Source organism: Nyctereutes procyonoides, unplaced genomic scaffold (genome assembly GCF_905146905.1).
Source record: "Nyctereutes procyonoides isolate TBG_1078 unplaced genomic scaffold, NYPRO_anot_genome, whole genome shotgun sequence".
Taxonomy (NCBI): Eukaryota; Metazoa; Chordata; class Mammalia; order Carnivora; family Canidae; genus Nyctereutes; species Nyctereutes procyonoides.
Window position 1 is genome coordinate 9,744,235 of NW_026575041.1, and position 72,089 is coordinate 9,816,323.

The 72,089-nt window shown below is 35.1% G+C and overlaps 1 protein-coding gene and 1 pseudogene across 1 annotated transcript; both read left to right on the top strand.

Annotated features, from left to right (window-relative positions):
- The first annotated feature begins 9,803 nt into the window (after window positions 1-9,803).
- Window positions 9,804-17,247, top strand: LOC129506593 (ubiquitin-conjugating enzyme E2 C-like; annotated as a pseudogene).
- Window positions 17,248-35,901: 18,654 nt separating this feature from the next.
- Window positions 35,902-36,759, top strand: LOC129506723 (40S ribosomal protein S3a). Its single transcript, XM_055320673.1, has one exon. It carries the CDS (start codon window positions 35,923-35,925, stop codon window positions 36,715-36,717), a length of 795 nt encoding a protein of 264 aa, XP_055176648.1. The 5' UTR covers window positions 35,902-35,922; the 3' UTR covers window positions 36,718-36,759.
- The last annotated feature ends 35,330 nt before the right edge of the window (window positions 36,760-72,089 follow it).

Here is a 72,089-nt window from a genome sequence, read left to right on the forward strand (position 1 = left end):
GGCCATGCTAACACCTTGATTTCAAGCATCTTGCCCGAATACTGTGAGAAAATGAATTTCTGTGAAGACATCCAGTCTGTCATAATTGGTTTCATCAGCCCTAGGAAACTCGCACATTATAACATATGTGTATATCTATGATAGACTACACCATTTTTGCGTGTTTTTTATTACATTCAAGTATCAAAGTAATCTATTTTATGTGTATTTAATCTATTTTAAAAACACTGCCCTTCCCTTAACCTGGCTTATTCCCCAATACCAGTTCTTTACTTACTTTATTCTAGTCTCCGTTGGAATATCTACTCCCAAAAGAAACCTTCCCTCGCTATCCTATTTAAAATAGTACCTCACATGATTCCTTATCTTTTCACTCTGCTTTATTATTTTCATGTCACATAAAAATTTTTGACATTATACTGTATGTTTATTTTTGCACATATTTTCTATTTGCCCAGATCCGAGTGCAGGCTCCACAGAGAAGGGAATTTTGTCTCTTGCCCTCCTCAGAGATTAACACTATAGGCAACAAAACAAGCTTTGAGGGTGAACAAAACCATTATCATTTTACATATGAGGAACTTGTTCTTTGTACTGATTTGAAATTAGAAAGAACCAATAAAATTCACCCAATAATGACAACTGTATTCTGAAGAAAAAGCAGCTGAGTCTAGCTGATCTGAATGCTATGTGTTATTGTTGTTTCTACACTGCTTTCTGAAAAGATTACAGCTTCTAAGGGACTAGTTCTTCGGATTGTTTTATACATACCAGAAATGTATATTCTATTATCTAGTTCTGAAGCTCTTCTCTTTCCAAGTTGAAAATAGGAACACTGCTTGATTTCCATAAAACAAATTTTTCTCTGTAGAAGAATGTCAACAGAGATTACTACAGAGCTCTTCTTATAATAGAAGTTTTTAAATTGAATCATAAAAATTCATTCATTCATGGATTCATTCATTCATTCCATATGGTATCCTTGCTATGGGGTGAAACTCAGGCTAGCTCTATGAGGGACTTATAAGTAGCAAATGATCTCCATGTTATAATCCCATAGAAGAGATAAAAGAGATATAAATCATAAATCATGATATTTTAGTTAAGAAATGATAAATCCATAAGATACACATCATACTAGATAGGTTAAAAAAAAAAAAAAAAGACATGGAGCCAGAGCTGTGTGGCCTCAACTCTGAATTTGACACTCTGTTTATTCTCCTTCCTCTCGGTCCTAAGGGTGGTAAGGCCCTCCTTCCCATTATTTCTAGGCTCTGGGTGCCTTATTTCACTTCTTCATTTCCTTAATTTTGGCAACACCTCTGCAAATTCATTAAGATTTATTTATGAAAGCTGCTTCATTTGAAACTTTTGGGAAGAATTCTATGTACTATGACATAATTGCTCTACTTAGCATTTTCCTGATCTACAGCAGGCACTCAATAAATGACAGTTACTATTATTCTAGACTAGACCATTTCTTTACATAAATACACACACACACACATATAAAGTAAATATATATGTAAATATATATATAAATATATATAGAGAGAGTTGCATACTCTCCCAAATGAGTCATCCAGGTGCAACAGACTAGACCATTTCTAATAATCATGTAGCCATGCATAGGCAGATATGAATTACTACTGCAGATACACATTCAACAATAATAGTCTTAACCTACACCCTTCTCACCTTCTTGCTAACCCACACTACAGATGATATCAATAAGTAAATGTAACAAATATTTACTATGCATATATGTGAAAATATCATACTATTTTAAGGAAATTATCCTGAGTTGTTCATTTTAATCTTTCCCATGGGCATAGCATTTTATTTTCATCATTTAATATTAATGTTGATGCTATTTTTTCAACTTGTGCTATCTAAAATAATGCAGAAATTCTGCTTTATATTATATTTTCAATTGTGAAGAGTAAAATTATCAAAACGAATTGTAAAAGAAAAAAAAAACAAATCTACACTAAAACCATAATCAAGAAGAAGAACTTGGACATAGCCTTAACCAACATTAAGTTAATAAGAGGGCTTTGTTATTGTTGTTCTTTGTTTCCATGTTGCTTACTTCCTGGAGGAAGATAGGCACGTTTTTTGCCTCCAAATTATGTTGATACTGGGGGGAAGGGGAGTGTCCTCTCTATTAAACAGGATAGACTACTGGCACAAGATAAAACTCCATACCACTCAAATGTAGAGCATATACTATTTTTCTAGTTCTTTGTAGATGATCAAAGAAATTTAGAAAGAAGAAAATAAAAATAAAAGCAAAAGTATCTTCTCTACATCCATCTCCTCTGCCCTCAGAACTAGAAGCTGTCACTCATGCTTGAGCCTCAAGGCCTGAAAGTATCTGTGATCAAACAGGTTAGGAAAAGACTGTTGTCCAGAAGAGGAGGTGGATAAAGGAAGGATAGGAGAGTTAGATTAAAGGACTCAGGCTCTAGGAAGAAAAAGAAAATTAATGTTTGATTAGAAAATAGAGCTGTAGGAGGTGGCCTCAGATAGTCCAAGGGACAAAAAGTGGTATCTCCTAGTGGAAGGTCACTTAAGCCTTATCCTAGGGTTCAGGGCAATGAAAATAAGGAATTAGCAAAGGAGGCTGGCTAGACTAATCATGCCAATAGTCTCCAATTGTCCAAGTTTCTAAGATTTAGATAATAACATTGTTAAATAATAAGACTGAGAGCTTAAATTTGCTTGTTGAATAAAACCATGTTCTAGGTTCCCTATATCTGTGCTCACTTGGTAAGGGGGAAGACTAACCACGCAACCTCCTATTCATCATCCAAAACAACACTGTTATGGATAGCAATACAGACACCATTGTGAGATTAAAGAAACAGGAGATGAGGAACTTTGTATCTGGGTTTCATAGATAAAACCCAGGGCTCAGAGAGATTGAGTAAATTGCTCAGGATCACTCACCCTGGAAGGAAGTGGTGCTCTCTCATTCCACCTGGGACTATCCACACTGCCTCTCCATTTGTAGACAAGAGACAATAAAAATCTTAGTGCTTTGTAATTATTACTTTTCCCTATATTAGCATTTCATGAATTTATTCATTTAGTGTTGGATACTGATAAAATTAACATGGTTTATTATTGTGTAAGTCTAATCTTTTATAGCATTTCACTTTTACTTACCAAATATATCTTATTTTAAGTTGACATTGGGGAAAAAAAGAGGATTCTACTGGCATAAAAAGCAAGTTTCCATTATTTCATTGGTTGAAACTTATCATAAGCAAGCAAACATTAAAATCAGAAGTACATTTAAAGGAATCCATTTTAAGAATTTTTAGCCTTCAGAATTAATTTTAATGATAATTACATTTTTATTATAGATAATAAAATGATTAACATTTTAAAAGTCCTCATAAAAAAATGTAGGGCAATGTACTTTAAAATGCTTATTGGAAATGATTGGCCTTTGGCATTTTCCACTAATTTTCTGTCTTTTAAAGAATTGGAGAAGATAAGTGTTTTGTCTGAATCAAACATCTCTTGTATCAGACTATGCACTTAAAAAGGGCAAAACTGTTATATAAATGATTTCACACTCCCCAGTTTTGTTCTCAGAAACCCTTTTCAGGAACTCCTGAGAAAAACAGACAAATAAATAAAGAAGGGTGATATTATGGGCTGAATTGTGTGTTCCACTCTTCAAATTGTTATGTTGAAGTCCTAGTACCTCAGAATGTGACTGCATTTTGATATGGGGCCTTTAAAGAGGTAATTAACTTAAAATGAGGCCATTAGGGTGGGCACAATCCAGTCTGACTGTGGCTATTATAAGAAAATGAGATTAAAGCAGAGTGACACTAGAGGTGCCTGTACACAAAGGAATAGGAAGCTAAAGAGAAAGGCCTCAGAGAATACCAACTCTGACAACACCTGACCTCCCAAACTCCAGAATTTTGAGAAAACACCTGTTGTTTATCCAATACCATACCACCCACTATGCAGTATGTTGTAAACTGATACACTCAGTATGTATTTATTTGATTACTTTCCATAGACTGCATGGAGAATGTGATACTCTTGATAACTTAAGGAAAAACATATTACCATGTTTTTCATATAAAGATTATTAATTTTTAAAAATTTATAGGTAATATAATAAAAACAACTTTAAACATTAAATTGCTATTACAACAATACTTTAAAAATCTTAAAGAATATATGTTTTCATTAGGAACAATATTATAGAACATATTTTTTGGTAAAATGTAGTAGGAAAAAATTATATTGGTTTAATTCAGGTCTATGAAGAAAAAAAATCTCAAAATTATAACTAAAAAAATATCACCTGTGAATAGCATAATGATGGAATCAATTACAAATCTCTCTTGCTTATTTGGCATCTATTTATTGAGCAACAGTGATGACAATATACAGCTGTCCAATATGGTAGCCCCTAGTTACATGTGGCTACTTAAATTGATTCAAATAAAATAAAATGTAAAATTCCATTCCTCAGTTGCCCTAGCCACTTTTCAAGTGATTAACAGCCACATGTGGCTAGTGGATAAATTATTGAATAGGGCAGATACAGAACATTTCTATCACTGCCAACCATTCTGTTAGACATTAGTCCTGTGTCCATGTCCTGGATTTTTCATATACTAGTGATTTAATCTTTCTGTAACTCAATTGCTTTATTTGCAGATAGGGAGCAATGAGTAAGCCAACTCTCAAAAGGTTATTATGATGATTTAATGAGGTAACACCTGTGAAGGTCAATTGTAAATTGAGAAATGTAATAAGTGTTGTGCTATGTAGAATGAATGTACCATTGAATCAGATATAGATCCTACTTTGAAGGAGAGTATATGGTCTAGAAATGTTAGGGCTTGTCAACATATAACTATCATACAAAATAGAATGTGAGAAATATGTAACTGATGGGGGAACTACAGAAATGTTGAAAGATTCTGCCCATTGCTTGGGTATAAAGTCCTAACAATCTAGTTGTTTGATGTCCAGGTCATTTATTTGTTTGTCTTGTGTCTTGCTAGATACCACCTTTCTTGAATCTACATTCTAACCAGATTTATAGTTTGCTCTTTTTTAACTCAACTTTTCTAGGCAAAACCTCACTTTCAGACTTTCCTCACTCTTTCCTGAATTTGTAACATGGGCCTGGGATGCTTTAGTTTGACCCCCACTAACTTCCATCCCTTTCTCTGGCTGACTCATCTCAGATACCACTGTTTCCCAAAACCCTCCTCTGACTATCCTAGTTCTCTAGGATAGAGATCATGATCATGATCCTGATCATCATGTTTTGTTGAAATATCCTGTAAACTGAAATCTCCTATCTCTTTACTAACTGCAAACTCTGGGTGATCAGGAATTATTATTCTCTTGATTACTATTAAATCTCCAACACATAGCACTGTTGCTTGCTCATAGTAAGTGTCCAATATGTTGCCTGAACAAATAGCTGATGAAATTGTGTATGTGGGAAAGTCACCAAGAAGATGGTATTTGAATGACTTTCTTCAAAATGTGATTTTTTTTCCTTCTTTACCCAACCATCTTGTATGCACCATAAGCATAGCTGTTAGGTCTTTCCTTCATGTCTAATGTAGAACCTAAGCCTACATTTTAATTCTCAAAACTTAATGTTTGGCATAATTTATCTATACTTTGTCATTTAATTCATTGCAGGATACTCATATTAAGTGGGGTATAAAATAAAATAAGTATTTCTTAGTCATTTTCTTTGTGCCTGGGAATATCCCCACCCCTTTATATGATTAGCCCATGTAACCCTTACAACACTGAAAGTATTACATTCATTTGATAGATAGGTAAGTAGAAGCTAAAAGAGGATAACTGACTTGTCAAATGTAGAGCTAGTAATTGGCAAAATTGGAGATTGAACCAGATCCATCTCATTTTAGAGACAACTAGTTTCTGCTGGAACATTAAGGTGACTATGGGATGATATTCCTACCTTTCACCTATAGGTAACATTTATGTAGAACTGTGAGGTTCTTTCTCCCTTACAACTGGGGCAAAGTATATCTGATTGTTTTAGATAATAATTTTACTCATCTATTATTTCTGTTGTCACACTCCAATGCTTTAAAGATATTCTGTATTTAAGCTCATTTCTTTTTTAAAATATTTTAAAATTTTATTTAAATTCAATTTGCCAACATATAATACACAGTGCTCATCTCATTGGGGTTAATTTTATTTTTAGTCTCCTTACACACAAATATCTTTTAATCCATTCAGTTTGTTTTAGCTTCTCAGATTCCATCTACCTGAAAATCTTTCTGTTGACAACTCACTGTATAGAACAAAAACATTATTTTCTAAATAAAATTAAATAATATGTTATACCAATGAAGAGCATTTACTGTTCTTTTTTCATTTATGTATGTGTATGTATAGGTATATGTAAAAAAATCTGAGATAAACACATTTGATACAAATCTCTTGGAAAATGATAGAAATGATTCTTTTTTAATATTTTACATTTTTTTCACTTGTAAATGTTTGAGTTGATTTATTGAGCTTAAGCTAAACTGATACATTATTCATGTTAGTGAAGCACATAAATAATGTGGATTTTTTTTATCTCCAAAAGATCTTTTTACGAATTTGCTAGGATGAAGGCTATAACTCATTCCCAATGCATTATCAACTCATTAGAACATGAAATTTATAAGAATCTTTGTTTAGCTCAAGGGAGAAAGTGTGTAACATTTTCTCATAGGTAAAGTGAATGCTAAATATACCCAGACACATTAGAACAGGGACAAATTATTTTGTACTCAACATTTTAAAAGATAACTCTTTAAATCTCTTCTAAGTGGTTGTTCCATTGCATATTAACTCTCTACAAACTTGGCCCCCCAGCATGAGAACATTTAATTTATTTTGCTAAATAAACATGTCAACATGCTAACTGGAAAAAGTAAGCATATTCCTGACATTCTCAGTTGTTATCTGTCCTGTCAAAGCCTATCATTTTTCTCATGTAGTCCAAATTCCACGCCCTTTCACACTCTCTTTACAATGGTTCACAAGTTAGAAACATCTGTAGTCATTCAGAGTGCGGTTCACCGTGTCATTAAAGAATCTGCTGTGCCCAGTTTGGCAGAACAAATTGGTCACATCCAGAGTGAGGAAAAGCAATAAGGAAGATGAAGACTGATAGCATCAAATATAAAGCTCCAAGCAACCATACATTCATTTTGCAAACATTTATCTAAAATTTATTCTGTGCTACACACTCCCTAGCTACTAGATACAGAAAGGAATGGAATGCAGTCCCTAAACTCAAAACACATAGGTAACTAAGAAATGCAATAATATGATTCTAACTGTAAATTAGATAATATGTATAGCTTGGATAGAGTATATGACAGATAAAAACCCTCAGTAAATATTAGGGTAGTATTATATATAATACTATATGCATAGTTATATTAGGTATTTATATATAATCATATATATTATATGCCATATATATGCTATTTTTGTGCTATTATTAATAAAAGCAGAGGGATTTTTTTGAAGTTCTGAAAGGCAAGAAATGTGTTATAATTAGGATGAGGAAAGAAAGTCACCAAAGCCCTCATAAAATGGCTAAGAAATTAGACAGATCTTAAGAAATGAATCAGATAATATGAAAATGAGGACTATAATTTTGAACTAGATAAATAAGCAGTATTTCATCTGCATGTGGGAAAGAGGTGCTTGTGTCCTAAATCCTAAACTTTAGAGGGCCTACCTCATCCTTCCTCAGGTCACACTACTCCCAGTCCAAAGCTCACACCTCACATTCTGGCCCATCCTCTGGATACACAGGTTACTGGCATTCCCAAGTACAGTCCTTTATTCCACATTCATTCTCCTGAGTGTAGACTGCACCACATTATTATAAACATATGACTGAATGGTAGCTAAACATTTTTTTGTGAGGTGTTTGGTTAGAGATCGATATAGTGACTTGGGTTGTTCAGATATGTAGGATTCAGAACATGGACCAAGAATGAGGGTTTAGGGTATTTTTTCTTTGTGCTGCACATTCTGGGGTAGAATTCTGAGGCCAGAAGAGAATTCTAAATTTGAACTGAGACTTCAAAAATTATTATTATCAAATGATTTTTGTCAAAGAAAGAAGGTCAAACTTTTTGAAAATCAATTTGCAGTTTTTAACTATTTAGATACATGTAGTTTTTAAATATTGAGCTACATGCCCTTTTTACCTATTTTTAACTATTCAGGTAGGTGGACCTCCATTTGAATGCTTGCCCCAGGACCTGAAAAAGGGATTGGTTTATGACCTAATCAGAAAAATAAAGTTGTCTACGTTATGGTGTACTGATCTATATAACAGAAAAATAGAAAAGAGAAATGTATAGTGGGGAGAAAATGGTGACCAGGACAATGACATTAAACTCAGAACACAAAAGACTGGAATTAAGGAGTATGAGCTTTATCCTCTAGAGTGGGGCTTCCCAGGATATCTATGTCCAAACCCTTAGAAACTAGGAACGCTACCTTACATGGCAAAAGGGATTTTGAAAATATGATAAATTTATAGATTTTGAGATGAAATTACCATGTAATACCCTGAGTATCCTAATCCAATTACATATATTCTTACAAGCTGAAAACCTTCTCCAGATATGTTCAGAGAGATGGAGATATATAGGAATAAAAGAATGAAAGGGACTCAGCATTGCTGTCTTTGAAGTGGGAGGAAGGGACAACGAGTCAAGAAGGCAAGTGGTTTTTTAAGAGCTAGAAAGGGTGAAAAAAAATAATAAATTCTCTCCTGAAGCCTACAGAATGCAATGCAGCCCTGCTTATGCCTTGATTTTAGCCCCTAAGGGCCATGACAGATTTCTTTCCTCCTGATAATAAATGAGTGTTATTTTAAGCCTCTAAATTTTTGTTAATTTGTTACACAGTGATAGAAGAGGCAGCATAATATAGGCAGCATCACTGAAAGTGTTTCCAGGAAATCTTATTAGGAGTTTAAAAGTAATAAATTCCTGTTGTAACCTTTAGGAATTATTTTGTCACAAATAATAAGACTGCCTGACAAATAGTGGCTTATATAAGACGTATATTTTTCTGATCTAATAAGAGGTTCAGAGGTAGAACTCTGGGCTAGAGGGGCTGTGCAAGGACGCAGGACCCTTCTATCTTTCTGTTCTACCATCCCAACAATTCTATTGCATGCTCATTGTCACAAGATGGCTATTTATGTGTCACGTCTATGTCCAAGACAGAAAAAAGAAAGAAAATAGAGGGAGCATGCCAACAAAGGAGGTCCTTCTTTCAAGAATATTCTGTCCAGAAGCTCTACCCATAAATTATGCTTAGGTTTCATTGGCCAGGACTGGCATATTTAGCCAACTCCTAGGTTAAAGGAAGTAGCAAAAGATAAGTATTTATCCATTTTATGCATAAATATGGAAGATATTTATTTTATGGAACCAGAGTTCTGATGGTAAGGAAGAAGTAGGAAACAAAAACTATTGGGAAACAATGCAGGTTTCTGAACTTCAGGACTTCTCAAAGCCTCTCATAAGTTAGTGTACATTGAGAGTCTCCAAGAAAGATATAGAGAACTTCCCGAACTTATCTGAATAAGGACAAATCAGTTTATTCATTTTCACATGGAGGAAGACCTCACCAGGACAGTATACAGCATTGCTTGCAAAGTAACCATTATAAGGAAAGAGTCATCAAAGGATTCTAAACAGGGAAAGAACTTGGTCCCATATGACTCTCATAGAAGGATGGCCATGGGCAATAGGAAGATATCTCCTTGTATATTCTACGCTTATGCCATATTCAAGGTGCAAGCTCAGCCCCAGGTACAAGAGGGGGACCAAATATTCACTAGTATTAGGTTAGGGCAGTAAATGCTTTAAAGTTATCAGAATCTTTTGTCTTAAAATGTATATAACAGTTCAACATTACAAGGAATTAACTGAATAATTAATTCAATCTCCAAAAAGCTAAAGAAATTAATTTTCTTTGTCTTATTTAGGTACATTGGAAAGCTTTTAGGAAGACAATAATCATGATTTTTTCCTGTAGAGTAGAAAATAACCATAGAGAACACTGAATGAATCTTAGTAGTACTGAGGAGAAAATTCACATCCAGAGGTTAGGCAACCCATCTATGACTCCACAGCTATCTAATGGTGACCTGAGGGCTAGAGTCCAGTTCTCTCATTACCCTGAACAGTGGTTTTCCTATTATTCAGTAGAATCACTGGACATTAAGCTTTTACCTGATGTAGGCATTATGTTTCAGGGAATGTATCAGAATGCAGTGTAGGTGTACATACAGACTCTCTTCCCTTCTATAAAGTTAAACTATCATCTTCCACTGCTTCAAAAAAGCTTAAATGAATGAGTTTTACAGATGTTTTTATGACTATGATAGGGTGCCACTTTATTCCAAAGATTTTCCTGCTTGGAGTTAAATAGAATCACTTAATTCAGTTAACTTGTGTGGACATAGTTATAAATTCAGTAACATATTTTAACATACCATGCTATGTTTATCCGCTATATATTTATTGAACACTAGTTAAGGGCAGAGCCCTTTGCAGAGCACTGAAGATACAATGTGTGGGATACATGGTTGTCCTCCAAAGAGATTTTACTTTGGGTAGAGACACAAAAATGATTTAGAAACCTGCAAGGCAAATAGGGATCAGAAAAAGGAATGGGATTTAGGCAGAGAATTAATCATAAAAACAATTGTGTTTACTACAGACTTGGTAGGAATCAAAGGCCCTCCAGACCTCAAAATTACATCACTGGAACTCAAGAAGTCCCAAGGGAGCAGGGGAAGAAGAAAGAAGAGGAGGAAAAGAAAGGGGAGAGGAGGGGGATGAAGAAGAAGAGGACGAAAAAAATGATTCCTCCTCTCCCCCAGCTGCCCTACTTTTGTGTGCTCCTAGTATCCTAGGCACAGCCTGACCTTGCCATTGTTTTAATACTTTGTAATACTCTGTTTGTCAGTGTGTTCTACCAAAAAGTTTTTTGATCCCTTGTAGGTAATTAACCAACGGCTCTTCAGTCCTTATCTTTTCTATTCCAAGCAGGGTGCCAGGCATAAAGTAAGTACTGTGTCACTATTAATTAAATGAATTATTAAAGCATGAAAATATTTCAGTAGAGGAAATTATTCCTTCTCATTACTTGTATTCCTACGAATGTAATACTTACTCATTAGCTGTCTCTGAGTTTGAGTTTGCATTATATCCCTTGGCACCATCTGATTCAGCAGCAGGGTAAGTCAGAGAATTACATGCAAACTCAGGTTCATCCTGACTTTCAGTGACCCACAACAGCCAGAGTCTTTCTTTCCAAAGAACCTCTAGTAGAACTATTGATTTTAGTTAATAACAATGTATCAGCATTGGTTCCTCAGTCTTAACAAATGCACTACTCCATGTGAAATTTTAATAATAGAGAAAATTGTGGGGAGCTGCTCAATTTACTATAAACCTAGAACTGCTCTAAAAATAAAAGTCTATTAATTTAAAAAATATCTAGTGTACATATGCTTGATTCTGATCTAAAAACTTCAGTATGTTGAATTTTGTGAATGTGGTATATTTAAACTACAAGTTTCTAAACCAGTGAATTAGGTATCTTAAATTTGACTATATAAAATGTTGTACTTTGTGACAATAGCATATTTTTGTTGTTACTAGAGTAGTTGAAAAACAAGTACAACTGGTAATAAGTTTAAAATGATATATATGCCCATATAATCTTTATAGCTTAAAGTAGGCACTGGTGCTTCCCTTTTACAGTTGAGAAAACAGGCTCAGAGATCTGAGGCCAAACATTACACAACCAGCAAGCAGCAAGTCAAAATTCAAACCTAGGCATTTTTCTTAACATCCATGTTGTTTTTAACAATATAAAGCATATATAAATAAATAAATACAGGAAATTGGGGCCTAACTCTTCAGTTACTTGATAGCCAGGCTTGCATCTACCCTGTACCAGTGAACCATCTATGTCCTCAAAACTGACTTATTTATTAAACAATATTCTGACAAAAGGTCACCATTTAAATAAGGAAAGCAATAAAGCAATGGACATATTTCAGGATGAAATACTATTTGTTCATTCCCTTTGATTTATTCATAGTAATTTCTAACTAATGTTTATACTAGAGAGAATTCCCAAGCAAGCAGCTATGATTCTAGGAGTGCTTAGCCAGCTCATCACCCTCAGCTCAGCACAGAGCTCTAAATGTTACAGGGGTGATGACACACAGATGGATTATCCAGGTGAGATTGCAACAGAGTGTCTTATAGAAAGTATAAGACTTTCTTCCTCCTAACTTCAGATATGACATTTTGGGCATATCAAAACTTTCCGTACTTAGTGCAATACATGTGTATGGTAGCCCATGTATCCCCCAGGTTCATTTGTACTGGTTTTTGCCTGTGTGCTCTTTAAGGCCTGGGAATGTCTTCACTAGTATGTAAGTACTAGTGCCTCAAGTATTGCTGAAAGAATTTCACCATGACTGAGAAAATGGGAAAATCAAAGCAAAACAAGACAACACAGTAATGACAATGCAGAGATAGTCCCAGGAGAAACAACATTTTACATTTTTAGGTTAAAAAATGTTGCAATTCCAACTTTATGAAAATTGAAGCTTTCTTTTTTTTAAAAGATTTTATTTATTTATTCATGAGAGACACAGAGAGAGAGAGACAGAGAGAGAGAGAGGCGCAGAGACATAGGCAGAGGGAGAAGCAGGCTCCATGGAGGGAGCCCAATGTGGGACTCGAACCTGGGACTCTGGGATCATGCCCTGGGCCAAAAGCAGGTGCTAAACTGCTGAGCTACCCAGGGATCCCAAAATTGAAGCTTTCTTTGTAGTCTATTTTATGTTATTTTATTTTATTAATTTCTTCCCTATTCATGGCATTGCAAAGCAATTATGGAAATGACATATATAATTTATAGTCAACAGATCCTAATAAATACTTGGAATTTTTGTGGTTAACACTAAGATAAAATATAAATTTCCTTTTTGTATTGAAGTAAGAATCTAAAAAAAAAAAGAGTCTGTTAGTATTATTGCTAAATACATTCTACAGTAGAATTTGAGATCTAGATTCAGAGCTCTGTACCTTCTCCCATATATTTTTATTTTATTTTTTATTTAAATTCAATTTAGTTAAAATACAGCGTATTATTAGTTTCAGGGGTAGAATTTAGTGATTCATCCATTGCATATAATTCTTATATACCCAGTGCTCATTACATCAAGTGCCCTCCTTAATTAAGCCCATCACCCACTAACACCATCCCCTGCTACCCTCCAGCAATTCTTTCCTATAGTTAAGAGTCTCTTATGATTTGCCTCCCTCTCTGCTTTTATCTTATTTTCTTTTCCTATACTTCTGAATAAGAATTCCTCAGGTAAATCATTTAAACTCTGGCAGTTGGAACTTCGTTTTCTCACTTTAAAATTCATATAATATTGTAACTTACTGGGATCCCTGGGTGGCGCAGCAGTTTGGCGCCTGCCTTTGGCCCAGGGCGCGATCCTGGAGACCCGGGATCGAATCCCATGTCAGGCTCCCGGTGCATGGAGCCTGCTTCTCCCTCTGCCTGTGTCTCTGCCTCTCTCTCTCTCTCTCTCTCTGTGACTATCATAAATAAATAAAAAAAAAAATTAAAAAAAAAATATTGTAACTTACTGTTTTGAGAAAATATCCAAACCCAGTATCCTAACATTCAAAATCAATTTGTATCCACCTGCTTTCTCCATACTGACCACATTTCTCTATGTGTTACCTCACTCTCAGACCCCAACAAGCCAAGAACAGCCGGTTGTACATGCTCTTGCACATCCATTGCCCTATAGCTCAGCTTCCATGAAGACTGTCTCACTCCCTGCCTTCTTGCCCTAAATGTTCTATCTGCTAGCCATTCTTTTTTATTGGCCAAATGACTTCATTTCCTTTGTCTTTCAAAACATGCCTCTCAGAAATACCTCCTCTGTAAACTCTTTCTCCTTTGATATTTATGTTTAAGTAGACATACTTAGCTGCCTACTTTGCACTCATTCTCTGCTTTTGCCTTCCTAACAACACTCATTTTGTCCTCTTAAATTTCTGGTTTTTCCAATTGCCATTCCTTGTTATTTCAAATGAGGCTGTTTGAGTCAGAGGTAGGAGGAAGAGATCTCAGCTGAGAACATGATATTCTACATCTGCTTTAGAAGGTCATGAGGGGCACTGGTCTGGATTACTGGAGTCACAGAGACCTAGGTTCAAATCTCAACTCTACTATTTATTGGCTGTGAAGTCTCTAACAAGTTTACTTTCCTGAGTTCTAGTTGTCTACCATTACAATGAAGATTGTATTGTCACTTTTATAAGATTATTATAAGAAATAATTTTACTAAAGGCCTAGAATTGTTCTAGGCTCATAAAAAGAGAGATCTTATACATGGAGGTATGGATAAACACTCTTCTGTGTAGACTACTGGAAGTATTTTCAATAAAATCCCTGAATCTTAGATCTTTTAGCTTTTGCCTATCAATTTTTACATTGCTGCTTAGTCATTTATGTATCTGACATATAGACAGATATAAAAGTATACCATATATGTATATATTATATATAAAGTGATATATATAGATATCCATATATATGGATATATATGGTCATCTCTTTCTTCCTCCTTCTCTCTCTATAAATATACACATATATTTATACATATTTATATATTTATATTTATATAACCATAAAATGGAGAGGGTACAGAGAAGTGTACTGTAGTATATGAAGCTCCAGCTCTGGATGGATGGGGTTTAAATTACAATTATCTATGGCATCTGTTAGCAGGATGGCCTCAAGCAAGAAACCTAAGACTTCTGAACCTTTTTTCTTTCAAAAGGTTAAGAAAATAGAATGTACCAGTCTGAGTTATTTCTAGGATTTAAGGTTAAAATCTATGTGCCATGTACCTGTGGGTATGTATAGGTGTGTGGTGTATTTCTCCTAGGAAAAACAGTTCAGTATTCACTACTTCAGCATTTGTGATGACCTCCTGTAACTACCACAAACAACCAGAATATATATACACATACATTAATTGCTCTGAGGACATTATTCACCTTTATCTATGCCACTGTATTCAGACAATGTCTATTGTGCAGTAAGGATGCAATTCATTTTTGTGGAAAAAAGCAAAAGAAAATTAGAGGAATGGAGAGAAGTTAGAACGGACAGCAGGGACTGAATGGAAGATGACTGCATGAAAGATGGCTCTGAAACTCATCACAGGTTGACATGTGGCTAATGACTCTTTTCCCGTCAAATTTGACTGCCAGGTTTTCATGGAAATGTTCCTTTTTAATACCTTTCATGCTTGGTATCCTGACTCACTGTCACTTTTCCTGAATGCCAAACATACCTCCACGTACTTTCATTTTTCTTCTTAAAATATTTGCACCATTTATAGCATCACCTTTTTGGTCTCAGTCATCTGTTTTTCTAGTTATGACAAGCTCTTGCTAAATCTGTAAATGAGCTCAGAAGATTCCTTCCTTCAGGATAATTCTTCATCTTTCTCCCCCTGCCTTGCACTTCATGCTAGAATTGCTTGTGCTCTGTCTACACATTATTTTTCTTTTCAAGCAAGCAGAGCAAGAGACCAAAGGAGCAATTTAACAGGAAGAAGTAAAGCCATTTTGTGATCTATTGGAAATCTTTGACTAAAACTGATAGTAATAATAATTCCATGAGTAAAATGACAGAGACATGCTGGGTATCATACTGGACCTTTTATATACTGTTACGGGCTGAATTGTATCCTCACAAAATTCATATGTTGAAGCCCTAACCTCTAGTACTTCAAAATGTGACAGTATTTGGAGATAGAGTCTTTAAAAAGGTAATTAAGATAAAATGAGGTTCTAAGGGTAGGGTCTAACGTAATATCCTGGGATATTACGTCCTTAGGAAGAGGAGACAAGGCCACGGTCATGCACAGAGAAAAGATCATGGGAAAAAAGATGGAGATGATGGTCATTTAAAAGCCAAGGAAAGATATTTTAGAAGAAATCAACTCTGTTGACACCTTGATCTTAGAATTCTAGTCTCCAGAACTATGAGGAAATAAATTTTTGTTGTTTAAGCTGGCAGGTTGTGGTACTTTGTTATAGCGGCCCTGGAAAACTAATACCTACACTTCATTCTATTTGTTTCCCACAGCATCCTATAAAGAACAAATAAATATCATTCTCCTCTTTTTATAGAAGGTGAAAGTAAGGTTCAAAAATAACATTTGAAGGATGCCATTTGAAGTGGAAAATCAACCAACTGATGAATGTGATTAAATAGAAACTAGAGGCAACAAGAATCTGAAACAAGAGGTTTACAGTCTGATACTCACATTTTAAATATGCATTCTAGTTCTCTGTGTTATTTACTAAACTGATTTTAATTGCCTATTTTGTGCCAGGCTTTGTCATCTGCGATGAGGATTCAGAGAGAAACATAACACAGTTCTTGCCCTACATAAACTCTTGGCCTTTTAGAGATCATGTGTACAAAATACATTCATTCATTCAAATATTGTCTAGAATATATTCCCTACATCTAATTGTCACAAGTCTAGACACAGGCATGAGTCATTGCTGAGAAGGCAAAGCCTTACAAGTGGACAGGCGGGCCCACAGCCCAATACTTGCAGTCATGCTTCCTATGTTCCCATGTCCCTGCCATCACCTCCCAGTTGGCTTCTCAGAATCGTGACCCAGCCTCTACCAGCATTGCCACCACCCACAAAGGAGCCAAGCCCAGCCAGAGCACTGCCCACTCGATGGGCAGGAGGCTACAGTAGGAGCTGATAATCATCATGATGTCTGGCAACAAAGGAATTTACAAATTCCCTGAATCAGACAACATTTTCAAATGGATAGGGATCATCCATGGAGCAGCTGGCACAGTATATGAAGATCTGAGGTATAATCTCTCCCTGGAGTTCCCTGGTGGCTACCCTTAAAACCCATCCATGGTATAGTTCCTCGCATCCTGCTACCATTCCAACATGCACACCCAGGGTGACATCTACCTAGACATCTTGGAGGACAAGTGGTCTACCCTACATAACTATCAGGACCATCCTGCTATCCATCTGGAGCCTGCTAGGAGAGCCCAACACTGATAACCCTTTGAACACACAAGGTGCTGAATTCTGGGGGAAAAAAGCCCCACAACCTTTAAAAAGTATCTGTAAGAAACCTACTCAAAGCAGGTCTCCAGCCAAGAATCCTAACTTGTCCAGCTTCTCTCCTTGTGTTGTCTCTTGAACTCTTCCTTAGATGGTCTGTCCTTTCCTTTATGTCTGTATAGAACTGTATCTTAAGCTGTGGTGTCATTTTTGTTTTTTGTTTTTTTAAATCAAGGTTTCAGTTGAACCCTTGTGATAAATATATTAAATAGATACATTCTGGAATTTTATTTACCCCAAACTAATCAAATAAAAGGCTTTACAGATAAAATGACTCATCTGAGCCTTGAAGCATGAGGTGGTCTGACAGAGAACAATGGCCAATAGGAGTCAAGGACCTAAGTTATTGTTTAGTCACTACCTGGGCAAATAAGCAGTTAACCAGAGAAGTGTGAACTGAGGCACCCCTGAGCCCTTTCAGTTTTCCATCCAGACTAGCCTTGTTATGACATGTTGCTCCCCTGAACACAGCATGGCTACTGCTTCCAGCAGAGTTACCTGCAAATAGTGAAAACTCTGTCAATCCTGATGATAGACTGACTAACTGAACAACTGGCTTATACTTGCCCATTTATTTTTAATCTGAGCTGATAATACTACCAAGCTCTTCCCTTGGGAATGTATATGAAGATAAATGAGGTAATTTATGCCATAGGGTTCTGAACTCCTTAGAAGAAAAATGTTACAATAAATTTACAGTTATATTATATATTCTTTAATAAATATTTGATTGGATATGCATAGAATATCTATGATCCCTTAAGAGATTTAGAGGAAGATAGCCAAGAAAAGACCTATAAGCCTTAAACTGCCAAAACCCCAGAAGATGATTTAAGCAATGCAATAAGTAAGTAGGTTGACCTATTTCTCATTTTAAGGGCAGAAATAAAATTACCATTCCTATGCAGAAAAAGGCTTCCTTCCATGGTATGTATGAGCAATATTAGGACCAAGCTTTCTCTTTCTTTAGAAACATTTCTGAGTTTAGTATGAAAGAAGCTCAGACAAATACAAAAATAAAACCATGGAAAGTAATTATAGTAGCAGATCCTTGACTAACAAATCAAGTCCCTTTTATGTTGTCCCTCAATCAGGGTACATTGTGAAAAAGGCAAGGGCCTTGAAGTCATAATGACTGGTGTTCCATTCCTTTCTCTTCCAATTATAGGCCTTCTGACCTTGACAAGAGAGTTACACTCTCTGTGCTTTGGTTTGCTCATCCATAAAATAAAGACATTAATAGGCAAAGTACAGATTTATTGTGAGCACCCAATAAAATAATTTTTCAAACACCTAGAGCTCCAGCCAAGGTATAGCAGATAGTTGCCAAATGTTATACATTGTGCTTTCCACCAAATGCACAGTTTCTAACAGCCATGGCATTAAACTAAACCTAAGGACTTTAATGACAATATAGTAATGATGTTAATATCTTATTTAATTCTCAGTAACCTCCTATAGCAGATATTCTAGTACTATTACTATTTTACAGATGAGAAACTGGGCTTTAGAGAGGTTAAGGGACTCACCAGATTCAGAATGTTTATAAATGGCAGGTGTGGGACTTCACACCAAAATTAGTATAGAAGACTATGCTTTAAAGTAAATCTACCACCCCAAATAAAATATGTCACCACCAGGAGCAACTGTGTGCATGTGTGTGTAACTCAACTCAAGCAACCATTTAGTCTAGTTCCTGTTGAATGATAATGATATTGATTGTATCTCACAGTTCTTTAACATATATAAGTTGTTTTGCTTTTTGGTTGGTTGGTTGGTTGGTTGGTTTTGCTTTTTGATTGGTTGGTTGGTTTCAGGGGTTTTCTTTTGTTCAAGGCAAGCTTAAGAAAAAGAAGTGAAGAAATCACTTTCCCCATCTTGTAATGGATAAAAGTGATTCTCAGAGAATAAGTAACTCTACCTTTATTTTTATATATATACCTATACTAAAACAATGTTGTTTTGGTTTTGATTAACATCTTTCAACTTTTTAACATCTCTTAACTACCCAATCTCTGTGATGAATTAGCAATTGTGAAAGTATTCCATAATCTCACTCACGAGCGAGATAACTAGTGTTTTACATATATATATAACTAGTGTTTTACATATATATATATATGTATATGTATATAGAATATAAGAGACAAACAAATTAAATATAGAAAAAGAGCAAAGCTCAGGAGTTAATAAGAGAAAACTATGAGGAAAAGATGTGTATAGGATGCAGGCCTTTAGTCCAGTATAGACAGCTTTCTAGACACAGCTCTACCACCATCTCCTGTTTCCACTTTTTTTTTTCTTGAATATACCAAAAGAGACATATTCTCCCATAGGGAGAGAGTAAGAGCAAAATTTTCAGGAGACAGATGTGCTTGCAAAATTTTATGTGACCTGAACATTTCCAAATACCTCAAAGATCACTGACAGACTTTGTGGGAGCGCCGGAAATATAGGTGTATCATGTTTTCTTCTCAATTGTGTCTCTAGTAACTGGAGAGATACACTGATGGTGGGGTATGGAAGATATCTATGGAAAAGGAAACTTGCCTTTTCTCCCCCAAAATGTTTCTCAGTTCTAAAAAATGTAACTAGTTATTACCAATAACTAAATATTAATACCCTAAACATCTCTATCCTTTTTACTTGTGTGGGAAAAATAGAAGCAGATTCCAACAATTTAGATTCAGATAACCTATTAATGAAAAGAAATATGAAGTCGAGTTTAAAACATAATTAAAGAAAATTATATTTTATATAATATATATTATATAATATATAATATTTTACAGAATATAAAAAATAATATATGTAGTTATGGTTCAAAGTTTGATTAGAATAGGCATAGGAACAGGTTGATGTATCTGTGAAAATCACCTTTTTTATTCAGTATGATTTTCTGGCAGTGAACACATGTTTTATAAATTCTAAGATGTATATTTTTATTTTTTAACACTTCCGAATACTTGGGATATATCTTAAAATTGATGGCATGAATTGGCTTAATTGGCAACATTTTTAATGATACATCAAATAGCAGTGAATCTTAAAACCTGTAGTATCTTAGAGTCAATGACTCATTTTAATAAACATATAGTGGATGAGCATTTGAATGACACAGAAAGAGAAACTCTTACAATTCATTGCAAAATTTCAGCCAATAATTCTCAAACTTACAAATATGTAAGAATCATCTGGGGGGCTTAATATGATACAAACTGCTACCTCCCCTCCCCCTGACAGAGTTTCAGTTTCTGTACTTCTTTATTTGATGCCACTGGTCTGAGAACCACTGCTCTGGGTCATTTAAGAAAAAAAAGTTTATTTTATTTTTTCATCTCAGTTTTTTACTGCTACTAATTTAAAATTTTCAGTTTGACTTTTATGGTATCACACCTAAAAAATTATGATTGCCTTCTATGTTCTCTGTGTACTGCCATGATTTCCTCATTCAGAACCATCTTGTTTAGAAATAACAGAGTTATCATTTGTTAGTATCTCCCTCTTCAAAACACACACACACACATGCTTAGTTTATAAATGAAGCCTATTCACAGGTCTTAATCTTCCAGATCTAATCTAATTCCCTAAATGCTCTGTCCATGTATTCAGCCCAAGAAACTTTTATCAACTGGTTTCCCAATATGCCAACTTCTTTTACAACCAGATGCCTTTGCCATTACTTGTTGCTCACCTAAAAGGTGAAGGCCTTAGTCCAGTATAGACAGCTTTCTAGACACAGCTCTACCACCATCTCCTGTTTCCACTTTTTTTTTTCTTGAATATATCAAAAGAGACATTACTTCACTGGCATTATCATATATTGCATATTACATAATCATTACGTGAGTGGGCTTAGTTCTTAGCTCATCTAGTATGATCATCTTACACTGAAATAATATCTCATTTTATATTATTTTTCCTTGAATGATTAACATAATTCCTGTCACATAGTTAGGACTCAAAGAATGATGTTAAATGGAAGTATATGTGAAATTAAGCTACATTTCCAGTTAAACTGGTGTTTTCAGACTAATATATAAATGGTCAATATATATGTTTGGTTCTATTGGACTCAACAAAAGGTTACTAAACATTATATGGAATTTATTATCTAAGGCATCAAAAAGAATAGAGATGGAAAATATACAGGATCAATTTGGCAGTACATATATTCATTGAACACCTATAACTTGTTACATACATCTAAAAAACTCTCAGAGTAAAAGGCTAACAATACTCTACACCAAGGGGCAATGTTTTGCAGAAGCCTGTGAAAATATTCTATTGAGTTAGAGCCTCAATATTGCTCCTTATAGTATTCCGCTGAGGTTTAAACAAAGAGCTATCCAAAAAGAATTAAATCACACTCACTGGGGCCAGAGGAAAGATGGTCCCCTCCAGACATGAAAGGAGGCAAGTGCATTCAGAAATAAATGACTTTACATAGACGCACAGGCCTCTTGAGGATGGAGTAGGCACTTCTGCTGGAAAGCTCTCAGACTAAATCAGACAGCAAAAGGTCATGACTGACAAAAAGGGAATCTCTTCTAACTTCATTTTTTTTTTACATTTGTCAACCTTAATAAGAAACTACTTCAAGCCTCTTAGTGACTCAGTTTCAAATGTAAATTGAAGACAAATAGGCCAAGACAGTGTTATGGTTCAGAAATTTTGGTAAACACATATTTAGCTTTCATATCAGCACTCTTAATTAAGTAATTTTAAAGTATTTTATTTGAAAACTCAAAGAGGAAAAAAGGAAACATCCTAAGGCACATTATCTGCTTGTTCTAGTATCTATTGAGATTCCAATATGAACTTTATATGGCAGAAGTTATCAAGTAGCAAGAAGAAAGGGGAAATTTCATGGATATGGAAAATTCTAGACATACAGTTTTCTAATTTATATTGACCTAATTAACCTTTTAGAAATCATTACTTGTTTAATCCATATCAGACAAAATCTTATTTACTGATACAAAACTGAGATTCAGAAAAGTCACACAGCCAACGCAAAGTCTAAGCGTACATACTCAAACTCATGTCTTCCAGCTGTGCATTCTGTTTATATGTCTGTCACTCACCCTTCTAAGTGCTAAGCATCACTTTTCTGGATGTCTTGCATTACTTATTTTTAAATCTCTGTTTCTTTGATTAGGCACACTAAATATTTCATTTGAAGAAATGCATTCTTACCAGGTTTCCAAAAGACATTCTTCTGCGAATGTTCTATGTTACATTTGGAGGTGATTTTAGTCCTCCTGCATTCAATTATTTAAATTATTGTTGCAAAACCTACTCTACCCTTGGTAAATAAATCTCTGCTAAAAATAATTTTAAAGTCAGAGAAATCTGAATGTGAAATGGTATTGCTAAATACTCCCAATAGGAAACATCGAAGTCAGAAAAATTAAATTTTTATCTATCCCTTCATCTTAGCTCTCCATTCAAAATTAAATGCAACTATAAATTGTTCCAGGTAAAGTGAATGTTTTACTCTTACTTTTTTTCTAAAGGACAAAATTAAAAGTATGAAATAAAAATTAATTCAGCTGAAAAGTCATCACTTCTATTTGGCTTTCTCACTTAGAAAAGATAGATTTTTAGTGGTAAAGTGAACTGCTCTACAATCTTTTGATGAAAAGCAATATCATCTCAGTTTTAGGCATGGTTTCTGGAATTATTTAATTTCCATGAAATTAATTTTGTTCCTCATGTTAGAACTTATAAGAGGTTGACCTTAAAACCCCTCAATTTTCTATTTATGTCAAGAATAAAACATAATTCGATGGGTGCTCTAATCTTCCACAGTAGGAGACCTTTTATTGCACAGCTCTGAACATATTTGGGGTGCAATATTGACTTTGAATAGAAGTTCTAGTCTTTGATTACTGGGATTCGAATTCAATTCTATCACTTCCTTTGTGTGACCTTTGCAGGAAGGGACTGAATCTCTCTGTGCCTCACTTTCTCAACCTGTAAAATGGAGAGAGTTATAATAGTACCTATCAACATAGAACTAAAAAAGATAATCATTTTAAGCATAATTTTCAAAATAATATATGTAATGTAAATAGAATCTGCCTATCATCCAATCACTCAGAGAAGTCCTTAATAAATGGTTCCTAGTATTGGTGGATAGCATTTATCTGCATATCTAAGATTCTAGTATTATCCAGATCTTGATTTCTTCATTCATCCAGCAAATGTGAATAAGTTTTGGACTAAGTGGTGAAAATGTCCAACAAAATGCAGTTCCTGACCTCAGGGAGTTTATAAATCTTAATGAATGACAAACTAGAGGCAATAATTCCGTTTGTGAACTTTTATTTTTCCATTTATAAAATAAATGATTTATCTATATTATCTTACTCTCTTTATCTTCTAAAGGGCTAAATTTTATGAATTAAGTTGATTTGTAAGGAACTTGTTGTAACATTGTCTATCATTAATCTAACCTCTGAGAATAAATGCAAACATGAGTGTGAAAATGGTTTCAAAGATATTCCTTCCTATAAGTAGTAGCAGACTTATCATGACTAAAAAATTTTATTTCTTTAATGATTTTTGTTTTATTTTTCAACTTAAATATTAAATATTTAATATGTAAATATTAAACAACACACTACTGCACAAGCAATGGGCCAAGTAAGAAATCAAATGGCTAATCAAAATACATCTCAAAGAAAAGAAAATGCAGTATTCCAAATCCTATGGGATGCAGCAAAAGCAAATATTAGAGTGAAATTTATGCTATAAATGCTTTTATTAAGAAAAAAAAGTTCAAATTAATAACATTATACCACAAGGAACTAGAAAAAAAGAATAAAGTTAGCTGAAATTTAGTAGAGGAAGGATATAACAAAGAAAAATCAGAAATAAATAAGACAGCAGAATAAATAACACAACACTGAAAGTAATCACAAGGTTTCCCAAAAAAAATAGTTAAAGCATTTCCAATTTTGTCTGTTAACAAAGAAAAAAAACAAAGACTCAAAAACCAATTTAAGAAATGAAAGAAGAAACCAAAGAGAAAACAATACAACAGATAACCATAGAAATAGTGTGATAATAGATTGCTATATACAATTATATAGCAACAAATGTTTTTTGTTTAAATCCACAATTGAAATTTAATTACACCTACTATGAAAATAAAGTTTTTTAAAAACTATGCACTTACACAAAAGAATAAATTCCACATCACTGAAACAAAGATACAATATAATATAAAATTATTATGTTGGTGTCAATATTGAATATGCATCGAAGTTGGAAATACTGGAGATACTGGAGTAAACAAGACTAGTTATAAGACCATTGCAAAAATAAAAATGAAAATAACCCCAAAATCAATCACCATCATGGAATTAAGGCTAGAATAAGGTGGATGCACTTGAAATATATTAGACAATTTTGGCCAGATTCAGCAGTTGACTGAATGAGAAAGGTTAAGAGAAGCAGGCCTTGTAGAATTAATTTTCAGTATTTTAGCTTAAGGAACTATATATAACTATGTAATTCATGGATTATACAATTTTTCAGGAATGGAAATTACTTATTTCAAATATGACATAAAAGTTTTGCATAGAGTGATCTGTACACATTTAGGATCCATAGCATCAATAAAGGACTATCTTTCAGTCAAGGGAATTTGAGGACTTGAGGATATAGACTGTTCTTATCCAAACAGGCAAACTTAGCTGTAGGTCATGCTAACAGGGCCAAAATAACAAAAAGCAAATAAACTTTTTGTCCTTATATAGAGAGAGGCCTCAAGGAAACTAAGCAATCACTGGATGGGTGTTTGAGCTCTACCTTTCAGGGATTCATTCTCAAAGTGGTGAGCAAAGGATTTTAGAGCCCTTCCAAGCACAAAAACACAACTCAGTAGGTTCTACTAGCTGAAAGGACAAATACTCTGATAGGGGTTTGAGTTAGACTAGAGAAATTGAGCTTAGTTGTAACCAACAAAAGAGCTAATAGAAATTTTACAGGGAAGAGAAAATAGGAAAATAAAAGAAAACAACAACAAACTCTACTTGAAGGGTCAGAGATCTTTACCAGGGAGGTTGGGCTTCAAGGCTAGAACCCAAGCGAGCAAGATATTGGACTGAGACAAAGGGACTGGACCCAGGAAAACTTCTTAGCACCCTGTTCATCCTTAACATAAAGATCATCCTGAAGGAAAATAGAACTTCTCATCCTCATCTCAAACTCAAGGAGAAAGAAATGTCTTCACTATGTCCATGCTTGGATTTTACCAAATCATCACCTAGAATGCAAGGAGAATCTAATAGCAGGTAAATTCTGCCATAAATGATCAGGGGCTGCAGCAGATAGATGCTGCCATACTTCGGGTCCTGTGACTTCACTCTTCTGTCAAGGGCACTTTGCAGGGGGGAAAAATGCAATTTTCTCAACGCTCCAGAGAAAGAGTATCTGAAGGGAGGGGAAAATTTAAAAAAGGAAGAGGTAAGAAAAAGAAAACAAAGGACATTTCTTGAAAAACTTTACTAAAAAGTCAGGTTCTCAAGGAATTGTGCCTTTCAACACTTATGGATGTTCTGCAGCCTGTAAGTGACTGTATCAGACACTGAGGATCTGTGAGGGGTAAAGCAAACAGCCAGCAGCAGCTATCAATTTGGTGTTGGAGGAAAAAGTCTTCACAGCAATGCCCAAAATAAAAGCAGAGGGACAAATAACTTCGAAAATAGAATTTTTATTAAGATGATAATTTGTACAGGCATATGATTTGAATAAATCCTTATATTGTATAATTCTCATTGTCTTTTTCTATGTAAAAAATAATATTCGTTTCAACAATCTGAGCTTTAAAAATACAGATACAAAAGATAACCATAAAAATTAAATATGACCTAGAAATTCTTACTATATACCAATAACAGCTGTTAAGTTATTGGGTTTGATTCTTTTAGAAACAAATTATAAGTAAATCATATGGTATATATAATTTTGTGTTTTATCAAATTAAATATGTTACAAATCTATTCACATATTACATATATATTTCTATTGCATTATTTTTAATACATAATTTTATTCTATGAGCATGTAATTTATTTAACTAGTCCTTTGTTTTAGACATTTAAGTCAGCTCCCATTTCTCCAAAGGGAACTGAAATTAACATTTTTATTTCTAAATCTTTGTTTATATCTATGATTATTTCCTAAAAATAAATTGGTATAATTTAGGCTTTTTGTCTCACCACCAATTGTTGCATAAGCTATCATTTTCTCAGAGATTTAAAAATCTATCTTTATCATATACTAAATTAGAACCTATATATCTGTATTTTTCTGCAGGAGGGTGTCATGTTTTAGATTTCATATATCTTCATTTTTCTACTGAAGTATAGTTGACACAAAATGTTATATTATTTCAGGTATACAACAGATTTCGTACATTTTTAAAATACATGGTATGGTAGTCTGTACTCATTGCAAATCTTTAAAACATATAAATCTTGGGGCACTTGAGTGGCTCAGTCAGTTAAGTAACTGATTCTTGATTTCTGCTCGGATCATGATCTCAGGGTCCTGGGATCAAGCCCCCACTTGGGCTCCAGCAGACTCTGTGGGGAGTCTGCTTGAAGATTCTCTCTCCCTCTCCCTCTGCCCCTCCTCTGATTCACTTTCTCTCTCTCTCTCTCTCTCAAATAAATAAATCTTTAAAAATAAATAAAATATATAAATCTTCCCAAATACACATAATCCAAAATAGGTGCTTTGAATGGTGTATATATATATGTAATTTTGAGAATCAATAATATCTTTATAAGATTCATTCTTCCCATTCTTTACTGAATTCCTCCCAATTTTTTTTAAAGATTTATTTGTTTTAGAGAAAGAGAGAGAGTGGGGGTAGGGACACAGAGGGAGAGGAAGAAAGAATCTCTGGCAGACTCTACTGTGAGCAAGGAGTCCAATATGGAGCTCCATCTCACAGCCCTGAGATCATGATCTGAACCGAAACCAAGTGTTAGATACTTAACCAACTGTACCACGCAGATGTTCCAAATTCACCCCCCAAATTTAAAATGTGTTCTCTTAATAGGAGTTTTACACATGTCCTCGTTAGTGTTGAGATATTTTTCTGTTGAAAGTAGGTAAAAATATTTTTACTCTTATGCATTTTCTATCCAATTGTTGATAGTATTTAATTTATTTAAAAGTTTTTATAGTTTCAGTTGATTCAGAGTTTTAAGGAAATATCTGAAAAATCATAATTTCATTTCTTCTAATATGTATGTCTTCTAACCATCTTATGTTATTACATGCAGATAGTCTATTTTGAAATAACTACAAATGTTTTCTTTGATAAGAAAACTGTAGTCTCAATTTTAGAGAAACTATTACTAAGGTTTGTGTTAACCCAATTCTCTTTAGATAATGGCATTGTGCAATAATTACCTAAAATCACCATTTTCATTTTTTCAAGTTTTAACATGCATTCTTAAACAATTTAAGATAAAGGGCTATATAAATGTTGCTAAGACATGGTGAAATGCTAGAGCTAACACAAAAGATTGAGAGACACATTTGAGAACAGGTTTTGATTTTAATTTGCATCAATTTGCTGCAGTTAATAGCAGTTTAAGGTATAATACTGAGACTTTGAGTTATGCCAACTGTGTTACAGTCTCTTACCAAATGAATACTCTTTGGCATCATCTTTTATCCAAATTCATATTATAATCCCATGATAAGTATTAGCTTCCTTACACCTAATCTACAAGTAATGGAAGGCATTCTTTTGATGAGAAAGGATAGGAGAAAGAGGGAAGTTGCATGCCATGGGAACAATCTTTTTAGCAGAGTGGAGGATGGATTGGAAATGGGATGGATAGACATTGAAACACAAAGACCAGTTAGTTTCAATAGTAAAGAAGAAATAAGAAGGAACTGAAAGAAGGATTTATAAGAATCATCTTACAGAAACTGCCAGTGTAACATTATAATTTCTAGGCAGACACAGTTAGATGTTAGAGTCAAATGTCATGGTGGGGTCCCCTCTGATTGCACATTTATTAGATTACTTAGTTAATCTGCCCACACTTATATTCTCCCAATATAAAGCAAATAAAGTTACATTTATAAATACTTTTACTACATAGATAAATGAGATCTGGTATATACATATACAATGGAATATTACTCGGCCATCAAAAAGAATGAAATCTTGCCATATGCAACAACGTGGATGGAACAAGAGGGTATAATGCTAAGTGAAATCAATCAGAGAAAGACAATTATTATATTATTTCACTCATATGTGGAATTTAAGAAACAAAATAGATGAACATAGGGGAATGAAAGGAAAAATAAAATAAGAAAAACAGGGAGGCAAACTATGAGACTCTTAACTATAGGGAACAAACTGAGGGTTGTTGGAGGGGAGCTTGGTGAGGGGATGGGATAACTGGGTGATGGGCATTAAGGAGGGCACTTGATGGAATGAGCACTGGGTGTTATATGCAACTGATGAATCATTAAATTCTACCCCTAAAACTAATACTACACACTATGTTAACTAACTTAAATTTAAATAAAATCTTGAAAGAAAAAGAAATATCTTTACTGCATAAGTTTTTATCTATTTGTTGTTTAGTTTTATTCCATTACATATTAGATGTTTTAGCAGAAAACAATTCAGAATGTGGTAACAATACATGGAAATAATATATAGGGAATAATTGATTTTATTCTTTTAGGCTCTTCATGAACCTGTATTGCAAAATACATTAAAACATTAACAAACAAACAGTACTTTTCTCCTCAACTTAAGCAAATACCTCTGAATGAATAACTATTCTTCAAAATTTCCCATGCCCACTGCCATCTCTAAATTATCATATGTGACATATAACTTTTCTTAAAGAACACTTCCACTAAAGTGATGCATTTCCTCAGGAATCTGAAAAGTCTCCCCTCTCTCTACATAGTTAAGTCTAACTACCCAGCCTGTTATTCATCTCCCTCATCTGTTTGTAAGCCAATTTTTCAGCCTCATTTCCATATGTGTCTTTTTACCCACCCTGTCACTTGGCAAACATAATCACTAGCTCTGTCTCTCCTTCCTCTCTGAATCACCTCTGTGCCTCCACTCACACAAGGAATGTTTATCCTCTCATTTCCCCAGATGTTGAAGTCCACTCAGGTGGGGTTTTCCCCACCAATCCCTGCCTCTTTTATTTGGTCAAAAGTAAATGTTTCCTCCACTAGTTTACAAACATTAATTATGTATACCACTGAAGTAATTTTCTTCCTTCAACTTCATTTTATTTTATATTCAGGATATCTACTCTACAACATGTAAAGGAATAAAAAGAAAATAGCATGTGCCATTTCGCATTTGCCTTTTTGGCTCCATGTATATTATATACATAGGCCGGGCTTAATTCTCAAAAATTAAAGCAGTAAAATGGATGTAAAATAATTACACCAAATTATAGATAAGGAAATTAACAGACATAAATAAAATAAGCTGGTCTGCATTTGTAACTAGAAATCAATAAAGCCAATCCTCATTGCCTCAATCTGTATTACACTACATTAGCTCTGGTAAATGGATACAAAAAGTACTGCAAAAGCTGAAAGGAGTGTGGACTGTTAACCATTACCATTCTTATTAACTTCATGTTTCTCCATTGCTCTTCATCTTCATTCACCTGCCCCCACACTCCTCTTTCTTCGTCTCCTTCTCTCCCTCCCTCCCTCTCCCTGACCTCCTGTTTTATAGTGTGCACGGGTCTTTCAAGACCATGAACCTTTTCTTGTCCCAATTTTTATTTATGGACTTGAGCTTAAACTCTGAGATATGCAGATGAAAATCTCTTTTCTTTCCCCAGGCCATTACAAACTCCACTGGATACCTGAGAGGATTAGATGCCCAGTTAAATCCCCATTACTATTTGGATTCTCAGAGGGCACGTTGGTTAGGTTAGAGCACTGTTTTGTGTAAACAAGATTATACCTTCCCTATACAGGTTAGCAATGGTTCTTTAGTTTCTGGAATATATCCACATTTCTTTTTGTTTTGTGTTAGATCATTCTGTCTCTTTTCCGTGGTTTCGATTTCTTTCTCCAGTCTGTCTCCTTTGCTGCCTCCTGCATCTGCCACTCACCAACCAGTTTTATTGGTCCATTCTCTATCCTAGTTCACATTTGTTAATCTACTGCTGCTGGCCCAGGATTTGAGAAGGACTCAATATTAATGTGTTCCAACAAACAAGACTTTTTCTTATCTCAATCACCACGTAGATAAGGAAATGTTGAAACCAGCTGAATTTAGCCATCTTCACTGATGTTAATGATTATCTCTCTTCTCGGCAGCAGACTTGTGCTATTTCTGCTGACAATATCTAAGGTCACACACTGCCCCAATTGAATTTGAATTTGCGTAGATGATGAAGTTGCCAACTTGTTTGATTCACAAGTACTACGGAAGGAATTTGTGTGAGCACTGGACTGATAGCTAAAATAACTGAACTCAAATTCCTGTAATCTTTCAAAACATCCATGTTTTTAATCTCCAAAGTGGAACTGTGATGGAAGTTTCCCTTAGAGGGTTATGTAAGCGTTGAAATGAGATAATGTATATGAAAGACATGGATTGCATTTAGTTGATCCTCAATATCTTTCTAATATTTCCTTCCTTCTAAATCCATTTTTCAATAGTCATCCCAATACAAAGAAGACCTTTGGCATTCTCAAAATAAATATGTTTTTTTAGATCAGGTGTTAGAATAGATTTTAGAGGAATTTATATATCATGTTAAGAAATTGCAGCCCTATTCTGTAGGCAATATATGATTTTGCATTAATGTAATGATTTGGCTCTCAGCAGCAGCAGCCTTTAGAAAAGTTCACTTTATATCAGGAGCTTTAAAACTTTCATACTTTAATAGTTATTGACATTAAAAAAATAGTTATTGACATTAATAAGGGGTAAAGATACTTAATGGGGGCAATCAACTGGTACACACCTATAATCTCATTTATTAATACAAGCCACTATTTGAGTTCTATAAGCATATTCTCCACAATGTGTCTTTTCTTCTCTTACCCTCATTTACTTTCCCTGTCTTATACCTGCTTCTTTTACTACTTATATATGTTTTTCCTGCCCCATGCTGGGACCTTCTTTTGCTATATTATGACACTGTTTAAGCCTGCAGGCCATTCTTAGGGCTCCTGTTGATCCTTAAAACTGGATTGTTTTTGTTTGTCTTGTCCCTATACATACAAGAGTGAAAGGTAATAAAAACAAACACAAATGTTCACTGAATTCTATGTGTCAGGCATAGAGCTGAGATCCTCATGCCACATAAGATTTTACACTTTACAGCAACCTGTGAGGCAGCATTGACTGTTATCCCCAGTTTACACTTCCAAAAACTGAGGCGGAAAGAGATTTAGTTTCCCAAGAAACATAATTTGGTGTTATGACATGAGTCACTGTTCTACCTGGCAGCACTCAGTAAATGTTTATCGAATTAAATACCCAGAGTTTTGTCATACTTCGTGGCCCAGTTCAAATTCACTCTTTCTTGAAAGAAGAAAAAGAAAGAAAGAAAGAAAGAAAGAAAGAAAGAAGAAAGAAAGAAAGAAAGAAAGAAAGAAAGAAAGAAATCCTCTGAGCTACAAACCCCCAAAACATTTATTTCTATGTTTATTTTCTACCTTACACGTAGTCAGCTATTAATTTACTTTCATTCAATGGTTAAAGTGTGGGAAAGTATAATCCCTGGGATGCCTGGGTGGCTCAGTGGTTGACCGTCTGCCTTCAGCTCAGTGCATGATCCCCAGGGGTCCTGGGATTGAGTCCCATATCAGGCTCCCTGCAGGGAGCCTGCTTTTCCCTTCTGCCTATGTCTCTGCCTCTCTCTGTGTCTCTCATGAATAAAAAAGTAAAACCTTTAAAAAAATGAAAGTATAAATCCCTTAAATAAAACAGTATCTGGCTTTTAGTGTCTTATACGCACTTTTAATGAATTAGCAACTAAATGAAAATTTATACAAATAGTCCTATCATGACAATGTATGTGTTAACTGCCAACAACCTAAAAATCAACTCAAGGAATAAGCCACATGCAGTAGGGTATGTGTTTAATATTTTAATAGAGAAATGTGTATGTCATGTTTATGGAAATTAACTTATATTCAATAGGAGATATCAAAATTATAGAATGACACGGACTCTGAATTAACAAGTGCTTACTCTACACTAGCCAGAAATAACTTTAATTGTGTAAAAGATCTTCTCTCTGTCATTACATACCCCATAGCACCTAATATAAGCTCTGTATACAGCAGGTTCATTATAAAGAAGTGAGTTAATAAATGAATACCAAGATTACTTACACTAAGCCTAGTATTAAATAAAAGTCAGAAAGTCATATCTTCTTAACACAGCTTTTCTTAACCAGGGTCTCAAAGGAGAACTATATCCATCTTCCAAGGATATTTCCAATCTAGGAACAAACACCTAGACTTACTTCTTTACACTAACTGTAAAAATCAAGATCCTTCCATGTGGGTGAATAGATTTGTGAGGCCTAAGACACTAAAAACATTATTACTATTGTTGTATGTGGTAGGCTATGCAATGCCCAAGCATGGGAGATAGGAGACTTAGCTTCCAGTTCTTGTTTTTGACTTGAGTACAATAATTCTTGTACTCAATCTTGTGGATTGAGTCGAGTACAATAATTCTAAGGTAGCTTTCAACTTCAGTATTTCTTAGTAGCCCATAGTAGAAATGATCTTCTGATAGAAGCAGAAATAATTACTATGTGAAGTATACTTCTCTTTCCACTCCTTTTCCTTATGAGTGCTGTCAGACAAATGCTGAATCCAAAATAAAAATGTACATTCTAACCATGAATATAAATGAAGTTTTTCAGATGGTTCAGGGATTGTATAAAAATTCTCCCATGATACAATACCAAATATCCCTCTTGATTCTTTACATATCTATTTCCCTCTTCATGTTTTAAATATCTGATGCTTTACATAATTCTCTCAATGTTTTAGATGTCTTTTATTTTTTACACTAAAAATATGTTTCAATAATGTACAGTACTGACTCATATTTCATATAGATAATACTAGAAAGAAAATAATCCTCCTCTAAAATATAATAATATTCCCATAAAAATAATGTTGACATCTTAATTTTTTTATGTAATAAAAATAGGAGCATCTGGGTGGCTCAGTCAGTGAGTGTGTGACTCTTGATTTCAGCTTGAGTCATCTCAGGGTTGCAAGATCAAGCCCTCAGCAGGCTCTGTGCTGGGTGTGGAGCCTGCTTACGATTCTCTCTCTACCTCTCCCTTTGCCCCCCAACCTCAAAAATATAAATAAATACATACATAAATACATACATACATACAAAAATCTTATTTTGCTCCTACTATGTGCTGAGCCAATTGCTGAAAATATAAGAGTGAACATGGCACAAGAATGTACCATCTAGTAGGTAAAAGGGATAATAAGCAGGCAACTGTAACACTATATAGAAATATTAGGGTGTATATACGAAATGTGAGAGAGCATATGAAGAAGGAAATCATTCCCCAGGTCAGGGATATCCAGGAAAGGTTTCTCCGGGGGAAGCAATATCTAAGCTCAGGTTTCAAAAGCTATTCAGGAAAAGAGGACATAGAGGACATTATAAGCCAATGGACAGTCTGAGTAATGGGGTGGTAGAACACAAAAGAATTAGCCTCTGATGTTTAGTGTGAATGGTTTGAAAGAGACAATGTTAAGAGATAAGGCAAGAAACTCAAGACGAGGTCTTGTAATAAGCAAATGGCCGTATAATACTCATTTATAAAAAATTAGACTTTCTCCCAATTACATCAGAAATCCATTATTTGGAAACTGGTTTTTAGAAGTATAAAGAAAAAAAGGTAATACAAACAGTAACTCCCTGCTACAAACATGAGTATGTAGAGAACCTGAAATGGTCTAGATAGTCTGAATTATAAAATACTTTAAAGTTCTTCCCTCTGGTTCAATATGAAATTGAATTTGGTTTCATAAAGTTCTTCCAGAATATTTCAAGAGTCAAGATTTTTCAGTCATATTTTAATGATATGTAATAAATAACATAATCACAATTTAGAAGGTTGGAAGCCTGGGTTCTGGCTACTCTTCAACCACTAACAAATTCTGCATCCTTGGAGAAGACACATAAGTAATTTCTATAGATATCAGCTTCTATAAAAGGAGAGTACTTAACTTATTTAATACCAAAGTCACTTTCAAAACTATGCTTCTGAATAATATTTTTGAACACTTTTATTTTATAATATGATCTATGGATTTACCTTTTTGTTTCTAAATAGGAACTTAAAATCCTCTTTTCGGTAGGTGAAATATAGTTTACACTATCAATTAACTTTAAAAATGTGTATATTAGAGAATATAAAGGTACATGTTGCCTTGTTTATAAAATCACAGATTTCCATTTAACAGGAGATTTGAATTAAGCCAGTTTGTTGCCCATTTAAACCACTTCACATACATTAGACTATTCAAAGGCACTGTGACCTTCACCTTTGTTTTCGTTCCTTGTGCTCAATCTAACACTAATAATGGGTACACAAAAATTATGGATTTGAAAATATATTTTCTGTAATAGAAATAGTTTTCTTTGAGACTCTTATATTGCTGTCTGCACGTTAAAATTTTAGATCACAAAAGGTTGGTATTATTTATTAACATGTGTTGCCATTAAGTCCAATTGGCAGAGGAAATGATAAGGTGAAAAGATTAAGATGATTGAATCAAGGTAACTAATCAAAGTCAGTTAAAAATAAGTTTTAGATTCCTTAAACTCTTGCTTTGGTCTTAAAACCATACTGACTTTATTTTTTTTCTTTTCTAATCTATTTGAATTCTGCTGGGAACCATTAACACTGTCAATTAATATTTATTGGAAACATGGCATTATTTCTTCACTCATTTATTTATATTATATATTTGAAGTCTTGGAAACATTTTAATAGGAGATTGCTGAATCAAACTGAATCCTATGATTTTCATAAATGTCAATATCCATTCTCAGGAATGGCTTAGTGCCAAGATTCTAAAACATAAACCAGAAAGAAAATAAAATGCCCATGTCTTAATTCTAGCAAACCAAATCTGGCCAGATAATTGTAAATTAATTTTCCCCCAAGGAAATCCAATTCCATTTATATTCTTATAAATAGACCATAGTTACACTTTTCTAAGAGTTTAGATTTGAATAATAATTGTCATTGATAATTGTCATTGTCTAGAATAGGACATCCATTCCAAGTTCTTCTTAGTGTACATTCTAAAGTCACCTTTGATGTACAATCTTTTAAACCTTCATTATTTAATCATTTAAGTCTTTAAAATGAATGTCATTCTGCTATTCTTTTTCTCCATGAGTTTAATATGAATAGACAAAGAGTATTTTTAATATTCTTTTACACAATTTTGGTTAGAAAAGACTCATCTCATCACATCTCGAGTTGTATTTGCAAGGCAATTAATCCACTTGGGATGTTGTCATTAAAATAGGTTCCTGAGGCCCTTTTGGCTCCCGCAGCAGCGCCATGGCGGTCGGCAAGAACAAGCGCCTTACGAAAGGCGGCAAAAAGGGAGCCAAGAAGAAAGTGGTTGATCCATTTTCTAAGAAAGATTGGTATGATGTGAAAGCACCAGCTATGTTCAATATAAGAAATATTGGAAAAACGCTAGTCACAAGAACTCAAGGAACCAAAATTGCGTCTGATGGTCTCAAGGGTCGCGTTTTTGAAGTTAGCCTTGCTGATCTGCAGAATGATGAAGTTGCATTTAGGAAATTCAAGCTAATCACTGAGGATGTGCAGGGCAAAAACTGCCTGACTAATTTCCATGGCATGGATCTTACCCGTGACAAAATGTGCTCCATGGTCAAAAAATGGCAGACCATGATTGAAGCTCATGTTGATGTAAAGACTACCGATGGTTATTTGCTTCGTCTGTTTTGTGTTGGTTTTACTAAAAAACGCAATAATCAGATTCGGAAGACCTCTTACGCTCAGCACCAACAGGTCCGCCAAATCCGGAAAAAGATGATGGAAATCATGACCCGAGAGGTGCAAACAAATGACTTGAAAGAAGTGGTCAATAAATTGATTCCAGACAGCATCGGAAAAGATATAGAAAAAGCTTGTCAGTCTATTTATCCACTCCATGATGTTTTTGTTAGAAAAGTAAAAATGCTGAAGAAGCCCAAGTTTGAATTGGGAAAACTCATGGAGCTTCATGGTGAAGGTAGTAGTTCTGGAAAAGCTACGGGGGATGAGACCGGTGCTAAAGTTGAACGAGCTGATGGATATGAACCACCAGTCCAAGAATCTGTTTAAAATTCAGACATTTAATGGTGACAAATAAAAACATATTTGTGATGTTTAAAAAAAAAAAAAATAGGTTCCTGATCTGAGATGAATAAAAACCAGAAAACAAGTTTAGAGTAGAATCTAAGTAATATTTTTGTAATATTAGTGTGAATAAAAATTTCAGGTTGGGAATTACATCTATACAGATAACTGCCACATAATCATAAGGAACATACATGCACATTGCTGTTATAAATCACATAAACCTTCTGTGCAGGTGATAAGATTTATTACTTCACCTAAATGTGGAACTCCTTTATAACAGGAGCTATAATAATAGCAAAAAAAAATTGTCAGTTATATATTTATTGAGCACCTTTACTCATCATTGTTAAGATAGTAATAGATATAATCTTTAACATCACAATAACCCTACAGGCTGTATATTTTTAGCTATGTTTTATGGGTGAATGAACTTAAATGAGCCATGATTCAAGAAATCGTCCCAAGTCACACAGGTAAGATTTGAGATTTCCAGGCTTAACTCAGTTCTGTTCATCTCCAAAACCTATCACTTTTTACTATAACCTGGACCTTACCTTTTTTATTTTTATTTAATTTTGAGAGAGAGGAACACACACATGTGCAAGCAGAGAGGGAGGGGTAGAGGGAGGGAGAGAGAGAGAGAGAACTTAGGTTCCACACCTAGCACAAAGTCCCACTCGGGGCTCAATCACATGACCATGAGACCATGACCTGAGCTAAAATCAAGAGTTGGACATTTAACACTGAGTCACCCAGGTGCCCCATGGCCCTTACCTTCTTATAGGTTATGTTACAAATAGTCTATAAAAACACAAAGCATCAGTATTATAATATCATTGTTATTCCAACTTCTCCATTCTAGTCATGCTTCCCAGATTCCTAGTAACTGGCCCAGGTGCTTCTATTATAGATGAGAACTTTTTTTTTTTTTTAAATCTTGAATTCTCCTAAATTAGACCACTGGCCCAGACTGGCCAGTCCCAGTCCAAAGGTAGCTTCACACCTAAAAGGCTGTTAGTATCTTTGTGACTTTCAAGAGCTTGCTATAGTCCCTCGCATGTTTTTGTTTTGCTTGTAAATTCTGGGCTTTCTTAATAACTTTTGGAGTAAAAAGTAACCAAGACATGCTCTTCAGTAGAATCCTTAGGCTGAAAAAAAAAAAAAAAAAAAAAAAAAAAGAATCCTTAGGCTATACAGACTCCCTGACCATATATATGAAGATTTTGAGACTTGGAATGGGTATAATAGCTTTCTGCAGCATATGTACAGCGTATATTTTCCATAGAATGGAAGATGCAACATTATTACAACCAGAGGATGCTGTAGAAAGGCTATGGCAGCTGCCAGACGGTATGTGATCAATGTTTGTACACTGAAGATAGATGACATGTAATAGAAAAATTAGAAAAGAAACATGTCAAGACACTCTTGTTCCAATCAGAAGTTAAGAAATCAGTTACTGCGTAGATCTGCTTATGGTAGTACTGGCCAAATTCTCCTATTTGCACTTATATTGTGGTCAACACAAACATGACAAATAGATATACATATACACAAAGATCACATTCAGCAGTTGAATGTGCAAGGCAAAGTGAATGATATTAAAATAAACACAGTCCCTATGCAGTTTGGCATAAAAGTAAATGAGTAATAGACCCTATTCCTAGCCCTGTCCCTAGCAATCCATATTAATTTGGGCAAACTAAACATGCCCTCTGAGTTTATAATCCCATCTGTCAAATAGGCATAAATACTGCTATCTATGGCATGGCTACTATGAAGATTTTGGGAGGACATTATAGAAACAGCGTATGGCATACATATAACACAGTCCATTGATCAATATGTACCATAAATAAATAACTAAAATGTGTAATAGAATTAAATAATTGAGAAATCTGCTATACTGGGGCCTAGGCTGGTCACTGAAGTCCAGACATGAATAAACTCAGTCTCTTTCCTTGAGTACATTATGATTAAACAGATGGCTATTTCCAAAAAATAAAGATTATTGGACAAGGGAAAAATGTGAACTTAAAAGTGATGGTGTACCTATAGGGAAGAGAAATAATGTAAATTTCAGACTATGAAGTCTAGGGCAAGATGTATTAGGCAATAAATATAGAAGAAAGGCAAACCCCAAATCTCTGAGGGCATTTTAGACCAACTAAAATAAAATAAGCTTACCTATCGTTTTCCTCTTTTATCCTTTATATGCTGTAGCTTATGCTTATATTGAAAAAAACAATTAATATATGTTATTGAGATAAGATGTTGCCATAATGATCTGAAATGTCTCTCAAAATGCATTTTAAACTGGTAATTCAAAAAACAAAAAACAAAACAGAGTTCTCAATTCTAGCTTGGTCACACCATCAGTGGCATTGCCTACAGGATTATGAATAAGTTGCTTTGCTTTCTGAGCCTGCTTCTTTTTATACCAAGAATAAGAATTCTTAACCTGTCAAATGCACAGGGTTATCTTAATTCACAACTATAACAAAGGATGGGAAAAGGATGTGAAAGTTCTCAGTATGTGGTAAAACTCATATGCTTGGAAAAACAGGATAGTTACTAAAAAACTTGTTCCGCTTTGGCAAAGTGTTTCACATACCTCATCTTATTTAATTCTCACAACCAGCCCAGGAGGCAGATACTATAATTATCCTCATTCTACAAATGTGAGAAACAGAGGCACAAAGTGTTTAAACAACACCCTCAAATCCACAAAACTAAGAAGTATTGGAATTATGTTTCAAACCCAGGAAACTATTTGGTGTCTGATCTCACACCTCATCGTCTGCCTTCACCTCTACTTTATACTAAATGAAAGTGCTACAAGTCTGGGTCTGATGAAAACAAGAGTGGACATGAGGAACACAGAAGTTTAGCATGAGAATCATGAAGAACACAGCTGGTCAAGAATTGGAACGTGTCAGAAGTTTGTGGATGCTTGAGAACATCAGAGAATGTTCACTTAACCAGACAGTGCCCCAGGCCTCTGAAGACAAGTGACATGATGAGAAAGATGAAAGGTTAGAACAGGCAGATGAGTGCTCATCGGCCAGAGTAAGCTAGAGATTCACCTGGCCTGCAAGCGGCCAGAACAAGGCAGCTCCGGAAGAGAGCAGCATCCTGCAAGCAAAGAAAGGCCCCAGCCTCACCTGGTGAGAGGGAGAGAGGTAAAGGCCTGAGAGACAAAGGCACCGAAAGAGGAGACCGAAAAAGCCCCATGGAGGCCTGGGAGATGAAGATGGCTTTAATTATCCCACAAAGGTCATTGGAAATGCCACTTTCTCTCTATGAAATAGAGCTCAGCCTGCTGCATGTGGCTGTGAAGAAACTTTATGTGTTCAAATTGTATGCATTTCAGGAAGGACGTTTTGTTCTCTGCAGGCCTTTGGACTGTAGGGACCATGAAAACACATTTTATCAAAATAGGTTTGTAGGACATATTTGATTTCTTCTGTGACAGCTCCAAAACTAATCCTTCGGGGCAAAATGAAAGAAAAAAAAAACATGGAGGAATGCAGGATAAAATACTGTGACAAGACAATAAAAATATACCACTTATGAAAATAACTGAAGTGGAAAAGGAATTAAAGAGTAAAGCAATTTAGGTGTGGGGGTGAAAAGGGACGGCAAATCTAGGTTGTGATTTGAATTGATGTCAATGCCTTGCACCTACATCCCCCCTTCCAAGCCTCTTCCTCTTCTAGGTCAGGAATTGCTGTGTCTTCTGGAATAAGCCTTTCTGTCTCGGTGGTATGCATATGTAATGATATAATAAAAGAAGTCGAAAAATTCTGGAATTTCTCATCCTGTTTCTTAAAAGACACTAGGGACACCCAGAAATGAATGACTCATGGAACTCAGCAAAAGTGTTAAATAGAAGAGTTTAAAGTGCCAAGCTTAGACAGACTAAAAAAGGAGGGGTATTTTTGTCATCTGGAACATGGGCTACGCCCTATGGTATAACCTGAGTTCCAATCCTAACTCTGCCATTTTCCAGTTTTGTGAAAGATGGATGATAGATTAATCATCCTTTCTGAGCCTCAATTTCTTTACCTGTGATAATACCACTCCATGCTTTTGTGAAGATTAAGTTAAAATTTATGAGCCTTTTTTTCTTCAATGCCCAGCACAATGGTTATACAAGTATTATTAGTTATTTCTAGTGTGAGATAAAAATTAAACTTATCCTGTTTAAGCTTAGAATCGCCATTTTATAAATAGAATCCAGAACCATGTCAGCTGTAACTACAAAGCAATTAAAACTGATTTTATTTTACTTTGAGTAAATCTACATTTTTGTGAAAGAAGGGCTGCCCCCCTCAGTACCTTTGCACTGGATTCCAAAGCTGTTTCTGCCCCAAATCCTCCCAGGTTTCTCTCTAAAACACTGTTCCCAAAATCTGTGTTTTGTTTTGTTCAAAAACTTTAGTTCTTTTTTTTTAAGATTTATTTATTAATGAGAGACACAGACAAAGAGGCAGAGACATAGGCAGACAGAAAGGCAGGCTCCCTCTAGGGAGCCTGATTTGGGACTCGATCCCAGGACCCGGGGATCACGAAATGAGCCAAAGGCAGACGCTCAACCACTGAGCCACCCAGACATCCCCAAAGACTTCAGTTTTTAAAAGACATTTTAGGGTGGCCCAGGTGGCTCAGTGGTTTAGCACTGCCTTCAGCCCAGGGCCTGATCCTGAAGACCCAGGATCGAGTCCCACGACGGGCTCCCTGCATGGAGCCTGCTTCTCCCTCTGCCTGTGTCTCTGCCTCTCTGTGTATGTGTCTCTCATGAATAAATAAATAAAATCTTCAAAAAAAAAAAAGACATTTTAGATTCACAACAAACTTAAGAGGGAGGTACAGAGATTTCCTGTATACTTCCTGTCCCTACTCAGGCATAGCTTCTCCCATTAGCAGCAGCATCCTCCATCAGAATGGTGTGTTTGTTCCAACCTATGAATCTGCATAAACAGAACCACCTGTAGTTCACAGTTTAATGTTCAGAATCTATTTTTAGTGAATAAATAATTATGAAATCCTTATAAATTATTACTAAAACAAATAATGCCAAATAACACTCTTTAGTTGGATAGTTTGGATTATTTTGACTCTAGCACCACAAAATGGAACATGATATTATAAACTGAGCCTAAGATACCTGATCTGAGTTATAAAAGAATTGAACATCAACATCCATATTTGCAGATGCAAGGACGGGGACAGCAAACATTTTAATTTAAAAAAAAGAAATAAATAAAATTTATTTTGGTAGATTTAGATTGATCAACTTCTTAGCAGTCCAATTAACGTTTTACAAATTTTACAAAGGACTTGTCCTAATTCTCTAAGACCAGAGCATTAGAAATTGTAAATGATCTATAGTGATACCTTTGTCATATACCTAACATTTAATTTATTCAAAAGCAGGTATTGTTATGAGGATTTATTGACTTTATATGAAGTTCTTTAAACTTGTTTTAATCCTTTAAAATTATTTGTGTAAATGGTCCCATAGAGAATTTGCATCTCCCTTCAAATTATTTGCAAAATATTCTATGAAAAATCTGTGTTTGCTTAGGAAAGGACTTGTGGGTTTCATAAAATATTTTAGTGAGTAACTAGTTTAAAAATACATTGGTCAATTCACTAACAAATGTTTATGGTCAAACATTTATTGGAGTTTGGTGTTCATCATTTTTAAAAATTACTTATTTATTTGAGGGAGAGAGAACAAGAGAAAGAGAACAAGCAGGGTAAGGAGCAGAGGGAGAAGCAGATTCCCAGCTGACTGGGGAGCGCTATATGGGGCTTGCTTCCAGGATTCTGGGATCATGACTTGAGCTGAAGGCAGATGCTTAATCAACTGAGCCACCCAGGAGCCCAGGGTACTCAACATTTTTGAGTAACCATGATGATTTAGGTATAAAGTTTTGTTTTGTTCATTAACATATATATTAAGTAAAATGTGGCCATACCCATGTCCTACTTAGCAGACGGTACAATATAAAAGGGGGAAACAATTAACACTCTTCTTTCCTTGCTTAGATAAGCTTTAATTTCATATTTTAATAATGAACTGGATATAGCTTGATGTGTCAAATAGAGAGGCATTCCAAATTAGGTTACATTTTTTGGCATAATATACAGAAAATGGAAGGAATAAAAAAATATATGTCTTCCTATATCTCACTAAGACATCACCTAGCCAGGGTACATAATTTGGGCAACAGAGACTAAAGCCTTTGTACTAAAATTCACAGTGTAAGAAAATTAAATATTCTAGACATAAGAAATGTAAAATCAATTAAAGATAAAGTGTTGTCCTAAAATATACCTTTGTAGATTCTATCGGAATTAACCCAGGAGAACACTGTAGGCCTTCTTTCGAAGTTATTCAAATCCAATTGATGTCACCATATGCAAGTTTATTTGACATCCAAGAGCAATTTAATTGGCTATATTCTTTGTTTCTAAAGGGCAATTTTGTGCGTGATATCTAGGTGTTCTCTGTTTGCTATTGCATTGACCTTTAGAGATTCTTAGAAACAGTCTTTGAGGTTTCATTCCATTTTTTCCAGGCTGAAAACAGCTTATTAAATCGTCTCCTCTGAGATAATAACATCACCATTATAGAGAGGTGGATGTGGACATACTAAGGTTGTGTCAACAATATCCCAAGCATATACAAATATTACTGCATTTAAGTCATGGGCTTTTTAGATTGTTTGTTTACCTAGTTTAACTTTTTATTGTGTTTTCTTTTCTTCTCTCATGAACATAAGATGATCAATTACCAGGCAATAGTCTATTGGCAGACAACGTATGAAATAATTAATGTAATGAAATTATCTTTGTAAAGGATATAAAGTTCTCAGGAATAAAAATTGATGTTTGTTTGGAAGCTACAGTGTTCCAGATACTCATCTTATTTTTGACTTAAAAATATATTCATGACGGGGAGAAAATTAAGCCTTATTTAAGAGCTCAAATAATTTGGAAAGACCACACAAGTATTTAGTAGTGGATCTGATTTAATTTGGAATCATGGGATCCAAAAAGAGTATTTTTTCCTTTTTTTTTTTATTAATAATGCTACCTTGGGAAGTATCATTACTACTCTAATTACTATTATGAATACTAAACTATACAATCAGAATGTCTTATGATTGAAAATCATCCGTGCATTTTACACATGAGCCTATTAGTAAACTTTGGGCAAAAATAATTGACTCTTGGAGAAACTTTAAAGATAAAGTCCCTGACCTTCAAGGGGTCATAGATCTCTCCCTGAATTGTCTCAGAGGCTAAAAGGCAGTTGAGACTTTGCTGACACATGAAAGTGTATGAAGCCCATTTGCATTGTTGATATGTTGATATAATTAGGATAGAAAGATTTCAAAGAACTGGATCCCACACAAAATTCATAAATTCAAAATAGTAATATAATCTAAGTTGTGGCATTGTGTGAGGATTAAATTTTTTAATATGCATAAAGCTTGTACTACATGCCAGAATGTGGTGATCACTCAACAATACTAACTATACCAAGCAGAATTCCTTTAATTTAAAAGGATAGAAACTCAAACTATCTTAAGACAAAAGTGAATTTGTCACCTATATAACTAGGAAGTCCAAAGAATAGAATTAGCTTTTGGCATAGATGGATCCAGAGGTTCAAATGAAATAATCAGAATTCTCTTTCTCTCTCTCTCTCCCAGCTTTATGTGCTTCTGTTTGTCTGTTTTCAGGCAAGCCCCTTCTATGGTTTCTACTGCTGCTACTATCAGGCCTAATCTACTATTAGCCTTATACCTCACAATTCCAGAATTCCTACTCTTTAATTTTTATTTTTAAAAAACCAAACGATAATATATATGTACATATATATATTTATAGTCATACATATTATGACAAAATAAATAAAACTATATTCTAACATGGATTAAAAATGCACACACAAAGTCCCAGTGAAGTATTTTCTTCTTGGAACTGAGTGAACAATATGCTCTGAAAGGATAAAAAGGAGATATCAATTTTATCTTAAATGTTCTTTATTAATAAAATGAAAACAAGAAATAACAGAAGCTAGAATGGAAAATTCTAATACTTGTTAATTCTAAATGATAGATATAGTTATTTTTGCATTTATTTTCCCTATGATTGCATTTTTTTTCAAATTTTCATCATAAAAAAAGATCCAATGGGGGTTTCAGCATGGGTCTTTCTAGCCTCATAGGATCAACACTACACTGCATGTGATTAGTCTAAGCAAACTCATCTAAAATAAAGATGGTCAGCTGCAGAAAATAGAAATCAAAATTATAATGACAATGGTTAACACTGTTGTGGTACATACCATGTGCCGTACAAACCAATAAAAGCATAAAGTAGACATTATTTTATCCTTATTTTAGGATTCAGAAAACTGGAGCCTGGAAAAATTGAACAGCCTGCCCCGATTTTCTATTAGTAAGAGGTAAAAACAGGATTTGAATCCGGCACCTTTGCTCCAGAAGTTTACCACATGACCCTAACGCTATTGGGTGGAAATGGGGTAGAAATCTCCCACATTCTGAAAGCCAGAGAAACACCTCACTGGAATCAAAGATTCAGGAAAGAGGAAGTCTTGAAAAGTTCACATGCATTTGCAGAAAGAGATTATGAAGTCACAAACTTAACCTGTCTTATTACTTGAACCCATGTGAAGGATATTGTAAGTATTTGATATAAATGTGTATATGTGGATTGATGCAGACTGTTCTCCCCAAAGAGGATGAAATGGTATGTTGCCATCCAAAGCCTTTTTGAGCTAGAATGGGTCATGTTTCCTTGCGTAGGTTCCAGCCCTTATACTAAAATATATAACATACTATGTCTGAACTACACTGATTAATGGTATAAAAGCAGCTACTATCGACGAATACTTCACTGGATTCAGAACATAGCAGAGCTGACCCACATCCCCTCCCCACCACCTCCATGACTAGATGACCATTGTGAAAGAGTGAGGGGTGAGACTAAGACTAGGCACACAGAGTGATAGTAGGCATTAATTCCCACTACCTCTTTCAATTTAATTTTAGTTATCCAGTGAATTTATTATTTTCAGTAGTGTAGAGAAATTACATATGCCATTTGACTGAATTATGTATGACCTTATACTAAGTATGACAGATGGAAAAGCAGAACGTTAAAATTATCTGACACTTCTAGAATAAAAATACACTGTTTTCAAAAAGAATATTAGGCTACAGATTAGTCGTTTACTTGGATTATAGAACCAGATTTATTATTTCAAAGCCTTGACAAATCATAAAAACTTGTTGAAATTTATTTTTTCCTCTGTGAAATGAGACTGGTAAAACGCATGGATTCCTAGATGATATGATTTTAAGTCAGAGTTTTCCATTTGATTGCTACCTTTTTATAGGAAAATAGCTTTCCCCCACTCATTCACTCATTCATTCACTCACCAACCTACAATTTACAGCCCTGCTCTAATTAGGAACTTTACTAAGAAACAAGGATATGAGAGGAACTACAGGAGTACTATTAACACTAGACTAATCTTGTTTTTCCACACACCTCCAGATACAAAACAAGATCAGTGGAAACAGATTATATAATGGTAGAGCTGATTAATAATGAGGATAAGTCAGGAAATAATGGACTCCTATATGAAGCATGTACTTAGAATTAGCCCATCATCTACTAAACATATCAGAGAGAAAATTCTTGCATTTGTATAGCTGAACAGAAAGTTTGAATACTATTATATCTTAACATAAGACATGGACAAGGGAAGAGATATTTAAAAGTATAAGAAGACTGAAAGTTATGCAAGGTATATGGAATGACAAGCATCGCCAGAAGTTTAATGTCTCTTATTCAAATTTACTTGAGGTTTCGGTATTTTATTACAAGAAATTTCAACAACTAATGTCTTGAGGTCCATAATGCATAAATGCAATATTTAATGTTATAGCTTCAACAATCAAAAGTCTTACAAAACCAATAGTAGTACACATAAATACAAAACTATTTTAGGAAATGTACTTTCACTTTTAGTAGAACTCTTTAGGGCTGAATTCAGCAAGCAGAACCATTAATATTATTGGATAAGACCTTAAATTAATCATAAGGATCAACACTACATTTATAAGTTGCTGACTTTTAAATGAGTTAGAAGTCTGGTATGTTTTATGGAATTAGAGCTCAAATTGATTCCATCAATCTCAAGTATTGAAAATAAAACCTTATGTTTATGAGACTTAAGGTTGTAAAGCTGCATTATAAGTCTTTTATAAAATAGTCTATAAATATACACAATGATGATAAAGTCTGTTCTACCAATCTTTACATTTAATACTATACACATATGCTAAATATATTCAAGGCTTCATGTATGCTTTTTGCTAGTTTTGTGAACATCCCTTGATTTATACTTTTTAGTTTCCTAAGAAATTATATTTTTAACCACATCTACCCATGTTTCTAAATCCTGGTTTTTCTTTTCACTTTTCTTCATCTATTCATTTCTGATATCAGTCTTATTTTAGGATTTGCTATATTTAAAAATTTGCTGCATACTCATTAACCTTTTTTAAAAAGCAGGTGATTAAAATTATTTAAAAATAAAAGTGTTGCAATCAATATTTCAGTATGGTTTAGATATTATAAATATTCTACAAATATTCCTAGTACTTAAAAGAGAAAAATTTTCTTCTATAAATTTTGTTTTCTAGTTTCTCTTAAAAAAGGACAGATACACAAATACAGACAGATATGCAATCTAGCATTCTTTGGTAGTTGTTCCTTCAAGTGAAATTTTGCAGAAAGTGAGATGTTGAATATACATATTTAGGGCTATTAAGCAACCAATAATATTAAGACTTCTATACCATGTGAAGATAAATTGCCAATATCTGTTATTCTAGACCTAGACTAGACCTAGGTACACTATTTTAAATAAGAAGTGGGAGAAGCTTCAAAATCATCCCAGAGATGAAGGCAAAAGATTTTTTTTTAAGGCAAAAGATTTTTATTTGGACATTTTCATTTTAAAAAATGCTACCACTAAAAAAATAATAATAATAAATGCTACCATTAGTAAGGTATTTATAATAGCTCTAACAAGCATCTTAGCTCTACCACAAATTCTATCAATTTATTCAGAGTCCCTGGAAACAAGATCACAGTTCATATTGTATTTACACTGAAAGTCTCTTATTTGTTCCCTTCTCCAGGCAGAACTAAGCATATATGGTCAACAGCTCAGTCTTTCTTCCAGGCCCCCAACTCTGCTGGCCACAGCCTGACTCTGTCCTACTTTCTGCTATCCACCTTTATCCTCAGCTCTTTAAGCAGAAAGGGGAGCTGAGCAAACCAGATTATTAAATTTTCCAGCTGTTACAGTCTCGTCTGTATGAGTGTAGGAAAGCCCTTTCTGTCCTCTGAGCCTTAGTTTTCTTATGCATATATTGAGAAGGTAAGTTCTGCTGAGATAGGCTTTTCCAAATTCATCATTCTCCAATGCTATGGCTACTGTCATGGATAGTAGCAACCTTGTCCCTCAAAGTTTTCTTCAGCTGCCCTTTCTGCTGGACAGTGATGTCATCCAGCTGAGGCACTTCCTAAAATGTCTCACGGAGAGATTTTCTAACACAATTTGCAGAGAATACACAAGGCATAATTCTCCCATGAGTATTGCTTGGCAGGCAAATTTCACTCCATCACATTGGCATTTCTTACGTACTGCAGAATCAACATGATACTCTGAACCTCAGATATAAATAAGAATAATCAGAATATATTCCTTTCAAAGAAAAGAATCATCCTGACCCTGTGTTTTGTTTGATTCCTTGAGCTTAATGTCTTTCAGAAAAACTTTCCCTACATCAAAATGTTAACAAGAGTTTTCCCTGCGAAAGGGAAGAAAAGTCATGGAGGACCTTTTTCTTTTTACTCTCTGTTACATGTACTGGTCTATATTTTAGTCCACACTGAATGCAATTCTTTTATAAATATACAGATTTTATTTTTAAAAAAGTTAAATTTCCCACACCATAAGCAAAAAAAAAATTACTTTTGGAAGGAAGGTAGCATTTGTGTTTTAATATTATCCATAATAATGATACCATCTATTTTTACTTCTCTTCAGCAGTTACTATGAAATAGCATTAACAACAGTCATATCCAAAATGTATTTAGATCTATTAATTTAATCCAAGAATATTTGCATCTCATCTCTCAGTCTATCTTCACAGAATTTCTTCTTGGTGGTTAGACTCATTATTATCATAAATATAGTACAAATTTGAAGAAAGGATAAAAAAAGATCAAAGAGCACTACTAGTACTATATATTCCTGCATTAAACAATCAATTCAAAATAAGCAATGATAGCACAGTGGTTGTATAAAGGCATAGAAATACAACCTGAATCACTTTAGTTCTATCATTGCATGTGACCACTTGGATTTTATATTCTGTTTAAATTCTTTGAATGGTAAAGACAAGTATTGGAAATTGAATGCAAAGAAATAAACAGAGAGAGTACTAAAATTTCTGGAAGGTATTTTGAAACTGGGATTTGTTGTGAATGTCTTACAGACTCTCATTCTCTTTCTTTTTCATTCTCTCTGAATATTATATATGAAGCATATATATATATATACACACACACACATATACACACATATATATGTAAATATACATATAGTACATATATGTACATATATATATTTACACATAGTATATGTAAACATATATGTAAGTATATGTGTAAAAGAAACTTTTCAAAAATGAATAAAAAGTATTTTCCAATATACTGTAAGCAGAGGCAGATTGATATCTAGTGATACTGCTAATGACCATGAATATTAAAGAAGATGAATTTTGATGCACACTTTGACAAATCTGCAGAAGTCAGAGCTTAAAAACAGATAATATAATTTATTACTATGCTAGTAATATACATGTATAAGTTTTTCCCTTTTAAAAAATACTAATTTGGGGGGCAGCTGGGTGGCTCAGTAAGTTAAGTCCTGGGACCCATCAGCAGGGACTCTGCCTCTCCCTCTCCCTCTGGCTCATCCCCCTCCAAGCTCATGCTCATGAACTGCCTCTCTCCCTCTCTCTCAAATAAAATCTTTTAAAAATAAAATTAAATGTAGGGGATCCCTGGGTGGCTCAGTGGTTTAGCACCTACCTTCAGCTCAGGATGTTACCCTGGAGTCCCGGGATCGAGTCCCACATCAGGCTCCCCGCATGCAGCCTGCTTCTCCCTCTGCCTGTGTCTCTGCCTCTCTCTCTCTCTCTCTCTCTCATGAGTAAATAAAATAAAATCTTTTTTAAAAATTAAATTAAAATAAAATAAAAATTTTAAAGTACAATTCAATTTTACCTTTCTATTGTAAGGTTTCACTTGTTTATACTTGTAGAATTATATTATGTAGTATTATATATATATATAACAATATAAGGAACTTTTCACTATGTTTCTTTTCTGCTCATAATCATTATTTACTTCATTACATGGTTATCCCTAAAAAAAAACTGTATTAAAAAACTATCTACCTTGGATCTTAAATATACAAGGTACAGTGCCACAATGGATGTCTTCCGAGTAACCTATATTGGTATTTTTGGTATTCACACTCAGAAGGAAATACTGTGCTCAATAAGAACAAACATCCATCAAGGAAATACCTGCAAACTGCAGTGCCAGGTCATTGCCTAATCTACTCAACATCTTGAGGAAGTTGCAATTCCATCTCTTGGTTCCTGATCTAAATCCAATACAATGGATTTCATTGTGTTTTAAAGCCAAATGAGTAACCCTTCTCTATTGTTTTATTTCAATAGCATGTCTTATGTGATATCCTCATTAAATCATTCTGATTTTCCAACTCTAACTCAATCATGTGTTAATGCCAATATGAAGAGTCCAGTGTTCCCCCATATTTTTGGGGTATAAAAGCACCTTTTTCTGAGTTAGCCATGTGCCCCTTGCATCAGGTTATATGGAAATCAAAGATTTGAGATAAAAATAAAATTAAATTCATGAATTGTACTTCTGAATAACATTTCCATCTTAACAATAATTTGTAAAAAAAGTAAGTTCTACTTCTTATATGAAGACTACATTTGTTAAATCCCTTCCTGGTATTAAACAGCTAAACCCAAACAGAAAAACACAAACAACAGTCAGTGACTAAAGATCTATCTGGATATAACACAGCTTATTTTAAACTAACACCTGACTTTGAGAATATATATGCAAAAGCATCAATCTTAAATTTCTTCAATTACCTACACTAATGATGGGGTCAGCCCTAAGACTAATCAAATGGATGAATCTTGTAATTTATATGGGCTGCTTAGGTGGCTCAGTCAATTAAGCAGCCGACTCCTGATTTCAGCTCAGATCATAATGGTCTCAGGGTCCTGTGATAGAGTCCCAGGTCAGAATCTGCACTCAGTGGGGAGTCTGCTTGAGGATTCACTATTCCCCTCTCCCTCTGCCCCTCCCCACTGCTTGTGCTCTCTCTCTAAAGTAAATGAATCTTTTATAAATAAATAAATAAATAAATAAATAAATAAATAAATAAATAAATAAATAAAATAATTTCTATGATCAACAGTTTTGAAAGTATGTTTTAAGATAGATAAGTTTCAAAGCCTGTATATTGGCTTCATATTTAATAAAGAGGACAATTATGGAATCCAAGAATAAATAGCTCATCAAAATATAGAAACTTTCCTTGAGTCTAGAATAATAAATGATCACATCATCAGAATCCATCTGACCACAAAACTCAGAAAGTTTTTATAAATCAAAACCTGGACTCCTTTCAAGCAATTTTAGGGGTCTATCTTAGCTTCGGATTCTATAATAAAATACCAGAGACTGGGTGGCTTAAACAGGAGACATTTATTTCTCACAGTTCTGGAGACTGGAAGTCCAAAATCTAGGTGCTAACAGACATAATTCCTGATAAAGGAAAATTTCTGGGCTTACAGATGTCACTTTCTTCCTATGTGCAAACATGGTGAAGACAGTGAGAGACAGAGAGGGGCTCTCTCTTCCTTTACTTATAAGGACACTTAACCCTCATAAGAGCCCCATCCTCATTTTCTCATCATTGGCCCTCATAAACCTCCAAATAGTCCATCCATCCAAATAACTGAGAATCAGGATGTCAACCTATGAATTTTGGGAGGATACATTCAGTCCAAACTGGGTATTTTGAAATCTAGAAGCAATCTGGTTTGATTTATCTATATCTATTTTTCCCCTAATTAAATTGGATGCACAGAGGCCAGTGAAAGATAAAGGGTATTTATTTCCTTGACACAGTTGTTTCTACAATGCACATTAGATTCACCTCACTCCTGTAACAGTTTCCTGGGAGCTGCCTCTGCTCTGAAAACAAAAGGTATAATTATACATATACAATTATAACATTTATACATTCATCACTGCCTTCTTCCAAGCTCATCCCTGCTATTCCTAAATGATTATGGAGTTCCTATGTGTGAAGAAACTTGCCCAAAATCAAGGGCAAGACCATAGCAAACCCCCAGATAGATAACTGATATCTAGCAATGTTTTATTACCCAAACTTCTGATACTTACCCCAAACCAAGTATGCCAGCCAAGTTAGCTTCACCCCAGAGTCAACAACATTTTTCTGTATACATCTGCTTTGCCTATACTACAGAATAAGTTTCTAGGTTTAGATAAATACATGTAGGAGCTGACTTCTGCTTAATGCAACATATGATGTGCTGTGCTTTCCCATTTTGAGGATACTATTGATACATCACCGATTATATAAAGCATGTTGCTGTAGACTCTATCAGTTATCTGAATTTTCCTCCCAATGATTTCTTAAACAATTATATCCCAAAGCTAAGAGATATCCTAAGAAAGAGAGAGAAAGAAAGAAGGGAGGGGAGGTAAGAAGTAAAATTTAAAGGAGGGAGGGAGAGGGAGAGAAGGAAGAAAGGAAGGAAAGAAAGAGGGAGGGGGAGGGAGAGGACATGGGAGGAAAGGAGAGGCAAGGTGAAAGGAAAAGAAAAAGAAAGAAAAAGAAAAGGCTGGCACACAGTCTCTCCTCTGCTGCCTGCCTGCTGCTCCCTTGCAAGTCTATTCAATAAGCTTTTATCTCCCGAAAGAAAGAAAGAAAGAAAGAAAGAAAGAAAGAAAGAAAGAGAGAGAGAGAGAAGGAAGGAAAGAAGGAAGAAAGAGAAAGAAGCTAACAACTATTGGCAAATAAACTTTAGTTTCCTAAAGTTATAGGACATTTTTCAATAGATTTTAGTCCACTTAACCTCCCAAGAACTCTGCAAGAGAGGTACTATTCCCATATTACAAATAAGGAAACTTAACCTCAGAGATACAGAACAACTTGTCCATGGTCAGACAGTCACAAAAAGAGAGTCAGGACTCAGTTGTGGCTAATCTGAAAAGCCATTATCAATCCTTATATGATACTAAATCAAAAGTATCCCTTTTAAAAAAAAATGTTATGTTACTCTCATGTTACTCATGAGAGATACAAAGAAAGAGGAAGAGACATAGGCAGAGGGATAAGCAGGCTCCCCACAGAGAACCTGATGCAGAAATCCATACCGGGACCCTGGGGTCATGACTTGAGCCAAAGGCAGATGCTCAACCACTGAGCTACCCAGGCGCCCCCAAAAGTATCCCTTTTCAGTTGAGTATATGTAATGCCCAATTCCAATGAATGTTGAGACCTGTAGGTAACAGAGCAGTGACCAAACCAACACTCAGCTGGCAGCTGCTGCCTCACTCCCATCACCTTTCCACTGTAGCCCCTGAATAAGAGCCCTTCTATCAGGAAATGGCTAACTTTATAACTTTTGAGACCAGAAATGTTGATTAGCTCTGCACTCCATCTTGTCCCCTAGTTCCACACTTTTCCTATAGGCCATTTAGTTCTGGGAATAAACCTCACTGTCAGCAAGATGCAATACCTGTTCTCTCTCATATTTTGCCTGAGCAACACACTGGCCAGTACTAGATACACAAGCAGAGCAGTCACATAGGGTTCCATATCCAGAGGGTCTGCATTTGTGTGTAATGCTCTGCAGCGACTGTCTTGAAATTCTTAGTAAGTTATCTTTGAATTTGTGTTTTGAAAATGAATTCTAATGAGTCAATGGAGAAGGCTCTGGAGACTTGGAGTTATGACTCAAGGACACATCCTCCCTGGCAGTCTACCTACCTTCTACCTACCTCCCTTGACATGGATTTTACAATGCCCGCTTCTTTGTTATCCTGCATTTTAGATCCCATTTGACCTGCCTTCCTCCATGCCACCCAGCAACCACTGCTGCTCTGCACTCCTGGCATGGGCCTGGGCATGGATACAGGGAGAATTAAGATTAGGTGCGTGAGCCCAGCAGGGTCTCAGGCTGGGACACAGCAGCAGCCCTCCCTGCCTTCAGCTGACCACAGTTTAATGGATGACCCTCGGCCCCGCTCAGTCAGGTGTATATCCCAGGGCAAAGGCTGCAATCACTTATCTAAGGCCTATCCTCATGGGTAAGGGATCATCAGACACACGGTAAGGAGAGATGCCTGGATCTACTTCTCATTCTGACTGGACGTGGCTGGTTGGGAGGGGGAATCTGCCAGCTGGTGGGCTGTACATACAAGCTGATTTGCAGGGTGGAGCCTGGGAGCCTATGAAGGTCCACACATACCCCAAGAGTATCCCTTGCCTGAAGGAGTGTGACATTAAAAGCAAATAAAAAACACCATGACAGGTTGAGAAAGAGTCCCTGAAAGAAAGGAAAAATTTTCTATTTTTGAACAAAGGTCAGTTCTCACATTTTCATTTTGCACTGGGCACTGTAAATAATGTAGCCAGCTCTGACAATGGCATAAAGGGACTGGATTTCTCTGAATATAAAACACATCAGCGAGGATATGTGAGCCTGTTTTGTATCTTCTGGTTCTTTTCTTGCTGAAATCTTGAAAAAATACCTGATTCTTCTACAGCCTTAAAGTACATTTGCTTTTTCAACTATATAACAAATGGCTTTTGTATATTTAAAAAAAAATGCATTTCCTATATTATACTTTGGGTTCTTAAAATAGCTACACTTTAAAAAAAATCTGTACATTTGCTGTTTTCAAAATAAAAGGCAATAAATGAATGTTGGATATTGGGATTCTGAAACCTAAGAAAATGTGGTTTAGTTCTACTTTTCCTCCAAATTACACACTCAAAAATATTGGTCTTTTGAAAAAAAGTTGCACAAATACAGCCATTTTTTCCAGAAATGGATTCAAATCTAGCATTATACAGGTTTGACGATCTGTGCAACGGTCAGCTAAGCTGATCACTCAATAAGCAATCACTGAGCCTCTACTGTATATCTATCTTCTACTAGCTGCAAGGAAAAGGAAAGTGATGTACACTCACATTTATTGTGAATCTTCCTTGTGCTAGTCAGTTTGTGTACTTACATCCTTTAACCTTCACAGCAAGTCAAGAGATAGATATTATTGGCCCGATTTTCCAAATAAAGGCATTGAGGCTCAATTTATTAAGATCAAAACACTGTTCTCTGATAGAAAGTGGGATGTCTATTCAATGATGATATTAATAGAAATTGATTATTTACAGTGACTGGATTTTTTTTGTATTAATATGAACATTCCATGTTTTAGCTGACCTATCATAGCCTCCATTCCCATGTATAATCTGAACACCTGGCAGGAGAAAACAAACTACAGCTCTCAGCATGTTCACATGGTTATCTTTAAAACAAATGATGATGCTGAAAGTGCACATCTCTGTGCACAAACTGTTATTCTCAGCAACCTGTAATAGAAGCCCTTCCTGTTTCTATTAGAGTTTGTCAATTGGAGGGCCTCTTTTCTAACATCCAACCATAACAGTCAGTGAGAAGACACTTTCGGTGACAAAAGAACTGGCTGTTTGTCCTAGAGAAGGATTAAAGGTGGTTTTCATTAACCTAATACAAGCCACTCTAGTATTCTCTATGCTATGAATTGCTTGGAGAAAAACAGTGCCCATGTCCAAGTCTGAGTTTTTAGGGGGTCTCTTATACCCCCTTCCTTATCTAGTGTGACTGTTGTGTTTTACCTGAGAGATTAACTTTGTAGAGCCTTGAAGGAAAAAAATTTAGTAATGCTAATTAGACAGTATGAAAATATTAATTAACCAATTCTCAAAAGAGATATGGATTCAAAAGTAGGGTACTCTATGCTAATTGAGCAATAGGAAAGTTCTTGTTAAATAACTTAGTCTATCAAGGTCACATTCTATGCCAAAGAACTAGGAAAGAGAGACAAAAGTAAAAAAGACTGAACTAGCTGATGACCCCGCTGAACAAAACTACATCTACTGTTAGTTTCCAAGTAGAATCTTATTTTTTGTGCCTCACTTTTCCTTACTCAAATATATGTAACTCTATCCATGAAGCTGTCCCTATGTCCCACCTTACATGAATACCCACCTTCTCCAGCAACTCTTCATCTGTATGGCTTACATCAATTTGCAAGTGTTATTTAATTATGACATGCATGCATTTGTTAATTTCCCAAACTGGTCTCTAGAAGGACCAAGAGAATGGTCAACATGCTTTAGGACCACAGCCATACTATATGCATGGAAGGAAAAAATGTTTCATACTTTCCAATTTGATTTCACTGACTCTGTATTAATTTGTTTTCATTAAACACTGGAACTGATTCTTGTTATTCTACCATATACATGTGGAAATTGAGGTTCCGTGTGCCTCATATACTTTTTGGGATCATATAAACAATACACGACAGAGAAGGTTTTCATTTCTTATCAATCTCATGCAAAAAGTGAGAATGCCATTACAATATCAACTTTACAGATTAGAAAACCTAAGCTCAGAAAGCGATAGCCTTTGTGCAAGATTACAAATTAAGTTACAGGGGAGGAATGTGGTGTTATGATAGAGGACATTCACCCATTAACTGCCAAAGGGAGCACTGTAAAAAAGCTGGTTTCCATGCTAGGTATAGCAGCTGCCTCCTGCTTACACAGATGAGCCTCAGAACAGCTGACCAAGAACCCATCTGAACTCTGTGAGCTGCTGTTGGAGTTCAGCTCAGAGGCTTGAGGTCAGGAAATGTGTGGATTGTATAAACAATAATATGTCAGGTATGAAAGGAGAAACTTCTCAGGAATCTCTGCCCATTGGTGTCTCTTCTACTTTTCTATACCTGTGAAGTCAAACATTCTGATCTCATCAGTTAGATTTTATCAGTTAAACAACAAGTACCACTTTTTGAGAGGCCACCAAGTTCTAATTCCAAATAATTAAAATTACTATGAGGTAAGGGTTATTTTCCCCATCTTACAGATGTGAGAGATGAAGCTCACACATCCATTCATTCATTTGATAGACATTTCATCTCTACTGTGTGCCAAAAATAGCATTTAGTGCTGAGTGAGAATGGTAAACCAAAATAGGCAGACTTTCTTTCCTCGTGGAGCTTATAATATTAAAGATGAAGTAAACACACATATTTATGATTTTTGAGAAAAATGCTATAAAACTAACATATTGCTATTATAGAGGAAAAGTGGGACCTTGGATGGAAAATTATGAGTGTCTAGAAAAGATTTTAATATGATCTGAACCACGAGAAGAACTATTCCTTCCCAAGAGCTAGTGGCAGGCTTATCTAAGCCCAGAGGACAGTAAGGATAAAAGTTTTTACATATTTGAGATTTGTGTGTTTTTAAAAATTGAATATATCCAAGGTGGCTAGTTTAATTTGAACAGTGGGAGAGTAATGGAAAAAATGACATTTTAGAACAGGAAAAAAGAAAATGAGGAAGTAATCAAGAAACTTGGTAAGTTGAGAAATATGGAGTGGAGATATGGGAAGGGGGCTTATTTTATTCCAAAGTTAAAAGAGGAGGAGCCATCATTTAAAGCCAAGTTTCTGAACTCAAACCCATATACTTAACCACCTCACCCCTGTACCTTTACCAGTGACTCATAGCTGGACAAAAGTGTCTAGCCTAGTGTCACAATCATATGGTGGTCGGACTCCATGTAGCTTAACCTAGAGAAACTGAAGTCCAGAGAGGTAAATTCCAGAGTCCTAAGATTAACAGTCCCGGTCTTAGGAAGAGATAGGGGTAAAAGAGACGGGTGTGTAGTAGAAGAGAGGGGGGTGGGATGGAGAGAGAACAGGAAAAGGCAGAAGAGAAAAGATAAAAGGGAGAATTAGAGTGGATCAGGGCAGTCCCGGTGGCTCAGCGGTTTAGCACCGCCTTCAGCCCAGGGTGTGGTCCTGGGGACCCGGCTGGAGTCCCGCTTGTCCGGCTCCCTGCATGGAGCCTGCTTCTCCCTCTGCCTGTGTCTCTGCCTCTCTCTCTGTGTGTCTCTCTCATGAATGAATGAATGAATGAAGTGGATCAAATTAGAAAAATCTTATAGCTAGAACAGACAACTGACTCTGATTAGACCAAAATCATTCCATCACTGAATTTGAGAGGTTCAGTTTGGCCAAGATCTTACAAATACTTTGAACATGACTAGACTAGAATCCAGCTGCTCTTATGCTTGAGGATGAATGGGAGCATGTGACAAACAACAAATACAGCAGATTTTGAAGATGAATAATGGGTTTTGTAATGATTCATGTTAAAATGTGACTATGGGTGAAACGGGAATCCAGAGAATGACTGTATTTGGAATTAAGGTGGGGATAATTATCTCCTCTGTGAAATCATTTGCAGGTGATTTGCAAGTGCCTGAAACACAAAGGAAACACATTTCTCCCAATACAGGTGACATGTTGTTGCATATGGTAGATTTTTATTGTTCTTTGTAATAGTCTTTGGATTTAAAAGTTCTTTTTTTTTTTTCTTTTTTAACAAAGTATTGTTTCTAATGTTAGTTAATCCACACTGCAAGGGGATGAGGGTGCAGAAAAACAGTTTCCATTTTCATCTTCTTAACTTTTATTCTGGAAAATGACTGCTAATCATAAAATACTGGTTTCATTTGACTAGGCCATTTATTTTTTCAGTTATTTCTTCCATTCAGTGGGCCATGAATATCCCTCCCATCCTCTGCCTCTTTGAGGGAGAGAATGATACACTTCCTAAAACTAGAGGCATCTTTACTGGAAAGATAATAGGTACTTCCAAAATTTGAAGGAGGCATTAAAAAATGTTTAAAGATGGTAAGAAAAATGGATTAAGACACAAAGCATTATGCCTGAAACACAGTAGACTCTTTTCTATATGTGAATTCCTTCCCTTTTATTTTCAGGTCTAATTCAGCTCAGCCCCAATTTCTTCTGCATGTGATCTACTTCAAATCTGTTTTTGTAGTAAGTCCAACTATCAAGTTATCTGGAATTCCTTATAATTAATAGTCTAAATTAAATGATATATTTGATTGAAAAAGAAGCCAGTTAGTTTAGTAAATTATATATTTTATTTAGTTCAAATTAATAGTGGTTCCAAGTTGGTTATTGGATCTGTTTTTTAGGATTTCTTATGCCCAATGTGAAACCTGCATGTAAACATGATAGGCTATGTATCTACAAGGAAAGCATTTCATTTGGAGAATTTGATACACTTACAATTTCTCTGGTAATTGTGGATATCATCCAATAAGGTAGAATTATATTATAACATGGCTTGTTGACTCAAGAAAAACTTTTGGCCACCTATTGGTCTATCCTGAGTTTTCAAGACACAAAAAGGAATAAGGAAATGTTATTGCCTTTTATTTGCTCATATTTTTTCGTTTCATGAAGGATTTTGTTGGGGTGGGTAATGTGGATTATCATTTTAATGTACACTCAAATATATCTCCATCAAAAGCATCAAACAGATTTCAAAATTGATATTATCACTTTTATCCACATCATAAAGAAAAATGAACATTAGAGCTATGTATCACTACCATATTCATTAGGGTCTTTTTATTTCTATTTTTCATGAAAAGACTTCAGAAAATAGTTATCAAGTGCTTATAATACAAAAACTACAAAACAACTACAAAATACTTTTTAAAATACTACAAAAAGGGGCACCTGGGTGTCTCAGGGGTTGAGCATCTGCCTTTGGCTCAGTTCGTGATCCTGGGGTCCTGAGATCGAGTCCCACATCAGGCTCCACGCAGGGAGCCTACTTCTCTCTCTGCCTATGTCTCTGCTTCTCTATCTGTGTCTTTCATGAATGAATGAATAAAATCTTTTTTAAAAATCAATTAATTTAATGCTAAAAAATGAGTAAGAACAAATAAGTAAATTCCTGTTATGAGCAAGGTCTATAAATATAACATTTAATCCTTATAAGTCCACAGGGATCAAGGGAAGCTAAATGGAGAAGGTGGTAGCTAAGCTGATTCTTGAACACGCAATATTCTTTCTTACAGAAAGGACATATATGCATGTGCATGTGTGCATGCAGCTGTGTGTGTGTGCATGTGTTAGGTGATTAAGGCAATAAAGGGAAATATAGAATATTTGGAATTCCAAGCCAAAGGATAAATAAAACAAAGCCTTTGATGCAGGAAATGTTCATAGCATGATGTTTTTCAGAACAAGACATGTCATTAAGTTATTGGAGCATATGGCATATGTAATATAAGATAAACATCCTAAGATGCCTTTGACTATTATAACTAAAAAATAAGAATAGTGAGGCTCTGAATAAAGCCTCCTTTCTGCAATCTGGAGTATGCTATACACTAGGTCTGAACAAATGTATATTAAATAAGCAAATCCAGCACTTGCAATGATTTGACGTTCTTACCTCAGTTCATCAAAACAACATATCTTCATCTGATAACTTAAAATTTGGAAATTTGTTTCTTTTGTTGCCCCAATGATTGTAAAGCATAATGAATTCTTGACCTTTTGCACCAAGGCTAGACATTCAGTTCTGTGCAAACTTATCAGGTAGATGGTTGTATGAGAAGATTCAAGGGTCCTGTCATTGTCATATGTGAGCATTTCAAAGTTAAAAACATTAGTGTTATATACACACTAAAGAATGAGAATTTTAGTATGACAGACTAAAGCTATTGAGCAACTGAGGCCATGTAGCAGGGATAAACAGGTTCCCTAACCCTAGCACTACTAGCATAGTAATACTATGCTGCTGTTAGGATTTGCTCTCTAAAAGATATTAAAGAAGTGGATGGAGCAAGGATAAATACCAACTCAGCTACAAAACAACTATTTCTTTTATTGAGCTCTAGAAAAGAAGGATCCACAGGCAAGAGTGTAGAACAAAAACAACATAAATTGAAGTGCCTACAAAAGGGATTGCTACATACCAGTAAACTGACCATACATGATGACACATTCTATTTCTATGACCCTCACTCTTCCCAGACATATTTGGGGAAATGCAAAGCACCATATTCCCATCAAAAGTTTCACTGAGTTCAACTTAACATCGCAAGAATCCACTTTTATGAACAGGAAAATCTGTGAAGATTATTTTTACCCTAAGAGTACCTAATGACAAAGCATCTATGTTGCAATAAATATGTTAGGAAGGGGCACCTGGGTGGCTTAGTCCAGTAAGCAGCCAAACTCTCAATTTCAGTTCACGTCATGATCTTAGAGTTGTGACATAGAGCCCTGCATTGGGCTCCATGCTCAGCATGGAATCTGTCCCTCTCCTCTCCTGTTCTCTCCCTGTTCACACTCTCTCACACTCACTCACTAGATAGATAGATAGATAGATAGATAGATAGATAGATAGATAGATAGATAGATAAAATCTTTAAAAAATATATCTTAGGAAAAAAATATATATCTTAGGGAGAGTTTTCTTTTAATCTGAATAAAACTTAAAAAAAAAAAAAAACAATGTAGGGCAGCCCCAGTGACTTAGTGGTTTGGTGCCACCTTCGGCCTGGGGCTTGATCCTGGGGACCCAGGATCGAGTCCTGTGTCCAGCTCCCTGCATGGAGCCTGCTTCTCCCTCTGCCTGTGTCTCTGCCTCTCTCTCTCTCTCTCTCTCTCTCTCTCTCTCTCTCTCTCTCATGAATAAATAAAATCTTTAAAATAAAAAATAAAAAAAATGCAAACACTGAAAGTATGCTCGCTTGAATACAACAAAAATCATCAAATCAGAGCAATGAATTTGTCTTCTCATGAGATCAAGGGAGATCAACTATTTTATTTTACTTTATTTTATCTTATTTTTTAAAGATTTTATTTTATTTATTAATGAGAGACACAGAGACACAGAGCTTGCTCCATGCAAGCTCAATGCAGGGTTGATTCCAGGGCTCTGGGATCACGCCCTGAGCCAAAGGCAGATGCTCAACCACTGAGCGCCCAAGCATCTCTCAAACATTTCATTTTAAACATAAATTGGTTTTACTCTTATAACTTACATTAGTAGAAATGTAAACTGATACTAAAAGTGAAAAACTAACTGCAGCTCCTCCAATCATAAAGTAACAGGATCAACGTGCAAATAAGTGATCACTTCCAGTAAGAACAAACTCTTGGCCTTATACTGCTGAACAGTTGAGAAGTTGTGCTTCATAAAACCCTCTCACACAAAAGTGATAGTATACACTTTATAGATGAATAAACTGGGTTTCACAGTTTCCTAAATCCAGTCAATCAGTAGAAGAACTTAGGGTACCCAGTTCTGCTCATGTCTGCAAGTCAAGGGTACGTTTTCACAGGACAAGCACCATACTAGATTTTAAATGTCTGAGGATATTCATTTCACCTGATATTACAAGGAAGAGATATTTTATTATTTTTTGCCATAACTTAAGTCACACTATGAGGAAAATGAAAATAAGGTCAGTCTAGGAGTCACAAATAGCATTTCCTGATTCTCACTCATTGCATGGAGGTCTCTACCCCTGCATTTCTTTTAAATATGTATTATAGACAGTAAGGTGGAGTCTCACACATGTTCTAAACTCATTTCCTTACCACTATTTAATAACTCACCAAAATTACTCACCAAAATTATCTTTATTGTCTATGACAGAAAAGTATATAAATATGTCCCATATAGTTAAATACTGCAAGTGTGGAACTTACTGCTAAAACTCAGAGCTGAGAGCCCTGGTACTCTTTAGGCTCGGCCTAAAGATCTCAGTCCTGTTCCTTCTCAGCTCATTATCAGCACCAATCCTATCAGGTTCTTATAGGCCAGATTCTAGTGAAACACCTCTATCGTTTTCATTATACTTTTATCTCAGATTTCAGATGCCAGTTTTAGGGACTGGGCCAGGAGAACCATCTGAGTGGCAGATACTATATTTTTGGCCACTCTCCTCAGTTCTATCTGTTAAAAGATGCAGGATGGGACCACCCTGTATCTCTTCTGAATGAGCCTGAAAAATCAGAATGTATTTTCATTGAACTATACAGAAGTCTGGATAAACCCAGAATGATAAAATATTTCCACAGTCATTTATAAAGAACCTATTAGTAGCAAGTTACTGTTCTATGCTTTTTAGATACAATGACAAAGATGACAGGAATAGTCTCAGATATTTTGGTTCTTACAGTCTAGTGAGAGAGAGAAACATTAAACAGATAATCACATAAATAATTGAAACTTCCACTATAATCACAGCAGTAAAATGACATACAATTTAAACTGGGGTGACTGCTTTGAAGTCCACAATTGGGGAAATTAACCTACTCTTGTAGAGCAAGGGGCTAAGTGGGAGAAGTAGGGTCGAGCTTATGTAAGCAGAGAAATAATTACTAAAATAGTCCAAGGACATTAAAATAAGGCTAGTAAAGAATGAGAGCATTTAAGGATATGAAAATAGTGCTTACATTAATGAAATAAGGCATTAAATTATATCCATGATACAATATCAGTTAAATACAAATACTTAGGAAAAAATTAAAAGATTAATGATCAATAAATATATGATTTGATTATTCCTAAAGGCTGGTGTTATTAGATATTTTTAAAAATACCTTTATATTTAAATGCTTAAAATTTAAAGCATTAAACTTTTAGAAGCAACGGGAATGAACTGGGGAGGAGGGATAGTATTTTTCAACAATGTTTGCTTCATTATCTATATAATGTCACTTAGAAAAATAAGTTTAATAAGCAATCAATCATCTTAGATTAAAATCTACTTTAAGAAAATCCCAATGCAATATAATGACTATTGTACAGGTATGTGCACATAAATATCATTCATATTCATGCACAGTACCTAAAGGTCACTACTTATGTGTTAAAATACAGCTTCAATAAATTTGTTCATCTGGTCATCATTACATATGAACACAGAGTAGCTATGGAAAATTATATGAAAGTGATCTTGTTTTTGTGACTAAAACTTTAATTCTCAGAAGTAAAGGCAGGGCAGCCCAGGTGGCTCAGCAGTTTAGCACTACCTTTGGCCCAGGGTGTGATCCTGGAACCTGGGATCGAGTCCCACGTCAGGCTCCCAGGATGGAGCCTGTTTCTCCCTCTGCCTGTGTCTCTGCCTCTCTCTCTCTGTGTCTCTCATGAATAAATGAATAAAATCTTAAAAAAAAAAAAAAAGTAAAGGCCAAAGTCAGTTGGACAGTAATCAATGGTGGCACTTAATAAAGTATTTAATATATGCCAATAACTGCTCAATGTTTGTTCATCCACTTTATTTCATTCACTTTTCACAAAATCCCCAAGAGTTGGGTTTTGCATACTAATTTACTTAATAAGATCAAACTGAGGCACAGAAAAGTGAATAATTTGTCCAATCTCATAAATTGGGGCTGTGTTAGGCCTCTGGAAGCCCTAAGCATTAAAATTACTATGATGGGGATCCCTGGGTGGCGCAGCGGTTTCGCGCTTGCCTTTGGCCCAGGGCGCGATCCTGGAGATCCGGGATCGAATCCCACGTCGGGCTCCCGGTGCATGTAGCCTGCTTCTCCCTCTGCCTCTGTCTCTGCCTCTCTCTCTCTCTGTGACTATCATAAATAAATAAATTAAAAAAAATTTTTTTAAAATAAATAAATAAAATTACTATCATGTTTCTTCATACATATTTTTAATAACAATAATATGAAACCATACCACATATGTAAGTCAGCCACTATTCTCACCTTTCCCAAGCTAATTTGATTTTTTTCTTGAAATAAGAGACATAATTTCCTAAAAGAATAATTATGTTGCTAGTCCTTAGCACATCTATTCAGTAATATAGTACCTAATGGCAAAACTGAGTGTAACACTGGCTATGGGTTTTCAATATATAATTATCTAATATTGAGTATGATCTTTGAATCTGCAGTGATGATGTCAGGGAGTCAGGGAGGGCATTTTCAAGAACCAAATGTTAGAAGAGACAAGTATGGCTTTTTACAATAAGAAATATTCTTCCTGTTTGGATAAATGGAGGCATTTGTTCCTTTTGAACTTTTTTTTTTTTTTTGAGTAATTCCTATGTGTAAGATACTATGATACACTCCAAGGACATAGAGATGACTGAGACATGGAATTCACATACTATTGGAAAAGGATTCCAGGTAAAGAGACAAGGACAGGTGATGCTATGCACTATGAAAGAAATAAGGAAAGGGATCCCTGGGTGGCGCAGCGGTTTGGCGCCTGCCTTTGGCCCAGGGCGCGATCCTGGAGACCCGGGATCGAATCCCACGTCAGGCTCCCGGTGCATGGAGCCTGCTTCTCCCTCTGCCTGTGTCTCTGCCTCTCTCTCTCTCTCTGTATGACTATCGTAAATAAATTAAAAAAAAAAAGTTTTAAAGAAAGAAATAAGGAAAGAACCTAATATAGGTAAATGTAGTCAAAGAATCCTTCAAAGAATTGATGATATTTGAGCAAGGCCTAATGGAAAAACTGAAGTGTAAGGGGAAACATACCATAACAGGATTAGAGGCCAAAAAACCATGGCCTTGTGAAAAAATGTGGGCAAATTCCTATAGGTGGAATATAGTTGTTCAGGGAAAGTGGTTGTATGAGAAAGACAAGTGCATCCAGACCATACAGAAATTGAAAAACACTAAAGAGCTCCAGCTTCCTCTTGAATACAATGGCATGTCCTTGAAGGATTTTAAGTGAATGGTCACATGATCCAATTTATATTACAGAAATTTCATGTTGTGTCCACACAAACTAGTTCCAGATTCTAAAAATGCTCAGGTTTCATACCAATTGTGTTTTTTCTCACAGTGTGACATTACTTCCATATATTCTTCCTACAATGTTTAGACTTGAAACATTTTAGAAATAAATAGGCACACAGTCTTTCTGAGTTAGTCCTGGAGTACTGTGCAGAGGAAGCGTGTGGGTGTGTGATGAGGCCAAGTTGCCAACAAAGATGTCCATATGCTAGAGTCAAGTAGTTGTGTAGGCAGGCCATAGACATCACACAGATGTCCTAGAGTTCTACTGCACACAGGCTTGGAGAGTAGTGTCAAGGTTCCATCCTTTGTAAAGACAGTGAATGTTTTATAAGAAACCTGTATAGAACTAAATCAATCAATGCTACTTGCTCTCATCATTAACGTTAACAAGAGAAGAATAAAAGAGGCAAGACAGAAATAGAGTGAAAAAAACATTAAGGAGCATTTTACCTTAAAGGTGTTTTTTTTTTTTTTTTGAAAAGCTATATAATACAATAAGGATATCAAATTCTATCACAATGTTTCACATTTTCCTTTGAACTAACATTTTATATTTGTTAGATCATCTACTTACCAGTTGGTACTACCCAAACATCGAATAGAAGAAATAAAAGTACATTTAAGTGGTCTGTAATTATTACAAAATAGACTTTATTTTTCTAAAATCTGTGACACAGTCAGTTTTCAGTTAATTGGGAGACTCAATTTTTTTAAAAAAGTGATATAATACCTTTAAAGCATAAAACAAAGCACCCATCAGCATTTTAGTGTGGCTATCCATCTTCAGGTGATATAGGTATCTCTGTGGAATAAAGTTGATGGATAGAGTGGCTTAGTTTCCTGCATTCTTTGCTCTGATTTGTGTTAGGAGTACCCAAAATAACAAAAGACAGATGCCCTCTTGCATTCAGAGAAGCTATCCTCACTATAACATAACAAAAACAAGCATTATTTATATTTTTTATAGATAAGAAAACTAATATTCTAAGAGATTAAACAAAATTCCCTAGGTCATAGCCACATAAATTGGGAAACCATTCATGCATTGGTCTCTTTGTCTACAAAAGCTGCATGTTTTCCATTACCCATCTTAGTCTGTGCAAATGATGCAAGAATTTTTCTCCCTGGCTTGATCAAATTCTGCATGCTTCCTTTTCTTCTTTCTACCTAAGAAAAGTATAGAGCTATTTGTCTCCTCCCCATTCAGATTTGCGTATCCTGGCAGAGCTGCTGAATTTTTTCTGAGTCATTTATAGTTTTTTTTTTTCCATTTCGTCCTAGAATAAGGTCTAATTTGCTAAAAGATAAATAGAAAAACATTTGTACTAGTATCGCTCTGTTTCAAATTGTCTTATCTTTTGGCATATCACACTAATCATTCTTCAATCCTTTGATTGATATTCATATAACATCTTTCTTGACTGACGGTATTAAGGTCTAGATATAGAAAATCTTTAAAAAAAAAAAACACTAATTTGCAATCTGGTTTTCCTTCTACCAGAAGAAGCCTACCTATGGGCAAGAATTTCATACATTAACCAGACATCAGGACCCTTGGAGAAAAAAACGTACTATTGTGTTGAAAACTGAGCATTCTCAGAAACTGATGAGCTTTAGCAGCTTATGACTATTGCTTTAACAATAAGGGAGAAGCTTCGGTAAGGGACAGGGCAATTAAAACCAGTCTGAAAGCATACCAATGGAATGCTTTTTACCAAATTAAAAAGAAAATTACCTAAGGATACATTTGCAAAAATTACGGACTAAAGACTTGCTACAGGCTGTATTAATCATGATATTTAGAAGTGAAGAAAAAGGTATTCTGAACAAATGTAATGGTAAATAAGCGGAATAAGTAATTGTTATTTACTGAATGCATACTTTCTGTCTGAGACACATAATGTTCCACAAAATATACTATCAGAAACATTGATTTAATGATAAGAGAACAGAGTACTAGGTGTGGTGTCATAACAATATTTGGACCTCAGCTGATACTAACTGGCTGTGTAAATTTGGAGCACCACCACCTGTTCCTAATAAAGGAGTTGAACTAAAAAAAGTGGTTCTTAAGGTGTGGCTTCAGACCATCATCCCCACCATCATCATCATTTGAAAACTTGTTAAAAATGCAAATTACTGCACCCCACCTAGGTCAATTGAACTCAAAAATTTGGGAGTGGGGTCCAGCAATCTATATTTGAACAAAACTTCAATGTAAACCTGATGTTCACTAAAACCTGAGACCCAGTGAACTAGATTATCTGTAAAGTGTCCCTAACATCAATATTCTCTAGTTACATAAGTGATTTCCCAAAATAGCTTAGCTCATAGTCAACTAGCTTCAGGTACTCTCCTAGGATCTAGGTAGCTCACTAAGAATATAACCATGACAATGACATGTGAGAAATGTCAGGAACTGAATATTAAGAAATTGGATATATTAGAGGAGGCTATTAAGACTTCAGACAATGATTAGGAGGCATAGAAATGAGAGAGAGACATGGTTTCCCTAAAAATTGAAAGTTGAAAAAAATTTAGAATAAAAATAACATATTGTCAAAGTAATGGGGTCAATCGCAGACGTGAGATATTGGGACATTAGAGATGGGAAAAATCTTCACAATTCATTTATGCCATTTATTTGTTGATACAAAATCTAAAGCACAGATAAGATAAATAAATAATTTAATAATTTCCAGTCAGCTTGTGAGAAAATAAAAACATGCTGAATCTTCATGTAGCAGGTGATTTAAAAATACTTGTTCAACTATATCAAAAAGATTTGTGGAGTAGCGGTAAGACAAATTAGTTTCTATATGTGCATGATTCTGTGCACTTCATTGAGCAATTTGGATGTAGCTTTAAAACATTCATGTAGGAATCCATTTACTATGTCACTGCCTAGAGACATTTTTGGAACTTCTAGGATTAAGTTTCAACTTAAAATTATCTGAAAATGAGTCATGTTCAATCTATTCCATCATATCTTGATTTCTCATTATACCATGAATCAGAAAGTTGGTTGTAGGTCTCTATACACAGCTGAATCTTATGTAACCTTAGCTACAGCTGACAGCAGCTCTGGTCTTGATGCTTGAAAAAAATATCAAACAAAACAACAACAGAAAACACAGTTTTCTAGTACTTACGAAGTGTTACTATATGTAGCTCCATTTAAATTCTCATAAAAACATCAAAAGAGATGACATAGTTAACCGTATCACTTTGCTATGATGGTAAAATATAATTTATAATAAATTTATAAATAAATCATCTTTTTGATGTTCAATCACTGAAATGAATAGCATGCTTAGATATGATTATATGATTTAATAAGGGTAAATAAACTCTGTTCATGAATGGCAATTAAAAAAAAAATCAGGGGATCCCTGGGTGGCTCAGCGGTTTGGTGCCTGCCTTCGGCCTAGGCATGATCCTGGAAACCCCAGGATCAAGTCCCACATCGGGCTCCCTGCATGGAGCCTGCTTCTCCCCTGCCTGTGTCTCTGCCTCTGTCTCTCTCTCTCTCTCTCTCTCTCTCTCTGTCTCTCATGAATAAATAAATAAAACCTTTAAAAAACAAAGACAAAAAATCATTCAGGGACGCCTGGGTGGCTTAGCTGTTGAGCATGTGCCTTCAGCTCAGGGCGTGATCCCAGGGTCCCGGGATGGAGTCCCACATCGGGCTCCCTGCAGGGAGCCTGCTTCTCTCTCTGCCTATGTCTCTGCTCTCTCTCTGTGTCTCTAATGAATAAATAAATAAAATCTTTAAAAAAAATCATTCAACATACATTTTGCACTTGCTATGTGTTGGTCAAGGCGCCACCTCCAGAATCTAAACATGAGTAAGACAAATCCATATCTCAATGAATTCACAGTTCAAGATATCAGGAAAACATAACCTGATCATTGTGATGCAACTTTTTTTTTTAAACCTAATCACAAAAAAAAAAAACCTAATCACATATGGAATTCATCAATTCATTTTAGTAACCAAGTCTTATGATAATTCAATTCAGAATTTCTAAGGTAATTTAGGTTATGAATAGTTGCAACAATCACTGGATATTTAAGCAAACCATAGTTAGAATCCAGGGCCAATTCATTTGAATATTTCTAATACTCAGGTAGATAATTATATTAACAGACTATATATTTCATATCTTTTTTTAGAGCAAACTTATGACATAAATGTTGTATTTTGGATTTAAGTAAACAGAAAACAGAAGCCTTCGGTGACTTTCCAAAGTCACACATCAAGTCAAAGAGGGATCCAGGATTCACAGTCGAGTCATATTCTGAGTGCAAAGCTTTTTCTATTCAATCAGAACATTTTGCTTCTTAGAGGAAAAGAGAGATAAAAAGAGGAATGGTAAGAAAAGGAGAACAAGAGAGACTGAGAAAGAAAAATAAGAATGTAGACATGCAATCCTTCATACATACAGGCAAGCAAGTTATTTAGTCAATTTGATAATCCAGTATGTGTCAACCTAGACATCACCACATCTCGGAGGAACAGGAATTCTTTGCCAATATAGGGAAGTAAAAAAATGGAATATTTTTTATTCTACTACTTTTTCAGCCTCAAGTCATCTAGGTCTTCTAAAACATATTATATTTTATATATGCTGTTACTTGATCTAATTTTAATAGTATTTGCTTAAAAAAATCATGCCACAGAGAGAAGGCCAACCATGGAAAATACTATGCACCACAATCCAGAGAACGAATTTTTAGAATCTAAATAAAGTTGTAACATTATTAGTATAATCTACTATTGAGAAAGGATAGAATAATTTATCACTTGCACAGACTAGTTCTGAGTAATCATAATAATGAATTTTGTAACACTCCCTGGACGAACTTTATTCTTTGTCAGTTCAAAATTATTCTCCCCATAATGTTCCTTTCCCTATAAAGAATCCCTAGGAGCTTACATAGAGAGTCACAACGTTACCCATAGGGAGAAGGAATAATAACATTTTCCTTTTTCCAGCAAGAAGAAATGCAATTATTTTTAATTGTGGGAAGATGATACATTTTTGGAAGATTGACATCTTTGCCACCCTTGCGATTAATGTGGTCACAGTCCATTATTGCTTTGAGATATCTTTGAGGAACATGTCCCTCTGGCTTAAAAATTCTCTGAAGTTTCTTAATATGGGATAGAATTTCTCCACATTTGGCACTTGCCAACCTCTTGCAATATCATACCCTTGCTCTTCTCCATATTTGCCCTGCATTCATTCTCTATTTCAAAAACAAAAGCTATTTGTTCTCATATCGCTACAAATATTGTATTGGTCATAGGGTCACACTTTTTTTTTTTTTTTTTTGCCCTTGTAAATTTCTCCTTTAAATCCTAGGTCAAAAGCTGTAACTTTTGCTAAGCTTTTTTTCTAGTAGGATGGATACTTAGTACTAAGGTATCTTGCATTAACTGCATTCACTACTTTGTCATAGCACCTGCTATATTCCTTTTCCAGTATTCAGTCACTTATCCAAGCTCCTTAGCTCAGGGGCCATTCTATAGCCTTCTCTATAGTCCTAACATCCGATGCACAGTTGGAAAACACATGTTATGTGCTCTACAGAATAAAGGATTATATGAAACACAAAGGATTATATGAAATAAGGAAAATCTGGCAGCTGTAAGGTTTTTTCCCTAATTATTGAAATGGAAACAAGAAAGACATCGCACTATATGTCAAGCACTGTTCTAATTGTGCTATATACACATACAAAAACATCTAATCCTAGAACATACACACACAGCTGAAGTAACTTACTTACAATCACCAAGTGGGTGCACAGAAGCATGTTATACACCAGGTAGTTAAATTCAAACAACATCCTCAACTACCTCTCATAGGCCCTAGGAAGAAGGTCTAGAAGTACTGCAGAAACGTGCATTCATTTAGCTGCACTAGCTATAGTATGAGCTTTAGTTCACTAACTGGCATAGTGTTCTGGGGCTAGGTCAAAGGACGAAGGAATATCTGCACCCTGGTTCTAGATCTATTACCAATTATCAATAAAGCTAAGGTCTTCTAGTTGGGATTTTTGTGACCTTTTTGGAACTTCCCAGTCTTGGTTTCCTCATTTCTGAAAGGAGAATAAGCATAGGTCCAATCCCATGGCATTGGTTTGAGGGTGAAAATAGACAATGCTCATGAAAT

What these genes read in the sequence shown, in the direction of transcription:
- LOC129506723 (XM_055320673.1), top strand. Translation starts at nt 35,923, where the DNA reads ATGGCGGTCGGCAAGAACAAGCGCCTTACGAAAGGCGGCAAAAAGGGA.